Here is a 71,563-nt window from a genome sequence, read left to right as displayed (position 1 = left end):
TTTTTAAAGGGTTTAGTAGAAACAAATGTTTATCCAGTACGAAACCTCCAAAGTTTTGCAAAATAATATGGGCCATTGCCCTCCAGCTGACCTCTGATGCACCTTCTAAAAGTCTCTGCAGAAACGGTAAACGAAATGCTGCAGTTCTGCTCCGTAAATGGATCAGTCCTTGTCCTCCTTCTTCCTTGGGTAGATAAAGAACACTCTGTCGAATCCAATGTAATTCGTCCCCAAAAAAGTCTACAAGTATCGCCTGTATTTTCATCAGTATTTGGGGAGGTGGATCAACACACACCAGCTTATGCCACAGTGAAGATGCGACCAGGTTGTTGATAACAAGAATTCGTCCTCTATATGACATTTTAGGGAGCAGCCACTTCCATTTTTCTAAACGTCCTTTAATTTTTTCAACAACTCCTTCCCAATTCTTTTGTTGATTGGTGTCATCACCTAAAAAAACTCCCAAATATTTTAATCCACCTTTACCCCAGACCAAACCTTCAGGAATTTTTGGATTACCAATTTTCCATTTACCAACCAAGAGTGTTTCACATTTCTTCCAATTCACTTTTGCAGAAGATACAAGAGTAAAATCATTAATTACTTCAAATAAACTTTGCACATCTTTTTGTCCACTTACAAACACCATTATATCGTCAGCATAAGCAGATAAACATATCTTTTTTTGTACAGTTAGGCAATCGTATTCCATCCATTTTTTCCCTTATTTTTTGTAATAAAGGCTCAATGGCTAAGGCATACAACAGAGAGCACCCTTGTCTTACACCTCTTTTAACCTGAAATGGAGCACATAAACCGCCATTAATCTTCAAAACACTTTCAATATCACTATAGAGTACCTGGACCATCATAATAAAATCTCTTTTAAAACCGAAAGCTGCTAAAGTTTTCCATAAATAGGGGTGCTCAACCCTATCAAAAGCCTTCTCCTGGTCCAGTGAGATCAATCAAAAATCCAAATCAAGCAACTTTGACACCTCTAAAGCATCCCGAACTAAAGAGATGTTATCAAAAATGGATCTGCGAGGAATACAGTAGGACTGGTCTGGATGTATTACTTGCCCTATTACTTCAGCCAATCTGTTTGCCAACACTTTAGAGAGCAGTTTGTAATCACAACAAAGAAGTGATACAGGGCGCCAATTCTTTATTTCTGTCAAATCTTCTTTCTTCGGTATAAGCGTTATCACTGCCCTCCTGCAGCTCAACGGCAACATACCTGCTGACAGACTATCACTCAGCACTTGTAACAAGTCCGCTCCCAATTCGGCCCAGAAAGACTCGTAAAAGTCAACTGGGAGGCCGTCAATCCCAGGAGCTTTTCCCGATTCCATGTCATGAAGGGCCTTATATAACTCCCCCAGGCTTAGCACACCTGAAAGAGCCACATTACCCTCTTCTGACATCTTTGGTAGGGAGCTCAAGAAAGTGCTGTCTACATCACCCTCCGTTCCATACTCACTTCTAAACAGATTTTTGTAAAAAACAACTGCTCTCTTTCTAATGTCACTGGGGTTCAGCAAAAACTGACCATCTTCCGATCGCAAGGCTTTAATCAACCTCTTCTGTCCATTTTTTTCTCTAAACAGAATTTTTTTTTTGACGGTGCATCCATATGACTTATATTTTGAAATCTTGATCTGACCAATGCGCCCTGTGTTCTGTATTCCAGCAGTTCCGCTAACTGAGCTTTCTTTTTGAAAAATAGTTCAAAATGATTACTTGTCCCAGTTGATTCAGCTATTTTTTGGCACTCACTTAATTCATTCTCCAAAATTTCCAAAGATTTTTTAGCCTCTATAGTGACATTGCGAGTGTATTGTTGACAAAACTGTCTAATTTTTACTTTACCAATGTCCCACCACTGCTGTATTGATCTAAAATTAGTCTTTGATTTTCTATAATTCTGCCAAAAATACTTAAAAGAATCTCTAAAAAAACTATCACTCAGTAAAGAAATATTGAAATGCCAATAGGCACTACTAGGTTTAATGGAATTCAAAATAAAACTACAATGTACCATGCTATGATCAGAAAATCCTATTGGAATTATAGAGCATTTTTTGAAAATATTAAGCTGATGTGAAAACCCATACAATCGATCTAATCTGGCAAGGGATGCCATGTTTTCCCTCATATGAACCCATGTATATTGTCTCACGTTTCCATTTAATTGTCTCCAAATATCACATAGTTCAAACTTCTTAATAAAATGAATAAGACGTTTCTGAGACGGCAAATGGGGTTCAACATGGTTCCTATCAATCATATTTTCTGTGCAATTAAAATCTCCCCCCAAAAACAAATATTCATCTTCTGAGCAAATTTGTAAAGTCGTACATAATAAATCTAAGAAAAACAATCTTTCCACAGGAACTGTTGGAGCATAAATACAGATAAAAACCAAAACATAGCTTTCATAGACAGCTCTAATTTTTAGTAATCTTCCTTTCACAACTTCATCAACTACATAAGAAATTGGACTAAAATTCTTAGAAAATAGCACTGCAACTCCTGCACTTATTGAAGTGTTATGGCTTAAAATTGTTAACCCCTCAAATTCTCTTCCCCAGTCTGCTGCATTCCCCCCATCACTATGTGTTTCTTGTAACATTACAATATCAAGATTCTTCTGTTTCATTAATACATTTAACATTCCTCTTTTCTTAATTTCTCTAGCACTACGGTATTTATATTCAGGGTTGCTAGACTAACTTCACTCATGACCAATAGAAGAAAAACCCACCAAAAAAACCCCACACTTATTAATGTGGAAAATGAGCTCAACTTATTAAACATCATCCTTAAGTTTCTCTACATTCCTCACCAACTTTTTTAAACGATAAACTTCTTTATTTGTAAAGCATCCTTCAGCCATAAAATGTCTTGTTTTCTCAACAAACTGTGTTATATTAGGGAAATAGTCTTGTACACACACACCTCTCTTGTTCTTTGTTGACTTAAGGAACAATTTTCTCTCTTCACTATCATAGCTCCGAACAGAGAAGTCACTCAAAGACAACGCCACACTGGAATCTGAGGATTCACTATCACTTTCGGTTTCATTATCATTATCATTACCATCCAAGTCAGCTTTCTTCCCAGCTTTTTTATTTTGAGACTTATCAATCTTTTTTCTTTTTAGAGGTGCTTTGAACATTTCTATTTGTGCCTCCATTTCCATGTCCACACAATCAATTCCACTCTTCTTTTGTACAACCTGTGTTACACTTCCAATAGTAACATCTTCTCTTTCTTTTTCTGGATGTTTTGATTGTTTTACATCAGATACAATATCAACTTGGTCTTTCTTTTCTGTATCTATACCTGTGACAACAACAGATTTTGTTCCAACTATCTCCTTACAAGTAACCACTTCAGTCTCACTATGATTGTCACCCTGCAACTCCGAGCTCAGTGAAACTATACCAGCTTCTCTACTACTCGTACTTGGATTGGAAACCGTATCCCCTTTCTCAGTGACTTTCTTTTCTGGGCAGTTACGAATCAGATGTCCTATTTTTCCACAACCAAAGCATTTCGTCTTCGCAGTTGTTACAAAAATGACGTAATCAAAATCATCAACTCTAAAACTAAGTGAAAAATCCAATTCCTCATCATCCTGAATAATCATGTATGCAAATCTCCTGAAAGACACAATATGTTTCAACAGGGGAGAGCCCGTGCTAATCGGGATTTTTTTTATTGGGGACACCAATTTACCATAACGTGATAAAGCTTCTGTTATTATCTGGTCACTGAGAAAGGGGGGAACGTTAGATAAGGGGACCCTCTTAGATGGTAGTGAGAGGGGAAGAACCTGAACAAAATCACCACCAATCACAATTCCACTCTCAACTGCTTCATTCACTTTTTCAATGTTACTAAGAAAAATCACAGTAGCGTTATTCATCCTCGATGCGGATAGAATAGATCCATGTCCCACAACTTCGCCGATCGCTAGTGATGGGACATCTGAAGCGAGGCTCCGGAGCTTGTGTCGAGCAAAAAGGGGCGTTCCAGATGAAGCCCCGATTCGAGGCTTGTATCGTTTCCGTGAAAATCACGTGACGATGACAAACGAGGCCTCGGTTTCTGTTGAATACGTCATTGCTTCATTCTGAGTATCGCTTCCGGATAAAAGTGGTTCGAAACCTCGCGCCTCTTGTGGGGTTTGCATTGGTGTTGAGGTGTTGGTTGTACATAGTAGCGGTAGCAGCGTGTTTGTAGTAGCATAGTTATCATTATATATCATAGCGTGTATTATATATTATATTACATTATACTTAGTTAAGTAGATTATTAGAGTAAATTAGCCTATATCTAGTTGTAATACCTATAATACGTATATATATATATATATTTATATATTTATATATATATATATATATATATATATATATATATATATATATATATATATATATATATATATAAATATATATATATATATTATTCATTTTATTTATAGGCGCCTTTCATGACACTCAAGGACACCTTACAAAGTTCACACAAAAGATAAAAGTTTCATCAAACAATAAAGACAATACAGATAGAAATATATATATTATATATATATATATATATATTGCACTCCCAATCAGCACTGCACACACAATAATTTCTTTACAATCATTTTGGCCATTCACTGTCATCACTAACCCAAAGAACTACTGAATAGTTGAACACAAAGTTGTGTGTTTGTGTGAGTTGTGTGTGCATAGGTTAATACAAGCAGAGTAAAATACTTTATTTAATACACATGCAATAGAAAAAGGGTGTGCCCATATGGAAGGCCGTTTCAGCATAAAAACGTTCCAGGGTTACTCGTCGTAATTATATTTTTACTAGTAACAATTAAATTAAAGAGCTCTACAATTCAATTATTACTAGTAACAATTACAATTAGAGAGCTCTATAATTCAATTATTACTAGTAACAATTACAATTAGAGAGCTCTATAATTCAATTCTTACTAGTAAAAATGCAATTGCAGAGCTCTCTAATTAGAATTGTTACTAGTAAGAATTTAATTAGAGAGCTCTGTAATTGGAATTGTTACTAGTAAGAACTGAATTAGAGAGCTCTCTAATCATAATTGTTACTAGTAATAATTGAATTATAGAGCTCTCTAATTGTAATTGTTACTAGTAATAATTGAATTGTAGAGCTCTTTAATTTAATTGTTACTAGTAAAAATATAATTACGACGAGTAACGCTGGAACGTTTTTATGCTGAAACGGCCTTCCATAGTGCCCACACTATGACAATTTGGTAGCTCAGGATGAATAGATTTGTGTGCGATACATTGCTTTGCACAGCAGGTGTCACTAGGGAGCACACTGTTTCATGAGGCTTCGGCTAAATGAACCTTTTGGTGAACCAATGGGCTGGAAAGCCTCAGTGGTTCAGAAAGCCTCATTTGGCCATCACTACCGATCGCTAAACAAATATCTTCTATGCTCACCGCTAACGCCACTTTCACCGCATTACGTCGCGTGAGCGTGGACAAAACCTGTGTAGCTGGGGTCGTCATGCTTTCTCCGGTAAAGCCCGGTAGCACGCGGCCCAAACCACACACAAAAACTACCACAAACACACAAACAAAAAGGCGGAAAAGAGAAAAGATATTTAGACACAGAGAGAGAGAGAGAGAGAGAGAGAGAAAGTGTGTTTGTGAGTGTGTGTGTGTGTGTGTGTGTGTGTGTGTGAGAGAGAGTGTGTGAGAGTGTGTTTGTGAGTGTGTGTGTGTGAGAGAGAGAGAGAGAGAGTGTGTGTGTGTGTGTGTGTGTGTGTGTGTGTGTGTGTGTGAGAGAGAGAGTGTGTGTGTGTGAGAGAGAGATTTTTTTTTGATTTTTCAAAAAACTTTATTTACATACAATCAAACCACAAACACAATTAAAACAAACATCTTAAAAATCCATTTTATACAAAAAGTGCAAAGTGCAGTTCATTTTTAACATAACATAAAGCTCCTTTATGACACCATATTTCTTCAAACACAGTTAATGAGTTCATAGTTTTGTAAAAAAGAAATTCAATTGACAGTCTTGCTTTAATCAAAGCAGCAAATACCTTTTCCACATTACTTTCTCTATTATGCTCAATTTTATCCTTTCTACTGACATAAATAGACATTTTGGCTTGACCTAAAATAAAATTCAACAATTGACATTCCTGCTTTCTTTTTTGTACATATTTAAAACCCAAAATAAAAGTTTGTACAGAAAATTCCTCATTAAAACAATTAAAAAGACTTTGTAAAACATAAAACAGAGGATTCAGTCTTGAACATTGCAGAAAAGTGTGAAAAACAGTCTCTCTTTCAACACAAAAAGGACAATCTTGGCTAACACTTGGCTAAAACAGAAATAAAAGCATTAACTGCAATAATACCATGAAGAATTCGCCACTGTAAGTCTCCAACTCGTTTAGCTAACGGTGGCTTATAAAAGGCTCTCCACTCTGGTTTAACATCTTTACTCATTTTAAAAACATCACGCCATGGTGAATCAATTCTTCCGTTTAAGCCCTTCTTATTAATATATTTGACACAGGCTTTATACCATTTTCCCCCCACTACTTTCATACAGATCCATATCTGTCAATTTTTCAATGCCCAAAAAAAATCCCATTGTTTCACCCAACTTTGGTGAAAGCAGCAAGTTTGGAAAAAAGTCTTTTTCATCTGGGATTAACTCCCCCTTACAATAATCTTGAAGCATATTTTTTTCCTCTGTTGTAAAAACTGACTGTAATTTTTGTAGTACCTTTGCAACAACCCGAACAGATTTAACATTCAAACAATTAGCAACATTATTGACATTTCTAAAACTTGGTCCAGACAGTTTTATTAAACATTCGAGTGTTAAAATTTTGGCTTTAATAAATGTTGCAGTCATTGCTCCGCATTCGTCCAGAATGTCCAAACGTGAGCCATAAATCAATGGCTCTTTCATGAACCAGAATAGAGAGATTGCAGTGTCAGCTCTTTTCACGTTAAAAAGGTCCCATACTTTAAAAAGATTTCTGTAAAAATCCGGCATCCTAGATGTATTTACTTTTCCGGGATCCAACAAGAACAATGATTTGTCCAAACACAATTCTTCAGCAGTCCTTAAAATCACGCTAGCCAAAGGCCTCCAACATAAATTTTCTGGTCCAGCAATAAAACGTTGTTTAAAATGCAATCTAAAAGCTGCAGTCCGACTTTGCAAATGTACAAGTCCTTGCCCTCCTTCTTCTTTAGGCAAATACAAAACATTATGAGGGATCCAATGCATTCTTTCCCCAAAAAAAATCTACTAAAAGAGACTGAATTTTTGTAAGTAACCACACAGGAGGATCCATACAAGCCAGTCGATGCCACAAAGAAGAGTTATTAATAATCAAAGTACGCCCTCTATATGATAGATTTTTAACAATCCATTTCCACTTCATGAGACGACCTTTAACTTTTTCAATTATTCCTTCCCAGTTCTTTTGAACAATTGTGTCCTCTCCTAAAAACACTCCCAAAAATTTTAAATCTCTTTTCCAACTTAAGCCATTTGGGAGTAATGGTATATCTCTTTCCCATTTTCCAACCAGCACTGCTTCACTTTTACCCCAGTTAATTCTTGCTGAAGAAATTATTTCAAAGTCACTCAATGTTTTTGATAATAAATGCACATCATTTTGTTTATTGAGTATTATAATAACGTCATCAGCGTAGGCTGATAAACAAAAATTACTGGCTTGTAAGGATACCCCTTCTAAAACTCTTCTTAAATTATTTAAAAGTGGTTCTATTGACAATGTATAAAGTAATCCAGACAAAGAACACCCCTGTCTCACACCACGACATACTTTAAAAGGAGCACATAAGCCACCGTTAACTTTCAGTACACTTTCAATATCATTATATAACATTTTAACATAACCTATAAAATCAGAACTAAAACCAAATGCATCTAAAGTCCTCCATAAATAGCCATGTTCTAGGCGGACAAACGCTTTCTCCTGGTCTAAGGAAATCAAACCCATATCAATACCCATTAATTTAGAAACATTAAACAAATCTCGAAATGAATGTTGTCAAAAATTGATCTGCCAGGTACACAGTACGACTGACCAGGGTGGATTACTTCCTCCAAAACCCTTCCTAGTCTATTAGCTAACACTTTTGATAGCACTTTATAGTCACAGCACAATAAAGATACAGGGCGCCAGTTTTTTATGTCTCTCACGTCACCTTTTTTTGGCAAAAGGGTAAGGACCGCTCTTCTACAGCTCAGCGGCAGAAGTCCTCCGACTAGACTGTCACTTAGAACTGCTAGCAGATCCTCCCCTATCACAGGCCAAAAGGCTTTATAGAACTCAACTGGGATTCCATCTATCCCAGGAGCCTTGCCATTCTCCATACTTTGGAGAGCTTCATGCAGTTCACTCGGGCCTATAGCTCTCTTGAGTGCTGCATTAGCGTCTTCAGAGACCTTTGGTAGTCCTTCATAAAAACACTGCTCAACAACCTGATCTTCCCTGTGCTCACAACTATACAGCTCTTCATAAAAACTGGTTGCTCTTTTCCGAATTTCAGTAGGATCTGATAAAAGAGAACCGGTCTCAGAAAATAAGGAATGTATAAAGCGTTTTTGACCGTTCTTTTTTTCCAGACTAAAGAAGAATTTTGATGGTATATCCATCTGGTCTATATCTTTAAAATGAGATCGAACTAGTGCCCCCTGTGCTTTCACTCTTTGTATGTCAGACAAAACCGATAAAAAAAAAAAAAAAGGGATTCAATATGCGCTTGATTTCCACTTGACTGTGCCACTTCTTGAAAACTCAGAATTTCATCTTCTAAAATTTTTATAGATTTAATCATATCTTTTGTGACATTGTAAGTGTACTGTTGACATAATTGCTTAATTTGTATTTTACCAAACTCCCACCATTTTTGTAAAGACTGAAACTGATCCTTTTCATTCCTAAAATTGTCCCAAATTTTTTTTTTAAGTATCTTTAAAATGTGCATCACTTAGTAAATTTATATTAAAATGCCAATAAGCACTTTTTGGCTTTACAGAGTTTAAAGTTACTGTACATATAACAAGGCTATGATCTGAAAAACCAATTGGGGTTATGAAACAATTCTTAAAAATACTTAGCTGATGTTTAAAACTATAGAATCGATCTAGTCTTGCCAAAGACAATGTGTTATCACGGGCATGTACCCATGTGTACTGCTTTAAATTCCCATTTAGACTCCTCCATACATCACATAAATCATTTGTTTCAATCATTTGAATTAGTCATTTGCGAGAAAGTAAATGTGGTTCTACATGATTCCTGTCCATATTACTTTCGACACAATTAAAGTCTCCACCTAAAAATAAATGTTCTTCAGAACTACATTTATACAAAGTTTCACAGAGAGTATCTAAAAAAAACATTCTTTCTGCTGCTAGGGTTGGCGCTTACACACAAATAAAAACAAAGGTATGGTTCTCAAACTGGGCTCGAATCTTTAGCAGTCTACCTTTTACAACCTCTTCCATATCATAAGAAAAAGGAGTAAAACTACTTGCAAATAAAATGGCAACACCTCCACTAAGTGAGGTTTCATGACTTAAAAAAGAGAGACCTTTAAATTCTTTAGTCCATTCAATGGAATTTGTTATATCACTGTGTGTTTCCTGCACAAATAAAACATCAATTTTCTTCTGATTCATAGTTTCATAAAGAGCAGCCCGTTTTTATACAATCCCTGGCTCCATTTACATTCAGGGATGCAATGCGAATGTCACCCAAAACGTTTAATGTCTGGAAAATAGTCAGTTACCTGCACACCCCTCAGATTTTTTGTCATTTTTAAAAACTTCCTGATTTCATCAGTGTCATAATCTTGACATGTCCATTCATTCTGAGAACAACTAGACGCACCAGAATCAGAAAAATCACTCTCATTGCCAATATCATCCACATCAGACTCCTTTTCATTTTCTGTTTTTCTAGCTTGTTTTGATTCTGAAACTTTGTCATTCTTTTTCCTCCTTAAGGGTGTTTTGAAAATAGCCTGCTCTACATCCATCATTAAGTTATCACTTAGGCAAACACCCTCTGAAGGAGACTTTGTGTCAGACACTACAGTGACATGTGAAAACTCCACACCCTCATCAGACCTGGACTCATCTCTGACAATAACAGGGACAACTAAATCATTCTGCCCATTATTTCCAGACATGGTCTGATTCACCTCTTCTGTCTGTGAAGGAAGACTTACATCAGTTAAGCCACTAGTGGATGGTCTAGGTTCAGTTTGAGTTTGTTCAGGAACATTATCTGTTCCTCCATCCCTGACCTGCACACCGTTAGCTGAGACCTCTTGCTTGTTTGTGCCATTACTGTCGGGACAAGCACGCACTAAATGGCCAGTTTTGCCGCACACAAAGCACTTCATCATATCCGTAGAGACAAAGACAGTGTAATCCAAGTCATCAACCCTGAATTTCAAATTCAGATTAAGTTCAGACCGGTTATCCTTCAGAATCATATAAATAAATCTCCTGAAAGATACTACATGCTTAATCAAACCTGACTTACTCCCGAGAGCGATCTTTTTCATAGGACTTACAACCTTTCCAAAACGTGACAGTTCTTTTGTTAACATTTCGTCCTTGATAAACGGTGGAATGTTAGACAAAGTGACTTTCTTCGCGGGGGTAGAAAGGGGAAGCACTGGGGTAAACAAACCACTAATTACTACTCCTTTCTCTACTACTTCGTTTGCTTTCTCAACCGAATTTAAAAACAAAACCATAGCGTTATTCATCCTTGATGCCGCTAAAACACACTCATGGCCAACAACATCTCCAACGGCCAGAATACACTCCTCCACATTCACCGCGGACACCACTTTCACTCCGTGGCGCCGTGTGAGAGAATCTTAACAGATTTTTGTGTGTGTTTGTGGTTTGGGCTGCCATGCTTCCAGTGATACACTGGTTGCAGAAGCCCGAAAACCCCTCAATGAAAACTTGTTTCACTACTCAATACACCTCATACAAAAAAACTCAAAAAGAAAAAGATAGAAGAGAAAAGAATTGAAAAAGAAAACAATAGTTTCGGCCACAGCGGGCCACTTGCACTCACCCACACGCTTCTCTCACTCGCTCAACAGACGCTCATGCATGCGCAGAGAGATAGAGAGAGAGAGAGAGAGAGAGAGAGAGAGAGAGAGTGTGTGTGAGAGAGATAGAGAGTGTGTGTGTGTGTGTGTGTGAGTGTGTGAGAGAGAGTGAGTGTGTGTGTGTGTGTGTGTGTCTGTGAGAAAGAGAGTGTGTGTGTGTGTGTGTGAGAGAGTGTGTGTGTGTGTGTGTGTGTGTGAGAGAGAGAGAGAGGGAGAGAGAGAGTGGGCATGTTTTCGTGAAATATCAGGACACAAATGTGTATAATGACATGGGTATGACATAGGTATTACAAAAAGAGCGTGAAATATGAGGACGTTCCCCATGTCCTCACTTTTCAAAATGCTTATAAATCACACAGAATGAGGTTTTTTTCACAGAAAGTGAACTGCACAGTCTCCTGTGAGGGTTAGGTTTAGGGACAGGGGCAGTGTAAGGGGATAGAAAATACGGTTTGTACGGTATAAAAACCATTACGCCTATGGAATGTCCTCACATTTCACAAAAACAAACATGTGTGTGTGTGTGTGTGTGTGTGTGTGATCTAGATTCATAACTTCAACATAATAATGAAAAAACACATTGATTAATAAAACTTATTTAATTAATTATGTCAGATTTGATGAGTGTGCATGTGGACGTTAGAAAGAGGATTTACACTTGTGTGTGTGTGTGTGTGTGTGTGTGTGTGTGTGTTTATTTAATCCGACACAGAGACACCGAAGAATAAACCCCAAATCCAGCACAGAGGGGTTCAGTGAATGTGGTGTTGAATGTGTGTAAGTGTGTGAGTGTGTGTCTGTCAGAGACGCTGTAGAAGGACAGAGTGCCGGCCGACACGTCCACACACACTCCTGCTCTCTGAGAGGATGAACGGATGGCAGGGAGAGCAGTCCTGTTATTATTGTGACGGACAGAGAATCCATTATCAGAGCAGATCAGACTCCAGGATTTGTCATTAGATCCAAACTCACAGTCTTCTCTCCGTCCTTTCCTGCTGATTCCTTTATATGTCACTGATATATCAGCCCATCCGCTCCATTCAGCCTCCCAGTAACAGCGTCCAGTCAGACTCTCTCCACACAGAACCTGAAGACACACATCAAATCTCTCTGGATGATCAGGATACGGCTGATCCTCTCTTACACACTTCACCTTCCTGTTCCCCTTAGACAGAACGAGACGAGTGTGTGCTGTGTTTGGATCCAGTGTGAGATCACAGGCCCCTGAACACAAGAAGAGAGAAACATCTAGAACAACAGTCACTAGACGAGTGTGTGTGTGTGTGTGTGTGTGTGTGTGTGTGTGTGTGTGTGTGTGTGTGTGTGTGTGTGTGTGTGTGTGTGTGTGTGTGTGTGTGTGAGTGAGTGTGTGTGAGATGTGGTCACTGAATGAATTTTGTGTCAATGATAAATGATCCTCAGTTTATCCTCATAGACTGATGTGATCACTGAAGAGTTCAGATAAAGTGACCTGAGGATTGAGAAATGTCCTAGAGATTGAAAAACGTCTCGGTTACGTATGTAACCCTCGTTCCCTGAGGAGGGAACGGAGACGTAACGTTAGTGACTAACGAATGGGGGTTTCGCTTAGAATGCAATTACCTTCGAGAATTTAACACCGCCCAATGGCAGTGCCAATGCCATGGGCATGCAGAATTTGCATGCGTAACTCCGCCCCACCTCGTGGGTATATAAGGAAGTACGCTGGCAACATCGCATTATGTTACTGCTGCAGGAGCCAAGACTGAACTCCGCGTTCCAGCAGTACAGCTGACGTGGCAAAGGAACGTACATCTCCGTTCCCTCCTCAGGGAACGAGGGTTACATCCGTAACCGAGACGTTACCTTTCGTTCAGTCACTACGACGTAACGTTAGTGACTAACGAATGGGGGTCCCAATACAACAACGCCACTCGGCTGTCTTCCAGTGCCCTGCGTAAGTGTGAGTACCCTGTCGTAAGACTAATACGGACGAAGGACTCCCACTTATCACAGGATTACCAAGGTACACTGGGTAGCATATTCCAGTGGAGATTTGCCAAAGTGCCTACCCGTGGGGAGGACTTAGAGAATACACATATGACCCGCTAAGGGCTGCATATGGAAGAACTCTAGGTACCAGCCAGAGGGTGGATTTTTAACCCTAGGGGTGGCAGGGACTTGCCAAGGGAAAGACACCTGCTCGCTGAGGAGGCTTACGGTGGAAATACTCGTGTGGGGGTCGCCGGAGGGAACCATGCACACGGGGCACCTGGCCGGACATGAGGGTCTGGGCTCGAAAGGGCAGACTGAACTGTCGGCGTCAACAGTGCTGGAGGAACTCAGGGCTCTCAGGGAAGCTCACCTGAGGAAAAATATTGCACGTATCCAGTCCGTGGAGTGGAATGGCGAGCAAGCGAAGACACCTGAGCCTGGTCCATTACCGGCCACCCGTAGGGGCGAGTACATAGTCGGACACTGGCTCCACTCGGAGATTGTAGAATCTGGCGAATGTGTTAGGTGTCGCCCAGCCTGCAGCTCTGCAGATGTCTGTTAGCGAGGCGCCATGTGCTAGAGCTCAAGAGGAGGCCACACTCCGGGTGGAGTGGGCCCGAACCCCAAGGGGACATGGTCGACCTTGCTGCTGGTAAGCCAAAACAATGGTGTCCATTATCCAGTGAGACAACCTCTGCTTTGAGAGAGCTCTTCCCTTCCGCTCTCCACCATAACAGACAAAGAGCTGGTCTGAGGTCCTGAAACACTGCGTCCTGTCTACGAAAGCGCGGAGAGCGCGTACTGTACAGAGCAATGCCAAGGCTGGGTCTGCCTCCTCCAAAGGCAGCGCTTGCAGGTTCACCACCTGGTCTCTGAACGGAGTGGTGGGAACCTTGGGCACATATCCGAGCCGGGGTCTCAGGATCATGTGTGAGTTAGCCTGTCCGAATTCCAGGCACGCTTTGTCAACCGAAAATGCCTGCAGGTCCCCTACCCTCTTAACTGAGGCCAATGCGGTCAGCAGAGCCGTCTTCATCGACAGGAACTTAATATAAACCGACCGCAAAGGCTCAAAGGGAGGCCTCTGCAGAGCACTTAGAACTACTGCAAGGTCCCAAGAGGGAACGAGAGGAGAGCGAGGAGGATTCAGTCTCCTCGCTCCCCTCAGGAACCTGATGATCAGGTCATGCTGACTTACCTTTTTGTCCACCAGGAGATCGTGGTGGGCAGATATTGCGGCCACATACACTTTGAGGGTGGAGGGAGACAGCCTTTGATCCAACCCCTCCTGGAGAAACGATAGCACAGACCCGATCGGGTCATTATGAGCCACTCGTCGAGGTAGTTCAGGATGCGAACCCCGTGCTGCAGAAGGGGCGCAAGGGCTGCCTCGACAATCTTCGTAAAGACGCGAGGGGACAGAGATAGCCCGAATGGGAGGACCATGTACTGATATGCCCGCCCCTCAAAAGCAAACCGTAGGAACGGTCTGTGTGTAGCGGTAGGATGGAGACATGGAAGTAGGCGTCCTTCAGGTCGATCGCTGCTAACCAATCGTCCAGACGAACGCATTTGAAAAGGCGTTTCGCTGTCAACATCTTGAACAGAAGCCTGTGAAGGTATCGGTTCAAGATGCGAAGGTCCAGGATTGGCCGTAACCCACCGGTTTTCTTGGGTACAATGAAGTACGGGCTGTAGAATCTCGGCTGGAGGGACAGGCTCGATCGCACCCTTCGCCAGTAGGCTGGCAACCTCCGCACGCATGACAGGGGCATTGGCCCCGACCATAGTGTAGCGGATTCCCCGGAAGCAGGGAGGAACCTGTGCGAACTGAATCGCGAACTGAATCGCGTTGCCTGATGGTCTTCATGACCCAGCGGGACAGTCCCGGAAGCTGAAGCCAGGCTCCCAGGAACTGCACCAGCGGGGTCATTCGGACCACAGACGTACCCAGGGTGGGGCAGCGAGGCAGTGTTATTGGCCCGGACATGGGAGGCTGTTGGGCGTCCCGGTGTGGGGGCACGGTTAACTGCTGCGTCCTGACAGAGGAGTAAGCGGTCTCTTACTGATCTGCGCAGTAAGAGACCGTTCACACATCAGCACCAAAATACGGTCAGTTCTTAAAACGCTGCGCCGCTCTTCATTCGCCCGCATGAGAAGAAGTGCTTTAGTTTCACTATCTGTTCAATTTGACAACATATGACGTCTTGTGAAAGGCATAAGGAATGATCGAACAGAACGCGTGTTTGCTCTTAAAAACACAAGCCGGGTATAATAGTATCAAACTGCAGAGCCGCAGCACTGATGAATGGAGAAGAAGGCTGGGTCTCGAGTGTTGAAGCTGCGAGACGTGGCTCAATGGTCAAAGATGATCATTTACCAGTAAAGACTGTGTGTGAAAGGGGCTATTGAGCACCCCATACAGCCACAATGGCATGATCCTCGTTTCATAACACCTCTGCGGAGATTCCACTGGGAGATTGGTAGTGGAATCAGGCTCTTCCTATCGAATCTTCAACTATTCAGGGTCACCCCTACATTGTAATATGTTGATTAATCTCATATGATTTAATTAACGAAACTAACACTAGTTTAATATGAGTCTTCTGAAGAGGCATGTTGCTTTATATGATGAACATAGAGTGATTTAAATATGGTAAACAGAAGCTCAAACATGATCACATGACACAGCAGAACAAACCTCATTGGTTCTTGGCGGCGGATGATAAGCGGGATTGGGACCTCATGATTCCTTATGTGCTCTTCGGGATCCGCGAAGTACCCCAGGCCTCAACTGGCTTCACCCCCTTTGAGCTTCTGTTCGGCCGCCAACCACGAGGGCTCCTGGACATCGCCCGAGAAGCCTGGGAGCAGCAGCCTGCCCCTCATCGCGCACGTCCGCCAGATGAGGGAACGGATCGACCGGGTGATGCCATTAGTCCGGGAACACCTCAGCAAGGCTCAACAGGCGCAGCAACGCCGGTACGACCGGGCAGCACAACCACGGGAGTTCCAGCCGAGAGACCGCGTCATGGTCCTGGTCCCCAGCTCTGCCTGCAAGTTCCTGGCCACCTGGAAAGGACCCTATACCGTGATCGAAAGGATTGGGCCAGTCACGTATCGTCTGAGGCAGCCGGGACGACGGCAGGCAGAGCAACTCTACCACATTAACCTCCTGAAGAAGTGGGTGGGGACCCGGGACCAAGTAGTGGCCTTGAGTATCACCGATCCCGTGGTTGTAGACGTCAACCCCCATCTGTCGGCTGCCCAGAAGGCGGAGCTGCAGCACCTGGTCAGTCAGTTCCAGGATGTGTTCTCGACCCAGCCCGGGCAGACCAACGTGGTACAGCACGACGTCCGAACATCGTCCGGCAACGGCCCTACCGTGTCCCGGAGGCTCGTCGGCAGGCTATTGAGGCAGAGATCCAACAAATGCTGAAGTTGGGGGTAATCGAACCATCCCGGAGCCCGTGGTCCAGCCCCATCGTGATGGTCCCAAAGCCGGATGGCACCCTCCGCTTTTGCAACGACTTCCGACGCCTGAACGAAGTCTCCGAATTCGACGGGTACCCCATGCCTCGGGTCGACGAGCTACTGGATCGGTTGGGAAGGGCCCGGTACATCAGCACCTTGGACCTCACCAAAGGCTATTGGCAGGTACCACTCTCTGAATCCGCTAAACCCAAGACTGCTTTCTCAACCTCCAGTGGCCACTGGCAGTACCGGACCCTTCCCTTTCGGCCTGCACGGGGCCCCCGCGACCTTCCAGAGGATGATGGACATCATCCTACGGCCCCACCAGGCCTACGCGGCGGCCTACATCGATGATGTCGTCATCCACTCTGAGGCATGGGGAGACCACCTGGAACGTCTGCGGAGGGTGCTTTCGGAGCTCCGGCGGGCTGGACTCACTGCCAACCCCCGCAAGTGTCACCTCGCCCTCTCCGAGGCCAAGTACCTGGGTTTCCGAGTTGGAAGGGGCCTCGTCCAGCCCCAGGAGAAGAAAGTCGAGGCCATCCACTCCGCCCCAAGACCGCAGACGAAGACCCAGGTACGGGCCTTTTTGGGGTTGGCAGGGTACTACCGATGTTTTATCCCCAACTTCTCCTCTCTAGCCGCCCCCCTGACAGACCTGACCAGGAAGGGGCAGCCGGAGAAAGTCTGCTGGACCCCAGCCCTCGAGGAGGCTTTCGCCCGGGTCAAGACAGCCCTGACGTCGTCGCCGGTACTCTGCGCTCCAGACTTCGGTTGCCCCTTCCTGCTGCAGACGGATGCTTCCGACACAGGACTGGGAGCCGTCCTGTCCCAAATCCAGGAAGGCGAGGAGCATCCGATCGTCTACATCAGCAGGAAGCTGTCCCCGTCTGAGACGAGGTACGCCGCCGTCGAGAGGGAGGCCCTGGCCATAAAGTGGGCAGTCCTGGAGCTGAGGTACTATCTGTTAAGCCGCAAGTTCACCCTGGTCACCGACCATGCGCCCCTGAAATGGATGGCCTGCGCCAAGGACACCAACGCCAGGGTGACTCGCTGGTTCCTAGCGCTCCAGGACTTCCACTTTGAGGTACGTCATCGGGCCGGGGCCGCCAACGCGAACGCCGACGGCCTCTCAAGGATATGGACAGCTTACGCAGGTCTGTCAGGGGTCATTCCCCATCCTCCCTTTGTTTCACCCCTACTGTCTCATATGTTCGCAGGACCAGAACGACGCTTAGGGGGGGGGGGATGTGACGAGTCCACCCAGAGGAATCAGCGTCGCCCTGGCAACAACGCACCTGCACGTAATCACCATGGGCTGATCGGTCACAGCTGCACCTCATCAGCCCGGAGGCATATAAGCAGCTACGGATGAGCAGACAGACAGACTCTGGTCTCGAGCTGAATGTACTGCTGGACTAACCTCTCTCTTATTTGTTCTCCTAGAAAGCAGCGAGTGACCGACAGCCCACTTCACTGGAGCACATTGGACACCCACTTTCACCAGGATCGAGCACCACAGAGCACGAGGATTCACCAGCCACCACGCACCGGCTCACTGACTGTTTTCACCCTTACACGAGCACTGTAAATAAAATCCACCCTCCGGGGCCTTTTGCACTCAACCTGCCTTGTCGTGTGATTCCTCACCCCGTGACAATATATATATACATATAGCATCTATTGTACATTGGATGTCTATTTGTGAACATATTGTATACTGTACATTGTATATTACTATTATAGCTTAACGTATACTGTTTTTTGTTTAATGTATGTTTAGTGTATATTGTTTAAAGTATATGTATATTGTAAGTATGTGTATATTGTTTAAAGCTGTGAGAACTACACTCACATTGTGTAAATTATTATTGTTTATTGTAGTGTATACTGTGCTGTGAGTAATTGTGGGCGCATCAGATGTGTAATCTGATGTTGCTTTAAATGTTGTACATGTCATGACTGCTATGTTGCTCCGAACTGCACCTAAGAATTTCACCTACTGTTACACTTGTGTATATAGTTGAGTGACAAATAAAGTGATTTGATTTGATTTGATTTTGAACTGGCTTGCGAAAGACTGACATCTATCACTTTTCAACCAGATTACATAAACACAGCATATTTGTTTTCGATTTGGTTTACATTGTTTAAATCCTGACATTTCAGCGTTTCTTTAGACATTTGTCTCATGTTTGTGAAGACTATCTGTATCTTTCTCGTCCTTTTCTGAAGACTATCTGAATGAATCTCTTTGAGAGAGAGGCTGCAAATCACGAATCATGTTTGTTTTCTTTATTTTTCAAAAAGCAAAACAATTTGTTTTTATTGTGACTGTACACAAAAAAATTAAACTTAACAGATTATAATGATGTATAACACTTGCCTGAATGATAAAAATGACAGAGTTATATGAGTCTCTTTGGCACTGATAAGAAAAAAAAGAGAGCCGGTCGCACTGGCGAGACCTTTGAATCGAGAGGGTTAAGCCATCATGTTTGCCATGTGTCTTTGTCTGATATTGATCATGTAACCACTGATGGTGAGTGTCTGTAGTAAAGTCAAGTCAAGTCTAGTCTAGTCTGTTTTTGTATTGCCAAGTCAAGTCTTCTTTTTATGTTTTGAATTTTGATTTTGGAATAAACTGCACTTGGGTTCGCAAACTTGCCTCTCCAGTGGATTCATGTTACACCTATTCCCTAATTCACAGTATCAGATCCTTTATTAACAAGACACCAGTTTTCATTTCATTAGGAGAACAAAATGTTTAAAACCAAATACGTTACATTAGGCTGCAGGTAAGAAATCTTGCATGTTGTACTGATGTTACTGTAACATTCAAACAACATTCAATTAATAACAAGAAATCCAGACATTTTAACATTATATAAACATTTCAAATCAAAGTTCCCACAACGTTTTGAAAATGGGCTCATTTTGTTAGCTGGGCTCCATTGTGAGGACATTTGGTAGTAAAACCAGAGATCATTGTGGGGACCAGCCAGTGGTTCAAAATTAATAAATTATGCTTATTTAAAATTGTAAAAATGGAGAAAGTTTTCTGTGAAGGGTAGGTTTAGGGGTATGGGCTTAGGGGACAGAAAATATGTTACATCAGTATAAAAACAATAGAAGTATATGACAAGACCCCACGAACATACAAAAATCCAACATGTGTGTGTTTGTGTGTGTGTGTGTGTGTGTGTGTGTGTGTGTGTGTGTGTGTGTGTGTGTGTGTGTGTGTGTGTGTGTGTGTGTGTGTGTGTGTGTGTGTTTGTGTGTGTGTGTTTGTTTGTAGACATACACTTTCGTGGTCCTGCTGTGATCCTTATCTTCCCTCCATGATCAACACTATAAACACACAAACACACATTAATGTAAATATACATCATGCACACATGCGTTCATTATGTCAGTATCATTTTTTGACACACTTGAGTATCTGTAGTGAGCATTTCGGATCCTCCAGTTTGTCAGAGAGTAGCTTGACTCCTGAATATCCTGGGTGATTGTAGCTCAGATCCAGCTCTCTCAGGTGTGAGGGGTTTGAACTCAGAGCTGAAGACACAAAACCACAGCCGTCCTCTGTCACCATACAGCCAGACAACCTACAAATGGATCAAAACAGCCTCGTCATCTATCTAGTTCTCTTTATATGTCTCACAAAAAACATTTTCATATTTGTCTTATTAACACATTAAAACACACAGGATTTTCAAACATCAGCAATAATGCTACTCAATTAAATATATCAGTAGTAATTCAATAAACACACTTAAAAAATGTAATAATACATGCAGTTCTCCAGAAATTCACATTTATATTTCTGTGAATGATGAAGTTTCTCTGGTTAACTGTGATATTTCATTGGCTGAGATTTTAAACGTGCTTTGATTAATTTACTGTGCGTGTGCGAATGTGTGTGTGTTTGTGAGTGCATGTGTACGTGAATTTGTGTGTGAGTGTATGTGTGTGAGTGTGTGTTAGAGGCATGGCCGGACCATTGGTCTGACTGCGAGCTTTGAGGACATAATCAAATGTTTCACATTAATAATGTGAAACAAGGACACACATATTGAATTGCGTCTCCTCACATTTATTTGTGATCACATGGCTACAGTAAACAGCTCCATTAAGGCTTTTAGCCCAAAAGAGCTCACATTAATAAAGATATTGATTTTGAATTCTCATATGTTCACACCTCGTGTCTTTACAGAGAATGATACTTTTCTATTAATTTTCCACTAAGTTCTGCGATCCGCAGAGTTTTGAGCGTTCTCTCCTGTCTCATTATATTGGGGCAGAAATGTCATCAAAATGATAAAAAATATCCAATCAATGAGTTCCTGTTTTTTATATTTATAACATAAGCCTATGATATGAGTTATCACATGATCAAGAGTGCTGTTTTTCTGAACATCTTTTAGTTTGACGCGTTAAAAATATGTAACGCAATCAATGCAGCATCTGCATTTTCTGTTTCTGCATTAAAGCCACAACAAGACAAAGAGAATGCACAGTCTGTGAATGTACCGTCTGTGGCTTTGTTTACACTAGTGTGTTTTTGCTTTAAAATGCATAATTTTTGCTATTTTGGCTGCTCTTGTGTGAAAAAGGAACAATATAGAGCAACACGAAGAAAGTCAGAAAAGGCCTGCATGAGGGAGAGGAAGATGAGTACCAGGACAAGGGAGAGGAGTGGGACAAGGGCAAGGGAGAGGAATGCCTGGAAAAGGGCAAGGTAGATTTAGGGTAACTGATGAAATAAGAGATACTATCATAGACCATGTCATAAACCACAGGCTATCATACAGAGAGGCTGGTGAACGAGTACAGCCAAAACTCAGCCAGGACACAGTGGCATCCATTATTCAGATTTTTCAAGAAACCAACAGGTAGGACACTGTATAAGGGCTTCTCATTAAGGATTAAGATAAATGTTTTGAGTAAAATTAATGAAATATATTTTTGTTCAATAATATTTTTTCTTTTCTTTTTTGGTGTTTTGAGATAATTTTATGATTTATAATTAATATTTATGCAATAATTATGACTCATTTTTGCTTATTGAATATAATCGAATGTCACAGGGTGTTTTGGTGTTGGTTCATGTTCATTGTTCATTGTTCTTGGTTACATTTAGTTTATCATGTTATGTTTGAGTTTGTCATGTTCACAGTCTTGTCATGCACTTCCTGGTCTTGTCATGTGACTCCCATGCCCTCATGTGATCTTGTGTCTTGTCCTGTCATTGGTTCATTGTCTCATCACTGTTCACAGGTGTCACTTGTCTTGTCATTAGTCTGTGTGTGTATTTAAGCCCTCATGTTTGCCATGTGTCTTTGTCAAGTATTGAATGTTGTAACCCGCTGTCGGTGAGTTTAGTTATTGTCAAGTCAAGTCAAGCCAAGCCAAGCCAAGCCAAGCCAAGTCTTTGTTTTATGTTTGGATCAAGTCAAGTCAAGTCTTTGTTTTATGTTTTGATTTATGTTAAGATTTATGTTTATTGTTGGAAATAAAGCTGCATTTGGGTCCAACAACTTGCCTCCAGTGGATAAACGTTACAGAATACTTGACCGTCAACAATGGACCCAGCAGTTGCCCTCCTACGCCTTCGTCAAGGCCATCAGGCCATTGAAAATTATGTTCAGAACTTTTGTGGACTATGCAGTGAGGTAAACTTTAATGACGTGGCCCTCAAGGACATTTTTAGGTTTGGGCTTAGCGACCCTATCCGCTCACAGATGCCAGGGGGGAAGATCCATTTTTCCCTGGCCCAATATATTGACTTTGCTCTTCTGCTGGCTGGGTCTTCTTTTACGGTGGGGACTGTGGAGGAGGGGCCCCACAACCCCACAGTACCCACCACAACCCAGCCAGAGTCATCCGCTCCAGCCCACGTCCATGCTCCAGCCCGCGTCCAGGCTCCAGCCCAAGTCCAGGCTCCAGCCCACGGCCACGTCCAGGCTCCAGCCCACGGCCACGTCCAGGCTCCAGCCCACGGCCACGTCCAGGCTCCAGCCCACGGCCACGTCCAGGCTCCAGCCCACGGCCACGTCCAGGCTCCAGCCCACGGCCACGTCCAGGCTCCAGCCCACGGCCACGTCCAGGCTCCAGCCCACGGCCACGTCCAGGCTCCAGCCCACGGCCACGTCCAGGCTCCAGCCCACGGCCCCGTCCAGGCTCCTGCCCACGGCCCCGTCCAGGCTCCTGCCCACGGCCCCGTCCAGGCTCCTGCCCACGGCCCCGTCCAGGCTCCTGCCCATGGCCCCGTCCAGGCTCCTGCCCACGGCCCCGTCCAGGCTCCAGCCCACGTCCAGGCTCCAGCCCACGGCCCCGTCCAGGCTCCTGCCCACGGCCCCGTCCAGGCTCCTGCCCACGGCCCCGTCCAGGCTCCTGCCCACGGCCCCGTCCAGGCTCCAGCCCACGGCCCCGTCCAGGCTCCTGCCCACGGCCCCGTCCAGGCTCCAGCCCACGAGCCCGCTGTCCCGCCCAAGAAAATTTTGGGGGGGGGCAATGGGTACATGGAGGCCATGAAGGCCACGCCTCTGTGGCCCCCTGAACCTCCATTACCGCCATGGCCTGTAGAACTCCCGTTACCGCCATGGCCTGATGAACTGCCGTTACCGCCATGGCCTGATGAACTCCCATTACCGCCATGGCCTGATGAACTGCCGTTACCGCCATGGCCTGATGAACTGCCGTTACCGCCATGGCCTGATGAACTACCGTTACCGCCTTGGCCCGGTGAACTGCCGTTACCGCCATGGCCTGATGAACTCCCGTTACTGCCATGGCCCGGTGAACTGCCGTTGCAGCCATGGCCACCCACGCCTGAGGGTCCAGGTCCGCCCACGCCACAGGGTCCAGGTCCTCCCACGCCACAGGGTCCAGGTCCTCTCACGCCACAGGGTCCAGGTCCGCCCACGCCACAGGGTCCAGGTCCGCCCACGCCTCAGGGTCCAGGTCCGCCCACGCCTGAGGGTCCAGGTCCGCCCACGTCACAGGGTCCAGGTCCGCCCACGCCTCAGGGTCCAGGTCCGCCCACGCCTGAGGGTCCAGGTCCTCCCACGCCACAGGGTCCAGGTCCGCCCACGCCACAGGGTCCAGGTCCGCCCACGCCACAGGGTCCAGGTCCGCCCACGCCTCAGGTTCCAGGTCCGCCCACGCCACAGGGTCCAGGTCCGCCCACGCCACAGGGTCCAGGTCCGCCCACGCCTCAGGGTCCAGGTCCGCCCACGCCACAGGGTCCAGGTCCGCCCACGCTCCCAGGCCTGTCCAGGTCATGTCTGGGTCCGGTGCCCCTGCACGGGCCTGGCCCACCATCCCTCCCCCAAGACCGCCCCCCAAGACTTTTTGTTAAGACTCTCGGTTAGGCCATGGGTGTTATGGTATTGTTTGGGCGTCAGGGGCCGCCCATAGAGGGGGGGATCTGTCACAGGGTGTTTTGGTGTTGGTTCATGTTCATTGTTCATTGTTCTTGGTTACATTTAGTTTATCATGTTATGTTTGAGTTTGTCATGTTCACAGTCTTGTCATGCACTTCCTGGTCTTGTCATGTGACTCCCATGCCCTCATGTGATCTTGTGTCTTGTCCTGTCATTGGTTCATTGTCTCATCACTGTTCACAGGTGTCACTTGTCTTGTCATTAGTCTGTGTGTGTATTTAAGCCCTCATGTTTGCCATGTGTCTTTGTCAAGTATTGAATGTTGTAACCCGCTGTCGGTGAGTTTAGTTATTGTCAAGCCAAGCCAAGCCTTTGTTTTATGTTTGGATCAAGTCAAGTCAAGTCTTTGTTTTATGTTTTGATTTATGTTAAGATTTATGTTTATTGTTGGAAATAAAGCTGCATTTGGGTCCAACAACTTGCCTCCAGTGGATAAACGTTACATCGAAAATGTATATATATATATATTAGTGGTGGGCCGTTATCGGCGTTAACGTGCTGCGTTAACGAGAGACTCTTATCGGGCGATAAAAAAAATATCGCCGTTAATCTATTCTCAACGTTGGGTTGGGAGCTGGGTCTATACTACGCAAGCTATGATGACTTTCACCTTGATATTTTAGCGCGGATGTACACCTAGCCGAATTGCACTGTAGGGGGCGAGAGAACGAGTCTTCAATCCTGTGTGTATGCCTACTAGTGTTGTCAAAAATATTGATATTTCGATATGTATCGATACTGAAATATCTGAAACGATACGATACTCATTTTCTACAGTATTGATATCAGCTGCGCTCTCCTCACCGACCGACAGCGAGTGACACGCACCCGCCTCCTCTCATTCAGTCCATATAATCCTCTGAACATTGCGAACGCGTGTTCTGCTGGACTTTTGTTAGTATTGGTGTGACCGGTCTGAATTTCACGCGGGTTGCACATAACGTTAATTCTACTAATTCCCGCAGATTTCTCGCTTGCATCTGAAGCGCACACACACATACCGCAATAAAGCCGCCTCTGACATACAAGTGCAAAAATGAGCTCCTTTTTCAGCTTAATAATGGTCAAATACACTCAAAAATGTCTCAATGTCCATCTTGGTGAGTTTTAACGTAAACACAGTCGTAACCAGCTCATAGGAACAGTGTTTGGATATGTGTGCGTCAGGTCTTAAAGGGACAGAAGTTATTTATTATTCAAACTACAAAAAAACAAACAATCACTTACGAGCACACATATTCTGAATGCCTTCGGCAGAATTCAAATGAGCCATTTTAATCTAGATTAATCTAGATAAAAAAAATTAATCTATGCCCACCACTAATATTTAAACACTTTTTTTCATTATTAAAGCTGTATTTCATTTTAGAGTCAAGCCTAGGCCTCATGAAAGCAATGTTTTAAATGAGATTGGTGCCATCCGGTGGACACATTGAGCATATTTATCATGCAATAGCACATTTTTACCACTATAGTGGATTTACAGCTCTCTGTAGAAAGGCTTATGAATTCTAGTGATTTTTACACATATTTGCAAAATTTTTTCAGGTTGTTGATTTTAATATATAATAACAGTTCCCTTTCAGTCGGTCACGTTCGACGTACGTCGGAACTGACCGACGAATTGGGATCTGATTTCAGAGACCAATCTACTTCGAGTGTTTTAAAACGAGCCAATGAAGATTGGCATGCGATTCACACATTCCACGCACCGCCCCGCAGCGCGGGTATAAATAAGGAAGTGGAATGAATGAACATTGCTTTCTACTTCGGAGCCGAACAGTGAATGTTTCCTGTTTCTACGAAGAGTGTAAACGAGTCTCGTGAGAGGAATAACTGCTGCTTCCAGTGCGGGTGTGACGGCGCATTTCAGCGAGTGGCTGCTTCAACGGAGATCAAAGAGTTGGTTCGCTGGGCGTTTCCGTTTTTTGAGTGCACACACAGGCTTGCACCTTTGTACTGTGTGGTGCCGCGGTCATCTCCCTGAGTGCTTCAGCACATAAAAAGAGCAGTTTCCTTTCTAAAAGAGCAACACGGTTTGATCCTGTGTCTTTTTTAAGATGTCATTCAAACCGTGTGTTTCTGGATGCGGTTGTTTCCTGTCCTCATTTGACGGCCACGATCTCTCTCACATATAAACATGTGAGATTGCGTTCGTGGGTGATCCATGCTCTCTCAGGAGAGCATGGTCACGTCGACGCGCTGTTCGTCTCAAGCCTTTCTCGTAAGGGCTTGAGTGTTCAGCGCGCCGTGTGCCGTCGGGCGCCGGCTGACAGCGGGGGTTGCCACGGCAACCCAGCGCGTCACTTGGTGCTAGAGATGCGCGGTCGAGACTATGAAACCTCAAACGGGGTTGAGTCCCTTTGCCTATTCCCCGATTTAGTTTCTTTTTCTTGCAAAAGCAGAGAAGAACTATTTTGGTTAATAAGCCTTGGTGACCTGAGGATTACAGTGGTGCTTCCCCACCGGGTACGTCTCCGTGGGCCCCCACTCCTCTATCGCATCACAAGCATGCTGAGACTGTGTTTGTGGGTGGTTCATGTTCTCTCATGAGAACATGACCACGTCGGTGCGGTGTTCGTCTTCCCTTTTCATAGGGCTTGAACGTTCAGCGCACCGTGTGCCGTCGAGTTTGGCGGCCACGTTCACTGTCTCACATGCCAAAAAGCTGGCAGCCTACAGATGGGATTGCTGGTCCTTTTAAAAAACAAGGGGACCTAGTGTTTCATTTGAGGCACTGGCAGAGGACAGATGTCAATTGCTGCATCGGAGAGAGGGCTGTTATGCGCTGGAAATGATGATGCTGAGTTCCCACTATAATAGTGTGTGCTCTTGCTGAATCAGATTCAGAGTTGACAGCCATGCTTTCCCGGGTGGCTGAGGCGTAGAGCAACGCGTAAAATCGCCTTGCCTACCCCCGTGCCTTTTTCCCCGGATGGGCATTGGAAAAATTTGCAGTATGGAACTATTTGGTGTCAAAATATGGAACGCCAAAAGGGCCAAAATCTGTATAAATTTTTCCCTCTCTCGCTACCCTCTGTCCTGCATGTACGAGGGTAGTCCCGACCCAGGGGTTATGCAGGAACTGCGTGCGGCGGTGGACCTCGCTCTCCGGGCGACGGAAGTCACCACACGCTCCCTGGGTCAGGCGATGTCCACACTAGTGGTCCAGGAACCTGGGGCTAAACCTGGCAGATATGCGTGAGTCCGACTAAGTTCGGTTCCTCAACGCCCCTGTCTGTCAGGCTGGCCTCTTCGGCGACGCCATCGAGAACTCTGCCCAGCAGTTCTCGATGGCCCAGAAGCAGACGGAGGTGGTTTAAAAAAAAAAAAATCCTAAATTCGTAGGGCACCTCTGTCTGCTTGTCGCCGAGGGTGCCCCCCCCTTGCGTCCGCCTCCGCCCCTGTGAAACCCAGGCAGCGGGGTGCTGGACGTAAGGGAGGCGCCCAACCCGCTAGGGGCTTTGCTAGTCTACAAGCAAGCGTAAGGGCTAGCGACCCTGAGACGGGCAGCCCAGGGAGAACAGGAGCTGCTCTGGGGGAGTGGGTGTCCGCACCCCTCCCCCACCCCCCGGAGGAGGACCGGGGGCCCCGACTGGTGTCATACTCTGCCGCTGGCTCTCCGGAGTCCAGCGGTACCCACTTTCAGAGCAGTTTCCTCTCTCCCTGGGCACCAAGAGGGCCAGGTTGGTAGGGTGTGACGCCCTCGGGCCTTGCCACTCAATTCCTCCCCTCGCCAGGGGCAGCAGTGTGGGCACCGAGAACGCCCCCGGGCCTTCTCACTCAATTCCTCCCCTCGCCAGGGGCAGCAGTGTGGGCACCGAGAACGCCCCCGGGCCTTCTCACCCATACTCTGTCCCACCCTGGAATACTCAGACAACACTCCGGGCCGCCTCCAGGCCTCCCGAGTCGGGTCTGCCTATTCCGCCTCGCTGCCCCACCCCGGGTACGTCTGTGGTGCCGTTTGTCCCGCTTGTGCGGTCTCTGGGGGCTTGGCTACAGCTCCCCAGACCGCCTCGCTGGCTCATCCGTACCATTAGACTCGGCTACACGATTCAGTCGCTCACCGGCCTCCCAAGTACAGGGGCATCCTCTTCACCACCGTGTGGAGCAGCGATGCCCATGTCTTGCGGTCAGAGATCGATGTCCTGCTGGCGAAGGACGCGGTCGCGCCGGTTCCTCCAGCCGATATGAGGTCAGGGTTCTACAGGCCCTACTTCATTGTACCCAAGACAGGTGGTGGGTTAAGGCCAATCTTGGACCTGCGCATTCTGAATCGGGCTTTGCACAAGCTCCCATTCAGAATGTTAACGCAGAAATGCATTCCCGTATGCATCCGTCCCCGAGATTGGTTGCAGCGATCGACCTGAAGCCCTTCAGGCTGTCCCTGTAGCCTCACAGCTTCACGAAGTTGGGTGAACACAGGGACATGGTGCTCCGTCACCTCAGCCGGTTGGGCCTTCGGGTTAACCGAGAGAAGAGTAACTCTGCCCCGTGTAGAGGATCTCGTCTCGGTATGGAGCTGGATTCGGTCAGCCGGCCTGCGCGCCTTACGGAAGAGCGGGTCCAGTCGGTGTTGAACTGCTTGAATTCGTTCAAGAGCAGGACAGCGGTCCCACTGAAATCTTTTCAGAGGCTCCTGGGGCATATGGCATCTGCAGCCGCGGTAACGCCGCTCGGATTGCTTCATATGAGACCGCTTCAACACTGGCTCCATGGCCGAGTCCCGAGGTGGGCGTGGCAGAGCGGCCAGTACCGGGTCCCAGTGACTCCTGACTGCCGCCAAACCTTCAGCCCGTGGACCGACGCTTCGTTTCTCCGGGCCGGTGTGCCCTTAGAACAAGTGTCCAGGCATGCTGTGCTCTTCACGGATGCCTCCTCCACGGGCTGGGGGGCCACGTACAACGGGCATGCAGTTTCAGGTCTTTGGACGGGACCTCAATTGCATTGGCATATCAATTGCCTCGAGTTGTTAGCAGTACACTTGGCACGGCGCCGCCTCAAGGGGCCGCTACGGGGCAAGCATGTACTGGTCCGTACGGACAGCACTGCAGCCGTTGCGTACATCAACCGCCAGGGTGGTCTACGCTCCCGTTGCATGTTCCAACTCGCCCGCCACCTCCTACTTTGGAGTCAGAAGCATCTGAGGTCGCTTCGGGCCATTCATGTCCCAGGTGCGCTCAACCGGACAGCCGACGAGCTCTCACGGCAGCCTGCACCTCCGGCAGAGTGGCGACAGAGTGCCAGTGGTACTGTTCCCTGACCGGGGGCACCCTCGGCACAGATGCACTGGCGCACAGCTGGCCCCGGGACCTACGCAAATATGCGTTTCCCCCAGTGAGCCTTCTTGCACAGACTCTGTGCAAGGTCAGGGAGGACAAGGAGCAGGTCTTGTTAGTTGCGCCCTATTGGCTCAACCGGACCTGGTTCACAGAACTAACTCTCATCGCGACAGCCCCTCCTTGGCCGATTCCCCTGAGGAGGGACCTTCTTTCTCAGGGACGGGTCACTCTATGGCACCCGCGTCCAGACCTCTGGAAACTCCATGTCTGGTCCCTGGACGGGACACGGAGGTTCTAGGTGGTCTACCACAGGCAGTGGTGGACACCATCTCTTCTGCTAGAGCCCCCTCTACGAGGCGCCTCTACGCTTTGAAGTGGAACCTATTCGTTGAATGGTGCTCTTCCCACCGGGAAGACCCCCGAAGGTGTTCGGTTAGTGTCGTGCTTTCTTTCCTGCAAAATGGGTTGGAGTGAAGGCTGTCTCCCTCCACCCTCAAGGTGTATGTCGCAGCAATAGCGGCGTATCACGATACAGTTGAAGGTAAGTCCTTAGGTAAGCACGACCTAATCGCCAGGTTCCTCAGAGGTGCGAGGAGGCTAAATCCTCCTCGTCCAAACTCGTTACCCTCTTGGGACTTGGCTCTAGTGCTCAGGGCACTTCAGAGCCCTCCCTTTGAGCCTTTGCAGTCTGTGGAGCTTAAAATTCTGTCAATGAAGACAGTGCTTCTGACTGCATTGGCTTCTATCAAGAGGGTAGGGGACCTGCATGCACTTTCGGTCAACGAATCGTGCCTAGAATTTGGGCCGGACAACTCTCACGTTGTCCTGAGACCCCGGCCTGGATATGTGCCCAAGGTTCCTACCACTCCCTTCCGGGACCAGGTAGTGAACCTGCAAGCGCTGCCTTCGGAGAAGGCAGACCCAGCCCAGGCTTTGTTATGTCCCGTCCGCGCTCTTCGCGCTTACGTTGACCGGACTCAAAGCTTTCGGACCTCAGAGCAACTCTTCGTCTGTTACGGAGGCCAGCAGAAGGGAAAGGCTGTCTCCAAGCAGAGGTTAGCCCACTGGATAGTGGATGCTATCGTCTTGGCTTACCAGTCCCAAGACGTGCCTTGCCCGTTCGGGTTGCGAGCACACTCTACAAGGAGTGTTGCTTCCTCCTGGGCGCTGGCTCAAGGCTCCTCGCTGACAGATATATGTAGAGCTGCGGGCTGGGCGACACCTAACACGTTCGCTAGATTCTATAGCCTCCGTGTAGAGCCGGTATCTTCCCGCATCCTCGCCCCCAGGGGCCAGTAGCGCTAAGTGCCCGTTCTAAGTGTCGGCTTGCAACGCCACTCCCGCCCTCTGGGCCGGATATGTGCGTCTATTTTCTCCAGTTGTGTTCCCCGGAAACGGCTAACCCTGTCGAGCTCCTCCATCACCCCTGCGGTGCCAGACGTTGCGGCCGTCAGGCGCCAGGCCTGCACCCGTATGCTCGAGTAACTTGTGTGTAGGCTGGGTTCCGTATGTAGCGGTCCCCTAACGGCTACCCCATATGTGTATTCTTCCACGGTACCTGCTACCCTACTTGGCTAGCCCCGTGTCTTTCCCTTGGCAGAGCCCACTCTGTCATCTCTGGGCGTGTTCTTTCCCCCCTGGAACCAGGCTGGAACCACCCCAGAGACTGCCATATGTTGCACTACCCTGCTAGGTTAGTCCTTATGTGTATTCCGCCACCAAGCCTTCCTCTGGAGGACGTGGCTCCGCAGCGTACCATCTTCCGAGACGGGCACGCTTCCCAGCGTTATCCAACAGTCACACTGGGTGGGTCTTGCAGAAACAGCAGTGACTGACCTCCCTGCTTGGAGCCCTGACTTCCGTACCATCTAAGACGGTCCAGTGCGCTTAAGCAGGACGCTGGAAGGGCCAGCGCCCTGGCGTTTTGGTAGAGATCCCAATTCGTCGGTCAGTTCCGACGTACGTCGAACGTGACCGACTGAAAGGGAACGTCTCGGTTACGTATGTAACCCTCGTTCCCTGAAGGAGGGAACGGAGACGTACGTCCCGTCGCCAGGTGCTGTGCTTCCGCTAGGAGGCCGAGTCATGAGTTCGGCTCCTCAGCAGAAAAGGCAATGTTCATTCATTCCACTTCCTTATTTATACCCGCGCTGCGGGGCGGTGCGTGGAATGCGTGAATCGCATGCCAATCTTCATTGGCTCGTTTTAAAACACTCGAAGTAGATTGGTCTCTGAAATCAGATCCCAATTCGTTGGTCAGTTCCGACGTACGTCTCCGTTCCCTCCTTCAGGGAACGAGGGTTACATACGTAACCGAGACGATTCTCAAAGACTATTTTTGTCAAGTTTTTTTTTTGTTTTACGACCACTTCAACTTTTCAAAACCTGTCCCCAATTTTTTGGGGTGTTCATATATCAAGTACCAATAAAGTCACCAAGTTTCTGACCATTCCAATGAAGCACCCCAATTTTTTGGGGTGTTCATATACCAAGTACCAATAAAGTCACCAAGTTTCTGACCATTCCAATGAAGCTACCATTCCAATGAAGCTCTCTTCTTCCTGCTTCGCTACTGTTCGGACGCTCTTGCCTACTGCTCCGCACTTTGCTCTATCGCTTCTATATTTTACAACTTCAGCAAATCAGCACAGTGCTCAAACAAAGAAGCTTGACTCTAAAGATAAAATTAGAAACTCTGGTGACTGAATTCCTAAACAAAAAGCGGAATATTTCAACCGACCAGCCTCCCACTGCCTTCAGCTTACATTCCGGAGAAGGGAAAACACAGCTGCCTACATTCAAAAGGATAAGAAAATGCCTCTTCTAGAATCTACTTGCTGCACAAACTGCCACAGACTTTTACAAAGGATTGCAGTTCTTGAAACAAAGTTATTTGCGGAACCATCCAACCAGACGAATCACACAGCAGAGCTTCATCATGATCGCCCTCTGCACACTGCCGGTGAGTCCCATAAATGTAGTGCTACTCAACATGTAGAGAAACAAGTAACTGATCAACACACTAATCGATGGAACAAACAGGGAGCAAGACCAAAAGGCACTCGAGACATCAGATTGTCACGAGCATCACATATTGCCGCAGTAGCATGCTCGACCCCAGACTCAAGGATTGCAAACACTAGTTTTCTACCACCAAATATACATCTTGAAAACAGATTTGAAGTGCTAATGAATGTGGGTGAGGAATCCCCAAACGTGATAAATGTGACCGAACACAGATTGAATCAGCCCGCAGCTAACACTAATGCTAACAGGCGCTCAAGGTCGAGCTGACAGCGGCCCTCAGCTCAGAGCGCAGCCGAGCCCAGGACTCTGATAGTGGGCGACTCAACAATCAGAAACATTAGCAGCAGGGATAATACCACATGCTGCCTTCCACAAGCAACAGTTTCTGATGTAAACAGGGAACTTAAGAACATTCTGATGAAACATAAGACTGCAAATTGACTTATCATTCATGTGGGAAAGAACGATATTCAGAGAGAGGAGTCAGAACTCCTAAAGAGGGATTTCAATGAACTTTTTGAAACACTTAGAAAACTGAAAGTTCAGCCGTTCATCAGTGGACCACTTCCAGCAAAAGGAACAAATAGGTTCTCACGGCTACTTGGGCTTAATACATAGCTGCAAAAAACCTGCAACATGAAGGGAGTGAACTTTATCGACAATTTTAATCTCTTCTGGAGTCAGAGACAACTGTTTACATCAAATGGCCTCCACCCAAACTAACTCGGTGCAAGAGTGCTAAAGGACAATATTTATTTTTCCCTTCATCATCCTTCAGCTGTGTGTGCTAACCCACTCAACCTGGATGGCACACACACACACCAGTACAGTGCGATCACAGGACTTCATTTCAGCATCTGAATGGACATGCGGTTGATACACCCCACAAGGACAATGATAACACCACGCAGCCACAACAACCACTTCTCATGGACACACTCCCAGCAGAGCCCCGCACTCAGAGCTCACCACAGACACACTGTGACGGTAACATCTCAGCCCATACTGTGGAGTCTGTGGAGGCACTGGTAAAAATGGGGACCTTCAGGGGTGAGATTGGTGAACTTTTACAACTTATATGTGATATAAGCAATAAGCTGGAAGAAATGTCACTACTTGAACAGGACATTAATATATTGCAGCTTCCGGTAACACCAGAGAAACAGCCCCCCTCACCAAACATGTTATCCCGCTCTACAGCATCCCCGCTTCTAAGCTTCACAGAGAAAATGGATTTTGTTTATACTGGAAACAGACAATCACACTCGATCACTGCGAGCCCCCAGATATCAACCAAAGAGCGTCGAGCCCCACAACCACCAAAGACTGTGGGTCCAGCTCGTCCTGCCCCTCCTCCTGTGAGATTTATTCGGTCACAACGCCATGGCACACACCCTCCTCCATCTGCACCAAAAACCACTGATACCAGCTCTCAGTGACGTGTTCCGGGTCCACGCAACGTCAACAGCAATCTTATCAAATGTTTACAAAACATGCGTGAATCCAGTGTGCCTGCTTCTTTCTCTATTTCTGTTCTGATACGTGATAGAAAGTCCAAGGCTTTCTCAGGCCGTATAGCAAACCCATCTTATCTGCTGCCTGTTACTTATCAAAGTAAGATTACTGTGGGGGAAAAAATTAAAAATTAATACTGTTAAGTTAGCACTTTTAAACATCCGTTCACTTAAAAACAAATCATTTCTAGTCAACGACTTAATATCCACAAACAACCTAGATTTTTTGCTTCTAAATGAAACGTGGCTAAAAGACAGCTGCAGTGCAACAGTCCTCAATGAAACAGCCCCTCCTAACTTTACTTTTATGAGTGTCTGCAGACCAGTCAGAAGGGGGGGGGGGGGTCGCTGCTCTATTTAAAGATGTTTATCAATGTAAGCAAGTATCATTCGGTGATTATTTGTCTCTAGAATATCTGGGCATTGTGCTAAAAGGTGCACCACGCATCCTGCTTATCATTATTTATAGGCCTCCAAAATATTCTCCGGCCTTTATTGATGACTTTACAGAGCAGTTATCAGCAATCTCATCTGAGTATGACTGTTTTGCTATTGCTGGAGATTTTAACATTCACATTGACAATGCTGAATCCAGTACAACAAAAGATCTCATGACTGTTCTTAACACTTTTGATTTGACACAACATGTACACGGACCCACACATGATCGTGGACACACTCTAGATTTACTTATCAGTAAGGGGCTAAACATTTCATCGATAGTTATTAAGGATGTGGCACTGTCTGATCATTTCTGTATTTTCTTTGATATAACAATCTCTCCTGCCATTGAAACTAGATCTGTCTCTGTCAAAAAGAGATGCTTAAATGAGAACACTAGTGTGCTGTTTATGAAGGCTATATCTCTAACACCAAGCATATCTGCAGACTCTGTTGATTTTCTCTTTGACTCTTTTAACTCAAAAGTTAAGAGTGTAATTGATGATATTGCTCCTGTAAAAGTCAGAAAAAAGAGTGGCAAACAAAAAGCACCTTGGAGAAACTCAACAGCAGTGCAATTAATGAAAAGACAATGCAGGAAATCTGAACGCTTGTGGCGAAAGACAAAACTTGTTGTCCATTACAACATTTATAAAAACAGTCTCCGTGCTTTCAATGTGGAACTAGGCAAAGCTAGACAGACCTTCATTTCAAATATTATAAATAGAAACATAAACAACACACGCACTCTTTTTGCTACTGTAGAGAGACTAACAAACCCCCCGAGTCACATTCCCAGTGAAATTCTCTCAGACAGCAAATGTAGTGAGTTTGCTTCCTTCTTCTCCGAGAAAATCATTAATATCAGAAATGCGATCAGCACATCCTTGAGTTGCTCTGAGGTGAGTCAGATCAGACTACAACCTCAGAAAATTATTATGACTGATTTTGAAGCAATTGATGGTAAAATTTTAGAAGAAACGGTACAGCACCTTAAAACATCAACCTGCGCTCTTGACACACTCCCCACTTCTTTTTTCAAAAGTGTGTTTAACTGTTTAGAAGCAGATCTCCTAGAAGTGGTAAACTCCTCACTTCTTTCTGGGACTTTTCCAAACTCCCTTAAAACTGTTCACTTTGAATTGCCACTGTGTATGAAATGTGCTATACAAATAAACTTGCCTTGCCTTGCCTTACGAATTTTTAATTTTTTTTTATAAAACGCTTCGGGTCATTTTTGACCCAAAGTACCACAGAGGGTTGAATAAAAAGTTGTTACAATTTTGAAGCCTAATAAATGTTAAAATTGATAGCTTTCAATCACAGTGTATTGTTGAATGGCTTTAATGTTTAAAAGTGAAACAAAAAGTCAATTTTCACCGAGACATCAGTTGCAGTACTAGTATCAGTGATAATGGCCTTCATTCATAAAAAGATGCCATTAAACAAGTATTTAAATATACTGCCTTTATGTTGTTTCTACATTAATTCAGAGATTAATTGTGAAACTATTACATTATAAAATATATTAAAAATCTTTACCCCAGTTTCACAGACAAGGCTTAATTTAGTCCCAAGCTAAAATGCATGTTTGAGCTGTTTTAACTGAAAGCATATCTTAAAATATGTCAGTGCCATTGTTTTGTCTCAAGACGCACATCAGTAATATTTTTATCTAAGGCATGTTTATAAAAGCTACTTGTCCTACATGCCCTAATTGAACTAATGCCTAATCCTGATTTAATCTAAACCCTGTCTGTGAAACCAGGCCTCAATGTTTTTAATTTTGATTAACAACTGAAAAATTTGTGATTGATTAATCAGTTTTTTTATTGATTGCCAGCGTTAATTTATATATTTAGAGTTTATAACTGAGTGGAATATGGAACTGAGTTTTGCAACAAATAACACAACCTTTAACACAGTGTTTTGATTTATTATTATTTATATAAATCATTTTATTAAATGATCTATACATGATATGCTCCATCTTCTTATTCTACTTTAATTTATTGATTAAATTAAAACAAAATGGTCATACAAGATGCACACTTCTAATAAGGTTAGAAACGCTGTAAAGGTATAAATGCCTCTGGAAATCTATTTAAGGGGTCAAATATTGTCACTTAATGGAAAAGATTATTTCTGTCACTGCTGCTATAGACCAACACACAGAATATGAAGAACATGACAATCTTTGAGAGTCAGCTCTCCATGACAGTTCTAAACCAGACAAGATACCAGACCAAAAAACACACACTCAGTAAAATATCATACAATTATAGTTCATCAACAAAATCCCAGAAAATATTGAGGTATTATTTTTTTCAATATTGCACACCCCCAGTGTATGTGTGCTTCATAGGTGTGTGAATCTGCACTGGTCTCATGGCTCAATTCAATTATGATTATCATGTCAAAAAGAATGACTGAAAGAGAGCAGAAAACACATCAACAGTCAGATCATCTATAAACAGACACCAACATTATGACGGGCAGACTGTAAATTATATTTTATATGTTCTTAAATACCTCAGTATCTGCAGATGACAGTTTGGACTCTTCAGCCCATCAGAGAGCAGCTTCACGCCTGAATCCTGCAGGTCATTGTTAGTCAGGTCCAGCTCTCTCAGGGCACAGTTTGAGGATTGAAGAGCTGATGACAAACTCTCACAAAATTGATCAGTGAGATTACAGCCAGCAAGACTGAAAGAGAGCAGAACACACACATCAACAGTCAGATCATCTACAAACAGACACCAACATTATGACCGGCTGACTATAAATTATATTTTATATGTTCTTAAATACCTCAGTATCTGCAGCTGACAGTTTGGACTCTTCAACCCATCAGAGAGCAGCTTCGCTCCTGAATTCTGCAGGTCATTGTTATTCAGGTCCAGCTCTCTCAGGACACAGTTTGAGGATTGAAGAGCTGATGACAAACTCTCACAACACTGATCAGTGAGATTACAGCCAGCAAGACTAGAAAAGATTAAATAATATAACATTAAAACAATAATGAAATAACAATAAAGGAATATAAAGGAAGTTGCCAGTTGTCTGTACTCAGGAACCTGGAACAAAATATTTTAAAGGTCCCTTTCTTCGTGATCCCATTGTTCAAACTTTAGTTAGTGTGTAATGTTGCTGTTAGAGCATAAATAATACCTGTAAAATTATAAAGCTCAAAGTTCAATGCCAAGCGAGATATTTTATTTAACAGAAGATCCCTTTCAAAGCCTACAGCAAACGGCCGGCTTGGACTACATCCCTCTACTTCCTTCTATAATTACGTCAGTAGAACAGTTCGTTGACTAACCTCCGCCCACAAGAATACGCGAAAAGGGGGTGTGGTCTTGTTGCTCTCCCACGTGGAGAAGAGAAAGTGTTGCGTGGAGAAGAGGAAATGTCGCGTTTGAGTGCGTTTGTCGCCATGTCGTCGAGACACTGTTATTTTCATCCCGGATTCAAATCACCTTTGTTTGGCTTTCCCAGGGACACTGTAGAGATCATTGAGCGCATAGCCGCATACATCTCCCCGTTAAGAGGCGTGACCTTTCCGTGCAACGACAGCGCATGCTGCTGTCGAATCACAACACAGAAACAAGGCAACGTGCGCTAAGCTGCGGTCAAATCACAACACGGGAACCGCTGGCACAATCAGAACTCGTTACGTATTTCTGAAGGAGGGACTTCATAGAACAAGGAACTCATCAGGCTGTTTTTAGGACCGTGAGAACAGCGGTACACAGATCAGTAAATTGTGTGAAAAATACTGTGTTTTTTTTACACGCGAAACATGAACACATGTTATATTGCACACTGTAAACACAATCAAAGCTTCAAAAAAACACGAAGAACCGGACCTTTAACATTCTAGCCTGGATGAAAGATGAATGATGAACTGAGCATGGAAATTCAATCATTTTATCATTCATGTTCATTAAAGTTGCAGTAAGTGATTTTTGAGAAACACTGTTGAAAGTGGATCGGACCAAGCACCACAACACACTTGTAGCCAATCATCAGCAGGGGGCATGTCCACTCATGATGGTGGAGGAGAAACAGTGAGCCAATCAGCAGTAGGGGGCATGTCCACTCATGATGGTGGAAGAGAGACAGTGAGCCAATCAGCAGTAGGGGGCATGTCCACTCATTATGGGGGAGGAGAGAGAGTGAGCAAGAGGAAGAATTAAAGAAAGACTGTAAAAAGAGAGATGGATGAGAGACATTGCAAAAGAAAAAAGGTCAGAGGAATATCACCGGAAAAACAAGGGTTATGATCAGAAAAGAGCTTTATGGGGTGCATAATTATGCATAAAAAGGTTTTATGCAAGGTTTTTCCCCCCAAAAAATAAAATAATTTAAAATGAAGGCCTCAAAAAACACAATAGATATGTGTCCACAAGACTTTTGACCAATGGCTGTTATTGCCTAGAGTTTTTGCTTCAAACTGATGTGAGAATCATTGAGCCTACTCATTCACATAAAACAATTGTGACGAGTCTCTCTGGGCATATCAGCGTCGCCCTGGCAACCAACGCACGGCACCTGCACGACCTCATCACGGGCTGATCGGTCACAGCTGCACCCGATCAGCGAGAGGGTGTAAAAGCCGCTGCCGCTCTCACTTGAGCAGACACCCGTCTCATGCTGAACGTGCTGGAACTAATCCTTTCTCTCTTACCTCACAGAAGGCAGCGAGTGACCGACAGCCCGACTGAGCACGTTTGGACACCCACCTTCACGAGCACGAGAACTTCACAGGAACACCAGCCACGACGACAGCACGCACCTTTGTCTCACCGTTTTGCACCGATTCCCCAAAGTACACAATAAATCCACCCTCCGGGGTTCACTTTGCACGAGCAACCTTGTTGTGTGATTTCTCACCCGTGACACAATATATTCATTTACAATTTGTAAGAGTTTTTATACACCAAGCCTGTATGCGAGGAGGTGTGATAGCTAATGAATAATGCTGGAATCTCACCTGAGATGACAAAAGAACATAATAGCCCACATAATGAGCTGCATAATGAATGAGCTTCTGACTGAGAGAGCAAAAAGATGCTCTTCTTATTTAGTTGAAATTGTCCTTATCTAGTAAATGCATTTTGATTTAAGAATGTTTAAATATGTAGACTAGAAACAAGACAAAAATGACTAAGAAGAGCATTTTTACAAAACATTTTTTGTACTATTTTTTGTTTTTGAAAGTAGTCTCATGCTAGAAATTAAATATAGATTATCTTTGTTAAATCTGTATTTTGTTGTTTTAATAACATTAATGACACAGACATCAGCAGGAATATTAGGCTGCTGAGTGTGTGTGTGTGTGTGTGTGAGTGAGTGTGTGTGTGTGTGTGTGTGCGTGAGTGTTGTGTGTGTGTGTGTGTGTGTGTTTGTGTGTGAGTGCGAGTGTGTGTGTTGCATGTGAGGGTTGTGTGTGTGAGTGTGAGAGAGAGAGTGTGCAACCAGCGTCAACCAACCCCGTGATGTCACAGGTTATAGTTCTGCAAGATGGCGGCGCCTTTGCTACAAAAGCTCTAACAAAACATCTTTTTTTCTTTTAAATGGTGCCATTTATCGTGTTTGTCTATAAGTTTTGATTAGAGTGTAAATCCATTTCCTAAATAATGTTAACTTGACTGACTGCTTCATTTCCACATTAAAATAATGAGAAGGCACGTCATGAGCCCTTTAAGACTCTGAGCTTGATATTCAGGAGAAAACCTCTCATTTAGCAAATGGTGCTGATTAATTATTAAACATGATTCTTCATTAGTGAATAATTCACACTCACAGAGCTTTTGTGCAGTTGCTCACAGCTGGTATCAGTCTTCTTCTGCCCTCATCTGATGTGTTGTATTTCCTGAGGTTCAGCTCATCCAGCGGCTCCTCTGAGATCTGAAGCATGTAGGCGATTGTTGAGCAGTGAGACGGAGTGAGTTCCTTCACTGAGTGTTTGTCTGATTTCACAAACTCCTGAATCTCTCTGGACAGAGTCTGATCTTTCACTTCCAGCAGACAGAGGAACAGATTGATGGACTGATCAGCTGAGAGTCCACGTCCATCTTTGATCTTGTGTTGAATGTACTTTGTGATTATCCTGATGTCCTCTGAGCTTTTCTCTGTGTGTGTCAGTAGATCCTGTAAGAGTCTCTGATTGGACTCCAGAGAGACGCCCAGCAGGAACCGCAGGAACAGATCCAGCCGTCCATTCTTCCTCCTGAGGGCTTTATCTACTGCTGATATTAGTAGATCACACAGAGAGTCTTCATCAGACCAGTAAGATCTGAATCTATGCAGTGGTTCCTTGTTCTTGATCACATGAGAGTAAAACTCATAGAAAGCAGCGAGAAACTCCTGGACGCTCAGATGAATGAAGCTGTAGACTTTCCTCTGATGAATCACAGATTCCTCCTTAAAGATCTCAGTGCAGATCCCAGAATGCACTGCGGCGTCAGTGACGTCTATGCCGCTCTCTCTCAGGTCCTCCTCATAGAACATCACATTGCCCTTCATCAGCTGTTTGAAAGCCACTTCAGCAAGTTTCACAATCACTTCTCTGTTGGACGGCAGGAGTTTCTCTGGATCTCTCTCTTCATACTTCTGATTCCTCATGTTGATCTGAATCAGCAGGAAGTGGATGTACATTTCAGTCAGAGTTTGAGGGATTTCTGCACTCAGATCTTCTTCCAGGAGCTTCTGAAGCACAGTGGATGAGATCCAGCAGAAGACGGGTATGTGGCACATGATGTGGAGGCTTCTTGCTGTTCTGATGTGTGAGATGATTCTGCTGGCTTGATGCTCGTCCCTGATTCTCTTCCTGAAATATTCCTCCTTCTGAGGCTCATTGAATCCCTGAATCTCTGTCAGACGGTTGATGTATTTGGAGGGGATCTGATTGGCTGCTGCTGGTCTGGAGGTGATCCAGATGAGAGCCGAGGGAAGCATCTCTCCTTTCATGAGCTTTGACATCAACACATCCACTGATGAAGTCTCAGTCACACCAGAAACTTCCTGAGCGTCTGAAAACCTCAGTGTGATTCTGCTTTCATCCAGACCATCAAAGATGAACACAACTTTACACTCCTCATAAATCCTTGAGTCCAGATCTTGAAGTTCAGGATGAAAGTCCAGCAGAAGTCTGTGAAGACTGTACTGATGATCTCGGATCAAGTTCAGCTCTCGAAATGGAAGCACAAACATGAAATCTACATCCTGATTGGCTCTTCCCTCGGCCCAGTCCAGAATGAACTTCTGCACAGAGACGGTTTTTCCGATTCCAGCGATGCCTTTAGTAAGAACAGTCTTGATCTGCTCTTTCTCCTCACGTCCTGGTTCAGGTGAGGCTGTAAAGATGTCATTGCAGTAGATTGGAGTGTCTTGTGAGTGTTGTGTTCTGGCTGTTTTCTCCATCTGTAAAACCTCATGTTCTTCATTCACTCCTCCTCTCTCTCCCTCTATGATGTAGAGCTGTGTGTAGATCCTGTTCAGGAGGGCTTCATTCTCCTGGAGTTTCATTCCCTCAAATAATCTCTCATACTTGTTCTTCATGCTGGTTTTGTGTCGGTCTTTGACTCTCTGGAGCTCATCATTCATTGGTTGAGGAGAATCTCCAGTCGGATCATCTCTATCCACTCTGATCAAACAACAACAAAGAACAGGTTAATAATATGTAAAATAAAGGATTTAAATATATAAATAAAATGTAAACTTAAATTATACAGTAAATCAAAACAGATCAATCTTGTATTTTCTGTGTAATTAATGCATTCAAGTCAGCTTCAGTTGAACACTTTTCACAATGCACATTGATCCAGAGCAGCTTCACAGAAAACATTGCATCAGCATTTTTACATTTCCTTTTGTGAAGAAAGAAAGGTCATCCGGCATTACAACAACAGTGAGAATAACAGGAGTTAATCAGTTTATATCACTGACTACAAGTTTACACTCACACAGGGTCAGAGGTCACGGCTTCACTGAATCCAGGAGGTTTACTCATGGATCCGTCACTCTTCAGAGACACACAGCTGGGGTCAGAGGTCACGGCTTCACTGAATCCAGGAGGATTACCCATGGATCCGTCACTCCTCACAGACACACAGCTGGGGTCAGAGGTCACGGCTTCACTGAATCCAGGAGGATTACCCACGGATCCTTCACTCCTCACAGACACACAGCTGGGGTCAGAGGTCACGGCTTCACTGAACTCAGGAGGTTGACTCATGGATTGGTCACTCCTCACAGACACACAGCTGGGGTCAGAGGTCACGGCTTCACTGAATACAGGAGGTTGACCCATGGATTGGTCACTCCTCACAGACACACAGCCGGGGTCAGAGGTCACGGCTTCACTGAATACAGGAGGTTGACCCATGGATTGGTCACTCCTCACAGACACACAGCTGGGGTCAGAGGTCACGGCTTCACTGAATACAGGAGGTTGACCCATGGATTGGTCACTCCTCACAGACACACAGCTGGGGTCAGAGGTCACGGCTTCACTGAATACAGGAGGTTGACCCATGGATTGGTCACTCCTCACAGACACACAGCTGGGGTCAGAGGTCACTGCTTCACTGAATTGAGGAGGTTGACCCATGGATCGGTCACTCCTCACAGACACACAGCTGGGGTCAGAGGTCACTGCTTCACTGAATTGAGGAGGTTGACCCATGGATCGGTCACTCCTCACAGACACACAGCTGGGGTCAGAGGTCACTGCTTCACTGAATTGAGGAGGTTGACCCATGGATCGGTCACTCCTCACAGACACACAGCTGGGTTCTGCAGATGAAGATCTCTCACTGCTCCCTCTGTTCCCCATAATGACAAACTGTCTTCAGACCTGCATATGGACACACATAGGACAAATCATACATTATTGAATATTTGACAATAATATCCATTATACTTTTAAAAATTCAGAGAATGAGTGAGATGATAATAAATAATTCCCTCTACACTTCAACCTCAGTCTGAATGTTTTAGGCAAACAATGTGTGTGATGTGTCAGGAAAACATGGATCCTGTTCTCCAAACACACACACACACACACACATCTCTCGCAAAATCAACACTTCATTCAAAACTATTTTAACTTTTCTAAAACTGGAGCTTTTGTGTAGTAACTCTACACACAAACATCAAATGATTGGCCATACACACACACACCAAACTACACACAGATGTGACAAATGTAGTGAACTATAATACATGACAATAATAATGTTTAATGTCTCTGAGAGAGTCTCTTGTGCTCATGAATCTGATCATAACTCCAGTAAACAGTGAAATATTCCTCCAGTGTAGATCAGCTGGTCACACACACATACACACACACACACACATTCCAGTGTACACTAAATTTTTCAACTAAACATCAAAATAAATCTAATTATTAAACTAAATTAACCATATAAACCAAATTACTGATCTAATTACTGGTCTAAAGCCCACACTGTCACCGTATGATAATTGAAATGAAATGATGTTTTATAAACAAAGTTCGGGAGGAGCACGTTCTGATAATTGACACAGGTGGAGAGCAATCAGCTAATCATCAATAAGAGGTATATATACACGCAGCAGTCTTACCTCTGTTCATTGACAGTTTGCCAGCACGGGCGGCATTTCCGGCAGTTCTGCCTGCCCACCCACGCTGTCTACACAGCTCGAAGCAACTCTACAATACTAAAAATTTTTCCTTACAAATTTATAAGCTATCTAAAAACCCCTTTCGGCCGCTTCCATCAGCCTTCACGAGCCAACCGAGAGAGCAGTGCTCGGACAGTGTAAAGGAGTGCACACCGCACAGACTTGCAACAGAGAGAACTACAACAGTTCCTGTCTTAAGATAAAGTATTACAACTCTTTTACTTTTCTTTTCTTGCGATCTTTCCGCCTCTGTGTACTACAGTACAGACAGATACTTTTCACACAGGAGTAGTGCGTTCATCATGTACGCGCATGCGGTCGCCGTGGTGATGAACGATCAATATACTTGCTGCTGGTAAAGCGAGTGAACGTATCGTGAGGCTAAATCACTAAAATGCTGGCAATGCAACAGTGCATATTATACCGTTCTGCGTTCTACAGGCTTGAACAATGATTCAGAATGCTTCAGTTCAGAGCATTTCACAATCAATGAATAGCATACATTTATGCAAAGCGAATTTGTATCAACAATGACAACATATTACGATATAAATCATGGTAAAGAAAACGGTGTATACAGTTGTAAGACCGTATTTAATCTCTCTCATATGAATTTGAATGAGCATCCTGCAATAATAAGGCATAAAGATTTCAAAATATGAGTCCATTCGGTTACACAAATCTGTTTCTCCATTTGTCCGTCTAACTTCTCCTTTTTCTCCCACAGGAGCTCAGTTTCTCTGGCTAATTTTCTCCACTGCCTCAGCAGTGCTATTCTCTCTGCTCCCACAGGAGCTCAGTTTCTCTGGCTAATTTTCTCCACCGCAACAGCAGTGCTATTCTCTCTGCTCCTTCAGGAGCTCAGTTTCTCTGACTAATTTTCTCCACTGCCTCAGCAGTGCTATTCCCTCTGCTCCCTCAGGAGCTCAGTTTCTCTGACTCATTTTCTCCACTGCCTCAGCAGTGCTATTCTCTCTGCTCCCTCAGGAGCTCAGTTTCTCTGACTAATTTTCTCCACTGCCTCAGCAGTGCTATTCTCTCTGCTCCCTCAGGAGCTCAGTTTCTCAGGCTAATTTTCTCCACTGCCTCAGCAGTGCTATTCTCTCTGCTCCCACAGGCGCTCAGTTTCTCTGACTAATTTTCTCCACTGCCTCAGCAGTGCTATTCTCTCTGCTCCCTCAGGAGCTCAGTTTCTCTGACTAATTTTCTCCACTGCCTCAGCAGTGCTATTCTCTCTGCTCCCTCAGGAGCTCAGTTTCTCTGACTCATTTTCTCCACTGCCTCAGCAGTGCTATTCCCTCTGCTCCCTCAGGAGCTCAGTTTCTCTGACTCATTTTCTCCACTGCCTCAGCAGTGCTATTCCCTCTGCTCCCTCAGGAGCTCAGTTTCTCTGACTAATTTTCTCCACTGCCTCAGCAGTGCTATTCTCTCTGCTCCCTCAGGAGCTCAGTTTCTCTGACTAATTTTCTCCACTGCCTCAGCAGTGCTATTCCCTCTGCTCCCTCAGGAGCTCAGTTTCTCTGACTCATTTTCTCCACTGCCTCAGCAGTGCTATTCCCTCTGCTCCCTCAGGAGCTCAGTTTCTCTGGCTAATTTTCTCCACTGCAACAGCATTGCTATTCCCTCTGCTCCCTCAGGAGCTCAGTTTCTCTGGCTAATTTTCTCCACTGCCTCAGCAGTGCTATTCCCTCTGCTCCCTCAGGAGCTCAGTTTCTCTGGCTAATTTTCTCCACTGCCTCAGCAGTGCTATTCCCTCTGCTCCCTCAGGAGCTCAGTTTCTCTGGCTAATTTTCTCCACTGCCTCAGCAGTGCTATTCCCTCTGCTCCCTCAGGAGCTCAGTTTCTCTGACTAATTTTCTCCACTGCCTCAGCAGTGCTATTCCCTCTGCTCCCTCAGGAGCTCAGTTTCTCTGACTAATTTTCTCCACTGCCTCAGCAGTGCTATTCCCTCTGCTCCCTCAGGAGCTCAGTTTCTCTGACTCATTTTCTCCACTGCCTCAGCAGTGATATTCCCTCTGCTCCCTCAGGAGCTCAGTTTCTCTGACTAATTTTCTCCACTGCCTCAGCAGTGCTATTCTCTCTGCTCCCTCAGGAGCTCAGTTTCTCTGGCTAATTTTCTCCACTGCAACAGCATTGCTATTCCCTCTGCTCCCTCAGGAGCTCAGTTTCTCTGACTAATTTTCTCCACTGCCTCAGCAGTGCTATTCCCTCTGCTCCCTCAGGAGCTCAGTTTCTCTGACTAATTTTCTCCACTGCAACAGCAGTGCTATTCTCTCTGCTCCCTCAGGAGCTCAGTTTCTCTGACTAATTTTCTCCACCGCAACAGCAGTGCTATTCTCTCTGCTCCCACAGGCGCTCAGTTTCTCTGACTAATTTTCTCCACTGCAACAGCAGTGCTATTCTCTCTGCTCCCTCAGGAGATCAGTTTCTCTGACTAATTTTCTCCACTGCAACAGCAGTGCTATTCTCTCTGCTCCCACAGGAGCTCAGTTTCTCTGACTAATTTTCTCCACTGCAACAGCAGTGCTATTCTCTCTGCTCCCTCAGGAGATCAGTTTCTCTGACTAATTTTCTCCACTGCAACAGCAGTGCTATTCTCTCTGCTCCCTCAGGAGCTCAGTTTCTCTGACTAATTTTCTCCACTGCAACAGCAGTGCTATTCTCTCTGCTCCCTCAGGAGATCAGTTTCTCTGACTAATTTTCTCCACTGCAACAGCAGTGCTATTCCCTCGGCTCCCACAGGAGATCAGTTTCTCTGACTAATTTTCTCCACTGCAACAGCAGTGCTATTCTCTCTGCTCCCTCAGGAGCTCAGTTTCTCTGACTAATTTTCTCCACTGCAACAGCAGTGCTATTCTCTCTGCTCCCTCAGGAGATCAGTTTCTCTGACTAATTTTCTCCACTGCAACAGCAGTGCTATTCTCTCTGCTCCCTCAGGAGCTCAGTTTCTCTGGCTAATTTTCTCCACTGCAACAGCAGTGCTATTCTCTCTGCTCCCTCAGGAGATCAGTTTCTCTGACTAATTTTCTCCACTGCCACAGCAGTGCTATTCCCTCGGCTCCCACAGGAGATCAGTTTCTCTGACTAATTTTCTCCACTGCAACAGCAGTGCTATTCTCTCTGCTCCCACAGGCGCTCAGTTTCTCTGACTAATTTTCTCCACTGCAACAGCAGTGCTATTCTCTCTGCTCCCACAGGCGCTCAGTTTCTCTGGCTAATTTTCTCCACTGCAACAGCAGTGCTATTCTCTCTGCTCCTACTGGAGCTCAGTTTCTCTGGCTAATTTTCTCCACTGCCACAGCAGTGCTATTCTCTCTGCTCCCACAGGCGCTCAGTTTCTCTGGCTAATTTTCTCCACTGCAACAGCAGTGCTATTCTCTCTGCTCCTACTGGAGCTCAGTTTCTCTGGCTAATTTTCTCCACCGCAACAGCAGTGCTATTCTCTCTGCTCCCACAGGCGCTCAGTTTCTCTGACTAATTTTCTCCACTGCAACAGCAGTGCTATTCTCTCTGCTCCTACTGGAGCTCAGTTTCTCTGGCTAATTTTCTCCACTGCAACAGCATTGCTATTCTCTCTGCTCCCACAGGCGCTCAGTTTCTCTGGCTAATTTTCTCCACTGCAACAGCATTGCTATTCTCTCTGCTCCCACAGGCGCTCAGTTTCTCTGGCTAATTTTCTCCACTGCCTCAGCAGTGCTATTCTCTCTGCTCCCTCAGGAGCTCAGTTTCTCTGGCTAATTTTCTACACTGCCTCAGCAGTGCTATTCTCTCTGCTCCTACTGGAGCTCAGTTTCTCTGGCTAATTTTCTACACTGCCTCAGCAGTGCTATTCCCTCTGCTCCAACTGGAGCTCAGTTTCTCTGGCTAATTTTCTCCACTGCCTCAGCAGTGCTATTCTCTCTGCTCCCTCAGGAGCTCAGTTTCTCTGACTAATTTTCTCCACTGCCTCAGCAGTGCTATTCTCTCTGCTCCAACTGGAGCTCAGTTTCTCTGGCTAATTTTCTCCACTGCAACAGCAGTGCTATTCTCTCTGCTCCAACTGGAGCTCAGTTTCTCTGGCTAATTTTCTCCACCGCAACAGCAGTGCTATTCTCTCTGCTCCTACTGGAGCTCAGTTTCTCTGACTAATTTTCTCCACTGCCTCAGCAGTGCTATTCTCTCTGCTCCAACTGGAGCTCAGTTTCTCTGACTAATTTTCTCCACTGCCTCAGCAGTGCTATTCTCTCTGCTCCAACTGGAGCTCAGTTTCTCTGGCTAATTTTCTCCACCGCAACAGCAGTGCTATTCTCTCTGCTCCTACTGGAGCTCAGTTTCTCTGGCTAATTTTCTCCACTGCAACAGCAGTGCTATTCTCTCTGCTCCCTCAGGTGTTCAGTTTCTCCGGCTAATTTTCTCCACTGCCACAGCAGTGCTATTCTCTCTGCTCCTACTGGAGCTCAGTTTCTCCGGCTAATTTACTCCACTGCAACAGCAGTGCTATTCTCTCTGCTCCTACTGGAGCTTAGTTTCTCTGGCTAATTTTCTCCACTGCAACAGCAGTGCTGTTCCCTCTGCTCGCTCAGGAGTTCAGTTTCTCCGGCTAATTTTCTCCACTGCAACAGCAGTGGTGTTCCCTCTGCTCCCTCAGGAGTTCAGTTTCTCCGGCTAATTTTCTCCACTGCAACAGCAGTGCTATTCTCTCTGCTCCTACTGGAGCTTAGTTTCTCTGGCTAATTTTCTCCACTGCAACAGCAGTGCTGTTCCCTCTGCTCGCTCAGGAGCTCAGTTTCTCCGGCTAATTTTCTCCACTGCCACAGCAGTGCTATTCTCTCTGCTCCTACTGGAGTTCAGTTTCTCTGGCTTATTTTCTCCACTGCCACAGCAGTGCTATTCTCTCTGCTCCCACAGGCGCTCAGTTTCTCTGGCTAATTTTCTCCACTGCCACAGCAGTGCTATTCTCTCTGCTCCCACAGGCGCTCAGTTTCTCTGGCTAATTTTCTCCACTGCAACAGCAGTGCTATTCTCTCTGCTCCTACTGGAGCTCAGTTTCTCTGGCTAATTTTCTCCACCGCAACAGCAGTGCTATTCTCTCTGCTCCCACAGGCGCTCAGTTTCTCTGACTAATTTTCTCCACTGCAACAGCAGTGCTATTCTCTCTGCTCCTACTGGAGCTCAGTTTCTCTGGCTAATTTTCTCCACTGCAACAGCATTGCTATTCTCTCTGCTCCCACAGGCGCTCAGTTTCTCTGGCTAATTTTCTCCACTGCAACAGCATTGCTATTCTCTCTGCTCCCACAGGCGCTCAGTTTCTCTGGCTAATTTTCTCCACTGCCTCAGCAGTGCTATTCTCTCTGCTCCCTCAGGAGCTCAGTTTCTCTGGCTAATTTTCTACACTGCCTCAGCAGTGCTATTCTCTCTGCTCCTACTGGAGCTCAGTTTCTCTGGCTAATTTTCTACACTGCCTCAGCAGTGCTATTCCCTCTGCTCCAACTGGAGCTCAGTTTCTCTGGCTAATTTTCTCCACTGCCTCAGCAGTGCTATTCTCTCTGCTCCCTCAGGAGCTCAGTTTCTCTGACTAATTTTCTCCACTGCCTCAGCAGTGCTATTCTCTCTGCTCCAACTGGAGCTCAGTTTCTCTGGCTAATTTTCTCCACTGCAACAGCAGTGCTATTCTCTCTGCTCCAACTTGAGCTCAGTTTCTCTGGCTAATTTTCTCCACCGCAACAGCAGTGCTATTCTCTCTGCTCCTACTGGAGCTCAGTTTCTCTGAGTAATTTTCTCCACTGCCTCAGCAGTGCTATTCTCTCTGCTCCAACTGGAGCTCAGTTTCTCTGACTAATTTTCTCCACTGCCTCAGCAGTGCTATTCTCTCTGCTCCAACTGGAGCTCAGTTTCTCTGGCTAATTTTCTCCACCGCAACAGCAGTGCTATTCTCTCTGCTCCTACTGGAGCTCAGTTTCTCTGGCTAATTTTCTCCACTGCAACAGCAGTGCTATTCTCTCTGCTCCCTCAGGTGTTCAGTTTCTCCGGCTAATTTTCTCCACTGCCACAGCAGTGCTATTCTCTCTGCTCCTACTGGAGCTCAGTTTCTCCGGCTAATTTACTCCACTGCAACAGCAGTGCTATTCTCTCTGCTCCTACTGGAGCTTAGTTTCTCTGGCTAATTTTCTCCACTGCAACAGCAGTGCTGTTCCCTCTGCTCGCTCAGGAGTTCAGTTTCTCCGGCTAATTTTCTCCACTGCAACAGCAGTGGTGTTCCCTCTGCTCCCTCAGGAGTTCAGTTTCTCCGGCTAATTTTCTCCACTGCAACAGCAGTGCTATTCTCTCTGCTCCTACTGGAGCTTAGTTTCTCTGGCTAATTTTCTCCACTGCAACAGCAGTGCTGTTCCCTCTGCTCGCTCAGGAGCTCAGTTTCTCCGGCTAATTTTCTCCACTGCCACAGCAGTGCTATTCTCTCTGCTCCTACTGGAGTTCAGTTTCTCTGGCTTATTTTCTCCACTGCCACAGCAGTGCTATTCTCTCTGCTCCCACAGGCGCTCAGTTTCTCTGGCTAATTTTCTCCACTGCCACAGCAGTGCTGTTCCCTCTGCTCCCTCAGGAGTTCAGTTTCTCCGGCTAATTTTCTCCACTGCCACAGCAGTGCTGTTCCCTCTGCTCCCTCAGGAGTTCAGTTTCTCCGGCTAATTTTCTCCACTGCCACAGCAGTGCTGTTCCCTCTGCTCCCACAGGAGCTCAGTTTCTCCGGCTAATTTTCCAATGAGTGGAAGTTCCACGCAGCGTGAATGAGTGGAAGTTCCATGCAGCGTGAATGAGTGGAAGTTCCATGCAGCGTGAATGAGTGGAAGTTCCACGCAGCGTGAATGAGTGGAAGTTCCACGCAGCGTGAAAGAGTGGAAGTTCCACGCAGTACAAAAGAGTGGAAAATTTATCCAAAGTAGCCCTTTTCTGGTGCACCAGAAAAGAAACTAGATCGGGGAATAAGCAAAGGGACCCTGTTTGAGGTATCACACCAGAGCGCGCACCAGAGCGCGAGTGACGCGCTCGGTTGCCGTGGCAAACCCCGCTGTCAGAACGCAATCTCACATGTTTATATGCGAGAGAGATCGTGGCCGTCAAATGAGGACAGGAAACAACCGCATCCAGAAACACGGTTTGAATGACATCTTGAAAAAGACGCAGGGTCAAACCGTGTTGCTCTTTTTAGAAGGAAATGCTCTTTTAGAAGTGCTGAAGCACTCAGGGAGATGACCAAGATGAACGGAAACGCCCAGCCAACCAACACAGGAACAAGTGTATGTTGCAGCAGCCACTTGCTGACTCGCGCCAGCACCCAGGTAAGAGAGCGATTCTCCTCGAGACTCGTTTACACACTCTTCGCAGAAACAGCTTGAACAGCAAACCGTTCGGCTCCGAAGTTAAAAGCAATATGCGGTACTCCACTTCCGTATTTATACCCGCGGTGCGTGGAACGCATGCCAATACAATTGGCTCGTTTCTAATCGACTCGAAGTAGATTGGTCTCTGAAGACGGATCCCAATTCGTCTGTCAGTTCCGACATACGTTGAACGTGACCGACTGAAAGGGAAAGTCTGTTAGCATCTCAACCATTTTCACAACATGTAAGTTAACGAGGCTAACTCTAGACTTAAGCTCTTGTTTATAAAAGTTTAGGCTTTTAATCACATATTTATGTGTAAATGAGAGGTTTTGATAGTTTTGCCAGTTTTACCGGCAATTGAGTCATTGGAAGGTGGCTAATTAATTTAACAAACGCATTTAACTTAAATGTATGTGCTGTTAATCAACGACGTCGCTTAACGTTGCACGGAGCGCGAAAAACTAGCTAAAATATTGTTAAAAATGTTCCGTGATTTCAGGAGGGACATAATAACACTTCTACAACAAGCTCCCTAGATTCCAACATGTCTAAAGGAAGCTGCTGACAGAAGTAGGAAACACAGGTGAACTGAAGAAGGTAATTAACCTTATTAACCACTTAACAGAATTATTCAGTCCCTCCAGAAAAGCGTGATTATGCGATCGCGTGATTTAACGCATAATCAGCCAAAGTCCGCATATTCATGCGGGGGCCGCATTTTTTCAAATACGCCGCACTTTCGCCGCATAAATTGCCTATTTCCGCGTGCAAAATATGCGGGGCTAGCATGATTTCATAATCCCTGCATTTTCGTTGCAAAAAAAGTCATATATATTAGCAGAAAGTTGAAAATTGTTTGTTTACTTCACACAAGAGCCGCCATTTGCCCCCTGTTGCCATGGGAACGTTTTGAAGTGACGTGATTACCCGACGTGAACGTCATCGAAAAGCTGCAAACCCTGTGGAGAAACCATAGATATCGGTGAAACTATGATGAAGCACAAACTCCCATTTGCCAACAAAAATAACAGCAAAAGAGAAAAGCAGTTTCCCGTTGTGTTGACCGATTTCAAAACACAGCATCATGAAGCTTCGAAGCGTTATGAATCAGTGAGTCGATTCAGCGGTTTGGATCGCCAAAGTCACGTATTTCAGCAGTTTGACACGCGATCCGAATCATGAATCGACTCGATGATTCATAGCATCATGATGCTGTGTTTTGAAATTGGTCATCACTATATAAGTCGTTATTTAGTTATTTATTTTTATTTATTTTTTTGCGCACAATAACTATTATCGTCGCTAAAGTTATTGTAGAACCACTGTAGTGAGATGGACTCTGTATCAACGTCTTTAGTACCTTTTATGGGTCTTTCTGAGCCATCGGAATTCAACTAAAATATCTTCATTTGTGTCCAACGACATGAGGGGATGTCATTAATGACAGAATTTAAATTTTTGGATGAACTAACCCTTTAAGAGATTGCACTTTGTGCATTGGAAGCACTCAAATGTCTGTTTTGTAAAGCTACCTCTGTAAAACAGGAAATTATTTATTAATTTTTTCAGAAGTTGTAGAATATTCCTTTTGTAAAGCTACAGAACTTGTTTGACTCAATGTTTTGTAAATTCGAGCCATTATTAAGGTCTTCAATAAAACAAGATGAGAACTTCAATATTCCCAGCACTTTCTGTGATGTAGTGCTTTTTTTCTCTTTTTCATCAAACCGCAGTTTTTGCAAGTTCCCGCAATTTTATCGCATAAAATTGCATAAATATCCCGCATTTTTCATCGCATTTTTTAGGAAAACTTGCCGCATAATCAAGGATTTTTGCCCGCAACAATCACAAAAAAAAGCCAAATTTTTCTGGAAGGACTGATTATTTTCTCTTTTCTGCATTTCACCTCTGCTGTAGCTTCTTTCCTTTTAATAAACCTGGCGTTGTATACTATTGTTGGCTCTATGATGAATTGTTTATGTTGATGCCCTGCACCGTAGCAGAGTTGGAGCGGATCTCCTGTCGGACAACATCTCTTAAGGCACTATGAGTGAAACCTCAAACATACACTAATGTTCAAAAGTTTGGTCTTGGTACAATTGTTTATGTCTTTGGAAAAAGTCTCTAATGCTCACCAAGACTGAATTTGTTTGATTAAAAAAATACAGTAAAAACAATAATATTGTGAAATAATATTAAAATAATTGTCACATGATCCTTCAGAAATCATTCTAATATGATTTGTTTAAATAGTTGTGCTGCTTTATATTTTTTGGAAGACAATAAAATAAAACACATTAAATTGATCAAAAGTGACAGTAAAGACTTTTATAATGTTATAAGATTTTTAAACTTTCAAACTTTTAAAAAAAAAACTTTTTATTCATCAAGAATCCTGAAAAATGCACCATGGTTTACATAAAAATATGACGCTGCACAAATGTTTTCAACACTGATAATAATCATTAATGTTTCTTGAGCAGCAAATCCTCATATTAGAATGATTTCTAAAGGATCATGTGACTGAAGACAGGAGTAATTATGTTAAAAATTCAGCTTTGATCACAGGAATATTTTTTTTAAAAAATATAATAAATGTCAATAGCTATTTTCTATATTTAAAGGGTTAGTTCACCCCAAAATTTAAATTTCTGTCATTAATTCCTCATGTCATTCCAAACCCGTAAAACAGTTCATCTTCAGAACACAAATTAAGATATTTGTGATGAAATCCCAGAGCTCTGTGACCCCTCCATAGACAGCTATTTAATTAACACTTTCAAGGGCCAGAAAGGAAGTAAAGACATGGTTAAAATAGGCCATGTGACTACAGTGGTTCAACATTAATTTTATGAAGCGAAGAGAATTCGTTTTGTGCGGAAAAACAAACTTAAATAACTTTATTCAACAATTTCGTCTGTGTCAGTCTCCTATGCAGTTTACGTGGTAATTAGTGCAGCAATTTCAAGTTGTTCACGTGAGCACCACGATGCATGCGCGGGAGCTGCACTGTATTTACAACATAAACTGGAGACTGGCACAGGCCAGAACTAGGGCTGCACGATTTAGGGAAAATGTCATATTGCGATTATTGAGGTCAATATTGCAATACAATAAACAAATGGAATCATGAGTCAACTTGCTTGGTTCTCAAGGAAAATGCACACACAGGTTACTGATAATGCTGAAATTTGTATTTCTCAACTCAAACTAGCAACAACAACAAACAAATGCACAACGTTTTTAAATTAAAATATTTTTACTAAATTAAATAACATCTTTGCATTACTGCAAACAAACTTGTAATCGTCTCAATAGTACAGCTAAATAAAATACATAGAACAAAGACATTTCTATGTTCATGAAAATAAGATATTTTGAACATTCTGTCCAAACAGGGATATTTTAGCTGGACGTCACATGTTTGTATACACTTTCAAAAAGGAATTTGGATATAAATGTGTGGTTCACTCAATCAAACCACTAAAACTGTTGTTGGTCATTTACAAAAACAAAAAAACAAGCATATCCACCTTGTCTGGTTTCAGATAGGAGCGATGATTCGATACAACATTACCACTTGTGCTAAAAGCTCTCTCTGATGCAGAGCTTGTTGCTTGTATGCACAGATATTTCTGTCCTAGTTTGCATAGCCTAGGGAAGTTTATTTTGTGTAACTTCCACCATTTCAGTGGGTCTTCTCCGTGGTCTACACTTGGCTTGTAAATGTAAGCGTTGAGTTCAGCAGCCACTGCTTCTCTAAATTGTACCATGGGATCAAATGTGGTTGATGTTGTTGGTGTTGTTGAGTGTGTGTTTTCCTTGAAGAAACTGGCCAGAGTTTTCTTCTTGGCTTTAGCAGCAGGTGGATTTTCCACATCTAGGCTATCCTTGTCCATCGCTGCATTGCTTGTTTGGGCTACAGGTTGCTGCTGATGAATTTCCTGAAACAAATAGAAAATGCACGTTTTAGAAATCTGTTACATAGAATTGTAGCCAGTTAAGTAAACACTGTGTTTTCACTCACTATCAACTCAGATGACTCGTTCCTTTAAGGTCTGGGTCTCTTCTGTAGAGATGTATTGTGTTCGGAACCTTGGATCTAGGAATGTGGGCATGTTTAGCAGGTCCTGTGTGACTTCATATTTCTCGTTGAGGTAGTTCAAAATTTTAGATTTCAGTGATTTGGTCAGGCCAGTGTCCTCTTCCTCTTCAGCCAGCACTGAGGTATTCAAAATATGCAGAGCATTTTCTGAAATCCCCCCTTGCTAACTGCGTATATGGGCATCATGTCTCCTGCCAAGCAGTGCGTTATAGAGTCTGTGATTTCTCTATATCTCTGGGAAGACCTTTCATATGGCGCGACACTCTCAAGCACATCTGTATTGTGGTTTGTTTCGGCTTACAGATTGTTCATTTTGTTCAGTTGTTTCTTTACTAATCTGCAGTGGTGTAAAGCAACGAATTACAAATACTCTCGTTACTGTAATTGAGTAGTTTTTCTCAGGAATTGTACTTTATTAAGTAGTTTTTAAAACAGTGTCCTTTTACTTGAGTACATTTTAAGCGCTGTATGGGTACTTTTACTGCGCTATTTTATACATTATGCTACATTTTGTTTATTGTTTTCCTGTCAACGTGATTGGCTAAGACGAATAATCAGTCCTGTGTATGGAACGCCACTTGTGTGACTCCCGTCCGTCTATGCTCCCGTCAAATCAACATAGCGACCAGCCTAGAGGCACGCGCGCTTTATGAAAGGGGGTTGTTGCTGGTTACTGTATGATGACTGAAATCGTGAAATTGCCTAAAACAACTACTAAAAACTGACTGAAGAATATTACATTTTCTAATGCACGCACAAATGGTAGGTATTCTGTTAGAGCTGCACGAGCTCGCTGTGCCATCTGCTGGAAACTCTTCCTTTAGCGTGATTGTTTGCCAGGCTTCAGTGCATTAGGCATTAACTGATCATCACTGCTAGATCTGTGTCCCTTACATCGATTTCGCTCAACATATAAACGCATTAACCTGCTTTCTGTCGGCTCATTGAAGTGCATATTTTAATGTAATGTGCTCTTACATGGTCGATTTAAAATTTTAGTCCATGTATATAGCAAGTAACTTTAATAAAACATCAGATTTATATTTAAATCAGGTTTATTTTTTAATTGCAAGCAAAAAATAATCAGTGGTGAAAATTGTTACTCAATTCTGATTTCTGAAGTGTAGCCTATTCTTTTTACAGAGAAAACATCCATTGAAATTAAAGCAGTACATGCATCTTGAAAAGAAAGAACTCTGCTTTTTTTAACGTAAAATTGTTAATGTACAATAATCCGCACACATGGGAGCTCGAGGCGCAGTGCGCACACACACGTCCAACAGGGGGCGCACACTCTTAAAGGGGCCACACTATTTTCCTACTTGTTACAAACGCTTTGCAACCTTTTTTAATTAACTGCAAGAAAACCTCTACAGACTGGTTGTCATAAATGTTACCAGATTATTGGTTGCTTTCTTAAATATTGCATGGCTGTATTTTTAGTGCTAGCAGTCAAAATAAAACTTGGAGAAATATTGAACACTGAAATACTGTTGGTGATCTCATGTTTTTTTGTTCTTACTGAGAATCATCCATAAAAGAGTAAGCTACATTTTTAATTTGCAGGGTATAAGGTGGAATAACATTCATAGCATAATACTCACTACTCTTGAGTACTTTTAAAAGGGCTACTTTTTACTCCTACTTTGAGTAGTATTTAGGACAGGTACTTTTACTCTACTTGCACTACATTTTTTGACAAGTAACAGTACTTTCACTTGAGTATGCTTTTTCAGTTCTCGTTCCACCGCTGCTAATCTGGGCTTTCACCTTCATGCATTCATCACACTTTCCTCTGTGCTGTTTCAGGTGCTGATATACGTTTGTCGTGTTGCCACGTGATGTAGCAACTTTATTTTTACAAATTCTGCACAGTACCTCTCTCTGCTCCGTGTCGGATATCTTATAGCCAAAATATTGCCATATAACAGAGGTAGCATTTTTTCTGGCCACCAGTTCAGTGGTGATTTTATATATAACAGTGTCCGTCTGCCTGGCATCCATCTTCACCCGTTCTCCATCATCACCCGTTCTCCATCTTCACCCGTTCTCCATCTTCACCCGTTCTCCGCGCTGCACACGGGAAAAGTCCCGACATGACCACACGCGCCACACGTGCCACTGCCTGAACTGAAGCTTTTTATTAGCGGTGTATAAAATCAGCAAACAGCTCTCAGAGAGAATGGGTTGCATGTATTTATTATTTATTTATTTCATATAATCGCACAGGCTTGATATCGCGATTGCGATATGATTAATCGTGCAGCACTAGCCAGAACTAAATTTTTTGTTTGTTTTGTGCACAAAAAGTATTCTTGTGGCTTCATAACAATAAAGTTGAACCACTGGAGTCACACGGACTATTTTAACGATGTCTTTACTTCCTTTCTGGCCCTTGAAAGTGTTCACTACATTGCTGTCTATGGAGGGGTCAGAGAGCTCTGGGGTCATCAGAAATATCTTCATTGTGTTCTGAAGATGAACGAAGGGTGAGGAATTAATGACAGCATTTACAGTTTTGGGTGAACTAACCCTTTAAATATATAAAACAGCTATTTTACATTGTAATGATATTCACAAAATTACAGTTTGATCAAATAAATGCAGCCTTGGTGAGCAAAAGAGACTCTTTCAGAAGCAGGTGCTCCTCCGCTTCAGCTGCCAGAGAAGGAGGATGTCCAGTTTAGCTCCAGTACTGAAGCTATAAAGCACATCTCCACTAGACATTTGTAGCTGGAGTCTCACAGGACACACGACATTTCTTCAAATAAAAGTAATAATGAAGAAACTGATTCATCTTTTTTCATGTATTTTTGTGCTAAATTATAGAGAGCAGGATCAATAAGAGTATTGATAAGTACAAGTGATAAAATCACTATTTAACTACACCCATCCCTGATAATAAAAATAATGTAACCAATTATTAAAATATTTGATTATGTTGTTTGTTTGATTAATGAATTGATGTGTTACATTTCTGTACTAATAATTAGTTAACACTTTACATAGTTCAAAATGTGTTGGCTTAGTGTTGATTAATGCTGATTAATAAATGAATGCAGTTTAGTTTTGGGCCATTTTCTATTATAATTTATTAGGGGTTTGTGGTTTCTATTACATATAAGTATTGATCCATAAATGTCTCTAATCAGTTCTGTGTTGATTTCAATTTATGGACCAAGCACAACTTCATTCCCTGGACTAAAGGTGAGAAGTATATTTAAATAAAGGTGGACGCAGTATTTGGGTCGTTAGGACGATATGGGATTATGGGAATCACAGAGTGACGTCACTGGACCGTTATATGGACGAATATGGTCCGGTTCCGTCTCACATCTGTTCACTGTGTTCGCTGGGCTGTGTTTCCTTCAAGCTCATAACATTTAAGTTTGTCTGATAAAAAGGTGTATTGTCCTCATATGAATCCGAGAAGTCAGAAGTGAGAGTTGATCTAGTTATTAAAACACAATCTTCATTGAGCGGCTCTGTTTATAAACTCACTTTACGACACAACTCCTAAAATGGCCGTTAAACTGTAAAGATTGAGTTTAATATGATCACACACAGAAAACACTGCACAATAATATGACATGATATCAGAAGCTGATGAATGAACTTACCGTAATGTGATATATATGGCCGTTTTTAACTCCTGGAAATGAGACTTTACATCTCGTCAGAATCGAGTCTGAACTTTCGGGTTGAAATTCCTTAGAACGCGCATGCGCAGGAGGCCGTCAACAACCTATAAATACATAATGTACATCTATGGTCAACAACACAAACCCCGCCCATCTCTCTTCCTCTGCTCTTCAAATAACATGAACACAATATCATTTCTTTATCGCAGGTCAACAACAAACTGAACTGAACACGAGCCGAGAACTAGTGATGGAGAAACGGAGCTTTTCCAAACTCCGAATCAACTGAACCGATTCATTGACTAAATGATTCACTCTTGTGAAGCGCTCGAGACACGCTGGCGACGCCTGCTGGTCAAAACTGTGACACTGCAATGAGAACTCAGACCAAACATGTGTGATGAGACTCTTTACAACACAACTTTATGACATTAAATATAATCCAGCAGTAAATGTGAGGTGTGTGTATAATTTCTGCCCTTTTATTCATTTGTAGAGCTTGTTGTGTGTGATTTATAGGTGAAACTTAAACAGTGAAATAATTGTTTACCAGAAAAACTTATGCTACATATTCCTGTCTCTCCATGTCTCTCACACTTCATGAGCTCAGACTTACTCTGACTAAATAATAATGCAATACAAATAATAATAATTATGAATGATACAACACAAAAGATAATGAATATTAGTAAATAATATTAATACAAATGCACACTAAATAATAATGATTAAAACAAATGATAGTGAGTATTAATAAAGAATAATAATACAAATGCATAATATAAACTGATTATGAAAACTAATAATAAAAAAATAACATTTAATAGTAATATTTAATCTACAAGGCTCTGCACTATTGCGTTGTGTTCTGGTGCATTAAAGACAGGACGCTGATATTCCTCAAGGCACTTTATTCTGTACAAATGTCAAAGAGAGCAAAAGATCAGGATTCTATCTTCCATCAGAATCAGCCTCTCTCAGTCAGGTGGAACGCAAACTCTCTGAATATTTACATCACATTCAAAAATCAGAAAATAAAACACATTAATGATCATGTGTGTGTCATATTGCATACTATTCCTACCATCAACTATTGGTTTTTAGCTTTTACATTAACAATATGCAACATAAAATAAACCATCTTCCTTTCAATAGTTACTGCATTCAATAATACGCAAGAAACAATATGTAAATGCTTTGTTCAGTGCCAGTGAACATCAATCAATACAAGAAAACTATTCAATGAACACATTATATTTTACACCTGGTATTGGGAGTTCATACCTGCACAAATGTCAAAGAGAGCAAAAGATCAGGATTCTATCTTCCATCAGAATCAGCCTAACATAAGAAATAGGAAACATCACAAAATGATAGAATGGCGAGCACTAGCATACAACAAAACAACACACGAGTTTAGCTATGATAGCAATCTCTTAAGCTCTCTACACATCTCAAATAAATGTATATGCATTCATCATAAAGTACACGTACAAGTTACCATGTGCATTTAACTAAAGTCAGAACAGGTGTATTTCAAAGGTGCATCGCACTGAAGTGAGCAAACTGAGAAAGGAACAGGAAAATTCAATATATGACCATCATTCCAGCCTCTATCCAATAGAGAGCACACTTACACAACAAATAACTCTCCCAATCCCTATAAACCACCATAACATGAATCAACAATACAAGATTTTGGTGAAATAAACTCATATAACTACAAAATAGAAAATGAAAGGTTACAAAAAATATCTCTCATTCTTGAAGCTGTTCCACAGGCAAACACAGCATATGACTGTTTCTCAAAAACACTGTTGCTCTACATTTGTGCTTAATGTTTCACAAATGGAGGCAATATTGACAGACTAAAGCTGTGGATGTTTTCTTTGGCAGCTTCATCTGTAAAAACACTGAACTCTGGACGTTCACTAATGCTCACAAATCTGTGTTTTAGAACAGCACTTGTGATATGGATGAACACATCTATATTATTATCATGTAAAGCTGTTTATTTGTAATGTTTTTAGAATATCATGTGTAATATTATAGCCAGTAAAAGGGGGGATTATGAACAGAACAAATCTCTGGAAATCCCCTTTGAATCAAACCTTTGACTTGTGCACTATGGGATGGCAGAAACTGTAAAGTGCTTGATGTCCCACTGACACCTGTTGTCTTGATCATGCTCATGTGTTTGATGATAGTCATTAGTTTGGTCTTTATAGCTCTCGTGTTCCCATTGGTCTGTGTTTAGCTTTGCCCGTGTAAGCACTGTTCCGTAAGTTGACGTGAGCCGAGCCGTGTCTTTGTTTGCTTTATGTTTGCTCATGTTTGGGAAATAAAGCTGCACTGGTTCTCCAACATGCCTGCAGTGACTCATGACAGAACGCTGGACTGTCCAATATGAGCAGCAGTTTGAGTATTTCACCTTCATCAAGACAAACATCAGGAGAACATCAAGCACAAAGAACATCACAGGGACGCTCAGAGAATGCTGGGAGAAGTTAGAGAATGTTGTTTTCTCTCAATGTTACGAGAATGTGTTTGAACTAGGAAAACATTACAAGACACACTGCATGAAAAGTGGGATTTTCGTCAGTATGTGACACTGTAGATTGCCGTGAAACTTCAGGTTTACGACTGTGCACGGCAATTTGCAGGCAACACCGAAAACTGCCGTAAATTGTCGGAAATTGACGTGGGCCTTGCTTGGCAGTTTTCCCCCCCTCCCCTTAATTCTAGGGGAGGCTTTATCATGTAAATGAACATGCTGTGAGCTACACAAATGCAAATCAGAGTAGCAGCAGGGGGAGTTTTATCTAGGTTCTGAATTTTTTTGACTAAAACCAGTTTAAAGTTTAAGTTAAAATGTTAACTTAAATTTAAGTTAAATGTACTCGTTTTAGTACACATTACTAAATTTTTAGGGCAACCAGTTTGCTCCAATTTTTTAAGTAGATTCAACTTGTCCGGGCTCACAGTGTAGATTAATTACTCTGTATGTCATTAGCAATAACCAATGTTATGTAAAAAAAATAAAAAAATACAGGACAGCAGTTCATGTCTTCAACCTTTAGAGAGGTTATGTGATGCAACAAGACAATGAACCAAAGCACACAATTAAATCAAGTAAAGCATACAGTTTACATACCAACATTAATTTTTCCACCCTGCACTGTGAATGATTTTTTAAATGGCCATTAATCATAAATGTGAAAAGTACAAGTTTGTGTGTTTATAGTTAAGTCAGATTGTGTTTTTCTGTAATTGTCATTTAAATTGAGCTCACACCACATTTTATGAATTATCAATGCAGATTTTCAAGAGGTGGTTTCCTGGACAGGGTTTAAATTATGCCAAGAGTAGGCCTTAATCTAGTTAATCGTGAGTTAAAAAATTGTTGCCTGGAACAAAGATTAAGCACAGATTACTAACACCTGGACTACGAGTCCTGAACTAAAATAAACTGGATTCATTTACAGTTTTATCTAATTGCTTACACACAATTTCTGAAAATATGGCTCCATTTCTTGTAACTCTACACACAAAACATCAGACATCTCTTGCAAAAGCAACACTTTGTGCAAAACTATTTTAACTATTTCCAAAAATGTTGTTTTTGCATATATCTAACTACACAATGCACAACTGAGGAATTTATAGTTGAACTGAAATCAACTGAACTGAATCAACACTGAAGTCACTTGAGCTGAATATTGACACTATATTGGCTTGTTAGAGCCGGTTTACAGCAGAATTTGTTTTGAACTTGTTACTGAAGCTGCTATGAAACAATATATTTTGTTGTATGCATATTCTTTCTTTCTCAAACCTTAGTTTTGATTTCTAAGTGATCAATTTATGTATGTGTTTTCACACATGATCATTGGCTGTATGGGTCCTCAGTAAATGAATGTGGCATTTAAATGGCAAAAGTTATTCTTGTCTCTATAACTTATGGCTTCCTAAAGACACGTTTATGGGTAAATAAAATATTAATAATATAAATAAAATGAATATCAAAACATATTTTAAATATAATGAAGTCATTTTATTATAGCACTCATCAGATGTTCCTGGAAACAAAACAGAGACAGAACAGTATAAACAAACTATACAACAAACTAAACACCAAATTACAAAAACATTATTATGTGAAAGTGAATAAAGTGGTGTGTGTTTTCAGTTATAAATATGTGCTGTGTAAATTAGCCTATACTTTTAGAAATTATATATAGCCTAACTTTAAAAAACAAACAATAACCCATATAGATAAATTATAATAATTGTATAATATTAAGCATTTACTTAATATACATTGTAACATTAGGCTACTTTACTCTAGCACAGTAGTCAGTTAAGCAATTAATTAATATCTTATATTAATATGTATGTAGCCTAGGCTACAAAGGTAAGTCTGCTTTAAAAAAAAAAATATTACACTTCGACATGTACCGAATGTGCGCGTTAAGAAACACGTTCAAATGTGTCTTCTTAACATGTTAAAACTGTGCGTGAAGCGGAAAACAGGGCGTGTTGAAGGTTGAAACGATCATAAGTCACGCGTTTCGTATAAAGAGATTTGGCCCCGGGCGCGTTCCATATCAGAGCCCTAGTCCAATGGGGTGCGAGGTCGAGGTCATGGCCATGACGCGTAGAAGACGAGCTTTAAACTATTTTTTTATGTTTTTTGCTGCTTTCCTTTTTCGTGATCAACAATGACAGGACACCGTCTTCAACTCAATCTCTGCATGGACGCGACGAACTTTTTGGACTCATTTTCAGGAGGCTGTCTTCGTCTTCATAACTCTGAGGCAAACTGCAGTCGCTATGAACCACAGCATGGGTATGTAACGTTACGATTTAAAGAATATGCTTTTATTCAGCTGTATAAGGAAATGGATGTGTTAATAGATCCGAGCTTAAAACTGCACATTTTGTTTACACAGACTATCCTCGCCTCATAACGAAGCCGTGAGCTCTTATCAGCTTGGAGCGATTACCGCGAGTCCAGATTTAACCGCTGATCATGACGAAATTGTGTGTAAGTAACTTCTAATGTGTTTCTCATTCCATGTTTAATTTTACCGTGACTGTTTTTATTAATACCAGTCTCATGTAATTGTTTTCCAGCTGCATGTAAGACGTATTATGAATCGACACGCCGGAGCTTCAGATACAAACAACCTGAAACTGCGAAGTTTAGCTCGGAGTCGATCAAGAAGAAAAAGGGTAAGATTTATTATATTAGATCCGTTTTTTGTCAATGTGAGTATTTTTCAGGTTGCTTATTGTCTTTATGGATTGTATTACAGTTGCTGGAAGCGAGAGTGTGCTGGATGAGGTGGACGTTTGGAAGTCCGCGACCATTGAACTCATGTCTGACGAGGAAGACGGCTTTGTTGACGGGGTGTCTGGATGGATTGTGCGGCCACCGCGCTCTCGCAGCCTGGAGCTCGACGAACTTTACATTACATTACGAGACATTACTGCTGCACTGTACATAGTTGTGTGTTTAACAATAAAGCTCTTTCTTTGAGTCAACCGCTGTGTTTTATAAATTAAGCCCTTTCTTTGAATGAACAGCTGTATGCTTATAAATGAAGCCCCTTGTTTGAATAAACGGCACGGTCCGTATAATTTGCCCATATATTCCTTGATGGTATGAATACTTCATAGCACAATAACATTAATATGAAACAAATTATTACAACATAAATTATATATTTATTATTATTATTGGGGTTTACATTTATAATGAGCCAGGGGGACCAATAATGATTGGTTTGCAGTGATCTGCCAACCAATCACGAGGGATTTTTCTTTTTTAAATGTAGTGGCTTCAGCCAATAGTGAGTGAGTAAATTCAAGTCTGGCCGTTGACTCTCTGGTTTCGCTGCTATTCATATGCAAATTAGAGGCGTCGCACCTCCGCGCGGTCTCTCAGCGGGGGGGCTCTCCACCTACGTCATGGTTCGTTTACGACAATTTGTGGCACAGACGAACGCGACGTTCGCTGCCTCTAAATTGTCGAAAGCTGCCGAAAATTAGGGAGATTTCCAGGAGTATACAGGCGTTTATGGGGTCGAAAATCCCACTTTTCATGCAGTGACATTATTTCAGGAGCGTTTATTACTAACATTTCCACAACTATTACATAACGTTAGTGAAAGTTCCCGTTCCTCTTTTCCTGTTAGCTGGGTATAAACAGAACACACACACTTTTTCTGTTGTGTTGTTTAACACACGTCTTGTTAGATTTGACATGTGTGATGTTTTTTGGGTGACCAAGCTTTTCATGCTTACTTATTTATTTTACTATCATTATTGTATTATTTTACTATTATTTGTTGTTTATAGCTGCTGTTCTTCAGTTTATTGTATGTACTTCTGCTGTTATTTTATTTTCTCCCTTTATTTGTAGCTCATATATGAATGCTGCTTCAACACAATTCACATCATATGACAGATTCATAATTGTATTTCTCTTTTTATTTATTTTTTATACTCAGAACTATCCTTGTTCTGTTTCCATGGCCCTTTTTATTAACGAGAGACGGACTATAATACATATATGGGATATTTCAATGGCATCTGTAATTGTTTGATGTTTTCTGTTTATGTGGAGGAAAAGAGAAAAAGATTTGACTTGTGCTGTCTAGTTATGTTTGAGTTTGTGTTCTTGCTGTAGAAAATGTAAGCTTTGCTCTTTATGATTCCATGTTTTGGACGGTGTACCTCCAGAGACTCTCACACAGTTTAGTGGAACTACTACTACTACAGTCAAATGGGAATCTTAAAGTAAAGTTTGATCTGTTATTTGTGTGTTCAAATATTTAATGTTCTTACTTTACTGTGAAATCCAGACCTGTGGCTGTAAGAAATGAAGGGCTTACATTTGACGTTCAGACGTTTTCATAACATTTCCAGAATTATAGAATGGCCTGTTCCTCTAACGTTCACATTAACCAGGAAAAACATTGAGAAATAGCGTTTTCATAGCTCAATGTGAATGTTAATCATAGAGCATATTTCTGTCCGCTGGGGAGGAGTGTGTTGAGGAGCGGCTAAAGTTATCTCAGGGGGATTTTAATGATCTGGCCTTGAAGGACATTTCTTAAGGCTATCGCTGGTCTCTGGAGCTCTGGGCCTGGTTTATCAATCTAACGCAGAAACCAGCGCAGAAATCATCTCACCACAGGGTTCACGTGTGATTCATCAATCGCTCGTTTGCCACCAATCCCATCGCACGAATGATAAATGTGCCGCTAAAAACAACCGTCATTCATATCTCCTCATTTTCCAGAACGCTTTGCTATATTTCCTGCACTTCTTTATCATCTTGTTGAGATCTCCATACACTGGAAAAATGTAGCGTAGAATTCATACTGGCAGGAGCTTTTGGAGGATCCTCATTGGCTGCTGCCAACCACTCCATAGCAACCACACAGAGCACCCTAGCAACCGTTTAACAAGACCTGTGTCTCTGCATCAGAACGTTGTGTAAAGATGGGGGTCAGATCTTTGACTCATGCTAGCAAACTGGACTTTCAACATGCTAGACATGCTAACAGTGAATAGCTAAATGCTAATGGCAATTAGCTTAGGGTTAAAACATGATAAACACAAGTAAAAGTGTTAGCATCATGCTTGCTAAATACTAATCGTGTTAACATCATGCTAACAGCATACTAATCGTGTTAGCATTGATGCTAGCAGCATGCTAATCGTGTTAGCATTGATGCTAGCAAAATGCTAATTGTGTTAACATTGATGCTAGCAACATGCTAATTGTGTTCACGTCTTGTTAAAAAAATGATAGCAACATGTAATCGTGTTAGCATTGATGCTAGCAAAATGCTAATCGTGTTAGCATTGATGCTAGCAACATGTTAATTGTGTTTACGTCTTGTTAAAAAAATGATAGCAACATGTTATCATGTTAGCATTGATGCTAGCAAACATGCTAATTGTGTTCACATCTTGATAAAAAAATGCTAGCAACATAGTAATTGTGTTAGCATCGTCTTAGCAAAAACGAATTGTGTTATCATAATGCTAACAGCATGCTAATTGTGTTAACATTAATGCTAGGAACATGCTAATTGTGTTCACATCTTGATAAAAACATGCTAGCAACATGGTAATTGTGTTAGCATGAATGCTAGCAAACATGCTAATTGTGTTCACATCTCGTTAAAAAAATGCTAGCAACATGGTAATTGTGTTAACATTAATGTTAGCAAAATTCTAATTGTGTCCACGTCTTGTTAAAAACATGCTAGCAACATGGTAATTGTGTTAGCATTAATGCTAGCAACATGCCAATTGTGTCCACGTCTTGTTAAAAACATGCTAACAACATGGTGATTGTGTTAGCATTAATGCTAGCAACATGCTAATTGTTTTAGCATAATGCTAGCAGCATGTTAATTGTGTTACCATTAATGCTAGAAACATGCTAATTGTGTTCACATCTTGCTAAAAACATGCTAGCAAAACATGGTAATTGTGTTAGCATTATGGTAGCAACATGCTAATTGTGTTAACATATTGTTAAAAACATGCTAGCAAAAAAGCTAATTGTGTTAACATATTACTAAAAAGATGCTATCAGCGTGCTAATTGAGTAAGCATCATGCTACCAACATGATAATCATGCTAGCATCTTGTTAAACAAATGTTAGCAAAAATTGTAATTGTGTTATCATAATGTTAACAACATGTTAATCGTATTAGCATCATGCTAGTAAACTGCTAATTGTGTTATTATTTTGCTAAAAAAATGCTAACAACAAGGTAATTGTGTTAGCATTATGCTAGCAAACAAGCTAATCATGTTAACATTTTGTTAAAAAATGTTAGCAACATGGTAATCGTGTTAACATAATGCTAGCAATATGCTAATTATGTTAACATTATGTTAGCAAACTTGATAATCATATTAGCATCTTGGAAAAAAAATGCTAACAAACATGGTAATCATGTTAACATTATGGTAGCAAAATGCTAAACATGCTAGCATCTTGTTAAACAAATGTTAGCAAAAATGGTAATTGTGTTATCATAGTGTAAGCAACATGCTTATTGAGATAGCATCATGCTTCTTCATCATCGTTAGCATAATGCTAGCTGCATGTTAATTGTATTAGCATAATGTTAGCAAAAAGCTAATTGTGTTCTCATCTTGCTAAAACATGTTAACAAACATGAAAATCGTGTTATCATAATGCTAGCAATATGCTAATTGAGTTAGCATCATGCTTCATCATCCTCATGACACATTTATTTGTAAGGACCTTCAGCTTAAAGTGTGGTGGGAAATGAAGGTTTTTGCTGCAAACACTGGAAGATGTGAAATCCCGAACTATTTCCCCAAACGTCAGTTCCAGTGAGTCCTAGTGACCATTACAGTTGATTGAGCACAAGTGGGAAACGAATGCTGCCGTTCTCCAGACCAGAGCAATGCATGAGAGCCTGTAGTTGCTCCTGACAGTGAACCAACATGACTTTAGCTGTGGAGCTGACAGGATTCCAGCACAGACGGTGTTTGGCACACACACTGAACCTCACGCCACAGAGCCTTAAAGCTAGCGCTGTAGCTCGACTGCTAGCGCAGATTCAGAGGATTTCTGTGTTCTTCCACAGGAGCAGCACAGCAGCGGCAGCACTGAAGAGGAACCAGACCATGCTGGACCTTCCACAGCTCAAGTTGAGGACAGATGTTGCAGTCCGGTGGACCAGCGCATATGAGATGCTCTCCCGTTTCCTCCAGCAGCATCTGCCATCTGTGCTGACCTCTGACCTCCTGAGGTCAGCTGTTCACTGTCATTACTGACACTACTGAAGGGCCTTAAACAAGATTACACTCATGATTTCAGCTCATTTTCTGATGTGTTGCTGATGTGTTCTGTCCTGTTATTCAAGGTTTAGGAAACGTTCATCTTATTTTCAAATGAAATGATTAAATTCATCTTTTAGTTAAAGTTGCTCTGCTGTTTCTAAAGGTGAGAAAGAGAGTCTCTGACATCTGCACCTCGACTGAGATGGAAATCTCAAATGCTGAAGAGGTCAAGCCCTCAAGCCTGTGCTGGTGGAAACAAATGTCCTGTGTGAGGAGAAGAGCCAACAGTTTCTATCATTGCTCCGCTTCACACACAACTGTTGAGTGACATGAGCAGCACTGCTAAAGACTCAAAGAGATGAAGATCTACCAAGAGCTCTCAGAGAGATATAATTCTTCAGAGGAGAAGAGCAACCTCTACATCTCATCAGCCTTAGACCCTCGGTTTAAATCTCTGCCCTTCCCATCACCAGAGGACACGCATCAGACATCTACCAAAGTGTGTCAAAGGCGGATCTTAAGGGAAAGTCCTTTATTAATCCTCTAAATGTTCAGCTCAAGTTTTAGACTTTAAACCCATTCAATTACTGCTCAAATATACACCATCTAGTAAATATCTTCAGTCAGTATTTATAAGCTATTTAGATGTAAAACTGTATGATTGTCTTTGACTACTGAGCCTTTTCTTCAATAATAATGCAGCAGGTCAACAGGTGTCCACTGTTTTCTTCCAGGAGGCGGCAGACTTAATGGCCAGCAGATTTCAGATCTCTCCTCCTCCTGAGCAGGAAGAAGCACCAGGTACTGTTTGCTGCTGAGGGGATGATAGACTACAGTGAGCCTGGAAAAGATCTTTCCCTTTCCAAAGAGGAGGAAATCTGTGCTTGCTGATCCGCTTGGACAGACGCTCAACAGCAGTAGCACCAGTACGTCCACACCTTCAGCTGCTCCAGAGCTGGGTCTGGAAGAGAAACATGCATATGTGACTCTCCCCTTAATCTACTGGGAATGCTTTTGCATTAAAGATAAACCAGCTCTAAGCACTGAAATGTGTCCATGCGCACAGAAAATAAGTTGCCCAGTTGTAATATGTGCCTTAAGTTGATTTACAGAAGAGTTTACAGTGGACAGAAACTCTTGTTAGAAAGCACTGCAGTGTGTTCATGTTCACAGAATAGCTCATTGCACCCTTTGGTTCTGAAATGTGGCCCATATTTTGTTCTATAAGGTTTTATAACTGGGCCCGTATTCATAAAGATTCTAAGAGTCCTCTCAGAAAACTCCTAATTTAGCTTAAACACTTTTACGTAGGAGTCTTAGCTTAAGAGCTATTCGGGACCGATCTGAGAGCAACTCTGAGCAAGGAAAAAACAAAAACTTGTATCTCAGTGAAGAGGCGGGGCTGACCCGTTGCTACGTATGACACAGTTTTTTGAAGACTGTGATTGGTTGGTTGTCCAAAAAGGGGAAAAAAAGAGCGCTTTTATGTATAGGGTCTATTCTAAGCCTTCACTTTGAAATTACAAGCGCAAATTGATCTATTTTACCGTTCTCTCTCACTCTCTCTCACACACACACACACACACACACACACACACACACACACACACACACACACACACTCACACTCACACACACACACACACATTATATATGTGGGTCAAAGACGAGACGTCACAATTTTGGTGTCCGCATCAAATTATGTTTACAAAAGTCATTTTATATACATAAAAAACATGTTAAATGCAAGTAAACTGTCTACTTTACTATTTCAAATAACTTTTGTCAAAATAAAATGTCAACATTTAGGGGAAATAATGTTCCAAAGTGTAAAATTGTCATTCAGGGTAATGGTCCGGACTTTGATTTTGCCATTACATCTTTAAATAAATGTATAAAATAACAAGTAAAAAATGTATTTTTTTTCTTGGCATTTTCAAATATGTGTTGGCTGTGTTATATTAAAAGGACTATGTCTTACTTATTTTTTTTAAGTATTTAAATAACCAGGGGACTTTTGTCCCAAAAATCCAGTTTGTAAGAGATCATTCAGTGTAACAGGATCAAGAAGCCATTCTGAAATCATATAAAAAACAGATAGTCATTCGACAGTCTGTGACATCATCAAAAGGCCCCCTGAAGACCATGTGGTGCAGCAGAAAAGTGAATCCATTGCTCTTAAATATTTGATAATTCCACCTTTTCATGGTGTGGTATCCTAAGTTACAAAACCGCACGTCATTCAGTGAAATGCCAAAAAAACATTTATATTTAGAATTTTTTTTAAATAAGTAGATGTTGTGAATAATTGTGATTAACTTTACTGGTCAAGCTCACTTTTTGATATAGATGGCAAGCTTATGGCCTGCAATATAAGCTTAAGTAGAAGTTTCGTCATTTAGGGTAATGCTTTTTTCATTCAGTGTAACAGATATATTTATGTAAAAAATTAAACAATATACTTATTCTAACCTGTAATCATTCAAATATATGAAATAATGTGATCATACAAAATGTTTTATTATATTTTAAATGATTTTCACTTCCTTACAAAAACTTATTGCTGGCAAATAGGTAAACCTAGTGGT

At 43.0% G+C, this 71,563-nt stretch overlaps 2 protein-coding genes across 2 annotated transcripts; one reads left to right on the top strand and one right to left on the bottom strand.

Moving 5' to 3' along the window:
• Positions 1-11,886: 11,886 nt before the first annotated feature.
• Positions 11,887-41,996, bottom strand: LOC307135135 (NLR family CARD domain-containing protein 3-like; the record flags this gene model as incomplete). The annotated part of the gene is made up of 6 exons (XM_079831331.1): positions 40,162-41,996; positions 37,164-37,337; positions 36,885-37,058; positions 20,075-20,248; positions 19,945-19,991; positions 11,887-12,416 (listed from the first exon to the last, which is right to left on the bottom strand). Exons 1-6 carry the CDS (start codon positions 41,961-41,963, stop codon positions 11,887-11,889), a joined length of 2,901 nt encoding a protein of 966 aa, XP_079687457.1. The 5' UTR covers positions 41,964-41,996.
• A 21,749-nt stretch (positions 41,997-63,745) lies between these two features.
• Positions 63,746-64,670, top strand: LOC307135154 (uncharacterized protein; the record flags this gene model as incomplete). The annotated part of the gene is made up of 4 exons (XM_079831359.1): positions 63,746-63,977; positions 64,081-64,175; positions 64,265-64,363; positions 64,447-64,670. Exons 1-4 carry the CDS (start codon positions 63,850-63,852, stop codon positions 64,668-64,670), a joined length of 546 nt encoding a protein of 181 aa, XP_079687485.1. The 5' UTR covers positions 63,746-63,849.
• Positions 64,671-71,563: the final 6,893 nt, after the last annotated feature.

This window comes from Gobio gobio (assembly GCF_949357685.1).
Source record: "Gobio gobio genome assembly, chromosome: 12".
In the NCBI taxonomy this organism is placed as follows: Eukaryota; Metazoa; Chordata; class Actinopteri; order Cypriniformes; family Gobionidae; genus Gobio; species Gobio gobio.
This window is presented reverse-complemented; position numbering and strand designations above follow the sequence as displayed.